This window comes from Pseudorasbora parva, chromosome 3 (assembly GCF_024679245.1).
Source record: "Pseudorasbora parva isolate DD20220531a chromosome 3, ASM2467924v1, whole genome shotgun sequence".
In the NCBI taxonomy this organism is placed as follows: Eukaryota; Metazoa; Chordata; class Actinopteri; order Cypriniformes; family Gobionidae; genus Pseudorasbora; species Pseudorasbora parva.
The window spans coordinates 50,523,640-50,595,728 of NC_090174.1; the positions used below are offsets into that span (position 1 = coordinate 50,523,640).

The following is a 72,089-nucleotide window of genomic DNA, read 5'->3' on the forward strand; positions in this document are numbered from 1 at the left end:
AAAGCACAATCATTTAAATATACTTCAGGGTTTATACTGATACAAAGCCATATGCTAACCGCTGAAGTAATCCTTTAAATACCCAAATTATTTTTGGAGTTATATTATTATATAATTATGGGAAATAATGGTTATTTTTACACTGAATAATAAGAATCTGCTTACCTCTATCAATTCTCGAATCCAAATTGCTATGTGTGATATTATACAGCTTTTAACCGAGCAGCAACAACAGGCCTCTTGATTGTATGGTCTCTAGTCGAAACACTCTTCAGCTGGAAAGGAAGAAAACAGAGTAGAGGAATTGTTATGGTTCCCTGAATGAAGCCGTGTACAGTGTGGATCAGTGAGCCAAATTCCCTCTTATACTTGGATGGAGTCCAGACTCTTTCCAAGACACATATTTCAAGAACTTGAGCTGTGAGCACAGAACAAATGTCACTGACTACCAGCACCACAATCATTTTTTTTTTAACATTCACATTTCCTTTTAAATAAAATTAGGGTGCGTAGATTCTGCAAAAAGAGCAAGTTGACTTATTAGACCAAGTAAGTTGCTGCCAATATGATCAGTTTATACTGCTTAAAGGTTCCCCTGTTAAAATACTTTCCCATAACCCAGTTTAATGTGCCATTAAACTATAAATAAGCCTTTAGCAGGTTGATTTGCTCAGAGCATGTAAAAATTGCACTGTGGAAGTGCAATATTAGCCTGTTAAAAGTCATCTGTGTAAATTGTTTTGCAAACCCTTTCGAAGCACATAGAGAAGCTACGGGGGCCGACACAGGACAAAAAATGTATTTGCCAGAGAGAGCAGAGAGTGACTCTGTAGACAAGTTTATCGGTTTAGAGCTACTGTAGAAACATGATTGTGCAAAATGGCGAGTTGCATTATCACATTACTTCCCCCAAGTAATTTACAACAAAATATCTGATTGACTATTTCAAATAAGTAAAGCAAGTTCATTTGTTTTCTCATTTATTGATTCAGAATTCCTCAAAATAAATAGAAAAAGTGAAATGCAAACTCAAAATATTACGCAAACCTGCAATAATTAAATAGGGTAAATTACACAAATATACTTTATGTATTTAATCTTACTTTATGAACCAATGTTTTTGCTTCTTAACTTCGATTATTCAATTCAATCATACCAACAAGCAAAAAAAATATTTTAGATAAACATTTTTGCTTATTTTTTTATTATTTTATTGTTGAAGTAGGCCTATGTGTTAAACTTTCTTCTCCTCCAATCTAAAAAAAATGGCAGAATAGTTTAAGGGTTTGCACATTCGTGTGAAACTGCTTTTTTCATTAGCCAATATTGACATCTTTTGTGTGTGCACTTATATTACATTGTGGGGACCAAATGCCCCCAGAACGATAGTAAAACCTGAGATCACCTACATTGTGGGGACCAGCCATGTTTATGGTTCCCTTGAGTATCAAGTACCCTAATCGCAAGTAAAAGCGTCCCAAGTATAAATATGCATGTAGGTGATTTTGAATTGATATTTCATGTCGATTTGCAATGATACACACTTAAAACTGATCGTAGTGTTTCTATTTTTGTAAGAGTGACCAATCTATAGAACAATGGCAAGAAACTTCCCTCGTGGTCGGGAGCATTTATATTGTTTTGTGGCAATTCCGTTGTGTTGTGGCGATTTTGTTGTGGTTGTGGCTTAATTTAGTACGGCTGCACTACTGGGCCATCTTAGTCTCCACTTTTTATAAATCATACAGGATGAGTTTTTTTTTTTTTTTTTTTTTTTTTTTGAGAAAGTAAAAATGCATAATGTTTCCTGTGATGGGTAGGTTTAAGGGCAGGGGCAGTGTAGAGGGATAGAATGTACAGTTTGTACGGTATAAAAAACATTACGTCTATGGAGAGTCTCCACAAAGAGAGTGAACCAGACGTGTGCGTGTGTTTTTTTTTAAAAAAAAAACAAAGAAGCAAGACCAGCCCGAGAAAAAGCAAAACAAAAGTAGGCTAATGCAAAGCATACTTTCTGCAAAAAGTAACAAAGTAGGCCTACTGCAATTAGCTACTTTTTTGTAGGTAGTATCACAATATTGTAACATCGTGTCCTAACTGACGTGATAAAAGGTATCTTTTCCATGTTAATTTGAATTTTTTCCCCCCAAACCTGCCGCCACATAGAAACACGATGATTCAAGAAACGGGTAGGCTACAACAAATACACAAAACATGGCAATGATAATCTCGGGTAGTGTTATGTGGTTATTTTAACGTTAAAAGCATGTATGACTTTGAATATCATTTAGCTGCTAGCTTTGTAACGTTATTGTAACGTAACATTAGGCCTACAGATAATTCACCTCAGATCTTGAAATTGAACAAATGGTAACAACGTTCAAACTGTGAACAAACAAATATATTCTAGGACAAAGATTGTGACTCAGAATGTATTTTTAGTAATGTTTAAATTTTGTAATATTTGTGAATTTGATTATGTACTTATCCATTTTCTGAGGAGAGCCGTCAGGATTAATCTCTGGTCAGGGTGAAGTGCACTGCACTTGCCGCGAGAGCCCGCCCAGCCAAACGCTGTTCTGATTGGCTGTGGTTTTTGATTGATTTGTCGCATCAAATCACCGGTGTGGAGTGTGGACATTGCGCTTGTACCTGGAATCTTATCTTGTCGCGTTTAGTTAGAACCCTTTCCACAACACAATTATGTTTTCCAAAAAAAATAAAAGTAGCCTTCAACAAGACACAAATTCTTCTATAATTTCTAAAACTAAAAGCGCTGTCTTGTATGATGCACATTAGTCTCCAGTCAGCCAACTAAAATGCCTGCTGCATCTTAATAGATTCCATGTTTGAGAAGAGTGGAAAGACTTTGGCTTGATATCCTTGCCAACGATAAGCAAACCTTGGATATTTTGGAGGGAATGTCAATGGTTTCTAAATTACATTTGGCAGTAGATTCTGATTAAAAAGAAACAGCTACCAACATTATCTGCACACAACATAAAACACTCATTTTAAGACAAAGCATTGTTAAAAGCTAGAAGAAATAGAAGAAAGGGTGAAGAAAAATGTTAACCACAAAACAGTTTAATTAGCCTATCTGATATTAATTAACTCCCATTTCGTTAGCATTCACACAACACAGCAACATTTTAGCTTCATATGATATTGATCTTATTGTGAAGTCTATATACAATGCATCAATTGTCAAACTTTCAAATTTGTTGTGATGTTTGGAAGACAGACATTTAAATGGACTGTGCCTACTCAATTGATGTTTGCCTCTTGTGAATTCTTTATGCTCATTGGTTATCTTAGTAACTGATTTTTATCCAGAATGACTTAAAAAAGAAAGTCCAACTCTATAACCTATTGTTGCTATAGGGGCACAACAAGCCTTGAGCCACATCTGGGGTTTAAACCTTTTTCAGATCATCATTCAAATAACTACGTTATTAATTACATTTTAATAAAATCAGATCGCCCTTAAAGCCTCAAACCCATAAAGCAACAAGTTGATATCAAATGAAGTGCCATTGCATCTGTTAAAAAATCTGACTTGTTGAAAATGTGTACATCTTCAAGACATTCAGTATTTCTATGTACATCAAAAAATTAAGTATGATAATATAAATAAGAAATGTTTCTTGAGCACTAAATCAGAATGATTTCTGAAGGATCATGCAGTTATTTTATATTGGAATATTATTTTACAATATTATGGTCTTTACTGTATTTTTATCAAATAAGTTGGTGAGCATAAAAGACTAAATAAAAAAAAAACTTAAAAACATAAGGTTGCATGTTATTTTAAGTTGACAGTTACATTGTAATGAGAAATATAGATTTATGGGCAGAGTTATGGTTTGGGTTAGTTACTTGTAATTATGCATTATTTACTGTTATTACACACACACACACACACACACACACACACACACACGTGTGTGTGTGTGTGTGTGTGTGTGTGTGTGTGTGTACTGACTAGTAATAACATATTTTAGTAATAGATTTTATTTATAATGCACTTTTCATTCCGAAGAATCTCAAAGTGCAACAAAGGGGAAAAAATAACAAAAAAATTAATGACAAGTAAAAATATACAATACTACAAACAATTAACCAAAACAGAAAACAGAACAGAAACAGAGCTGATGGTGAACAGAAAACAGAGCTGATGGTGAACAGAGTCGATGGTGAACAGAAACAGAGCTGATGGTGAAAGTCTCTGTTATCTCCGCAGCACACTGTGGTCCACTCCATGTTTTAAATTTCTCCTAGTGGCAGTGTCCTGATGACGTTGTCGAGGCAAGAAGACCAGATGAAGACCAGATGATGGGTCTTCATGACGATTTAGACGATGGGGATCGCCACAGCACCATGCAGGAGGCAGAACATTTTTCCGGGCACTTCTGTGGACACACCGGGGTCCGCGCAGAAGTCCAAGCCGCTCCACGGCCGCAATGCAAGACGGAACAGCGGTGCAGCCGAGAAGCGGAACATCCCAACATCATGCCGGACGCCGATGACGATGGCCCGGATGACGCTAGCCCGGTGCAAACTTCAGCCACCATGGAGCTCAAGCCCGAGGGAGACCACCAGTGAGCAGCCATGACGAGCAACATCAAATGTCCTTCAAACCAGAACCAACCGCAGCAATTCAAACATAAACATCAGAGAAGCGGTGGAAAACGGCGAAGCGACGAACAACGTCCTCTCAGTGGCTGCCAGCAATCAGCAATAGTCCCAATTGCAGCTCTGACTGTTAGACTAGTCACAAACATAATAAAATAAAATGAAATCTAAATCTAATAGTACAGTAACATGATTTGTGGGTGGAGAAGCGGCGAACAGACAACGCCAGCATCCTCTCCCCCATGTTCCATATATAAATTATATATATATATATATATATATATATATATTATTCTACTATAAACAGCCAATGCCATACTTATATCTATGCTTATAAGCAACTGACAATTGGAATTGTGGAAACCGTAAAGTGTTACCACACATTCTTACATTCTGAAGCCATTCAATATTTTAATGTGAAAACTTCACCCTGAAGGAAAGTCAGTGTCCTCTACAGTATGTCCTCTGTGTCTAAGTTACTGTATTTGGCATTGGTTTTAATTCGGTCTTACGTGACCATGTGCGTTGAGACAAGTGCTCCGTCCCTGAGGCGAGTCACAGCTGCTACTGTGGACAATATCGCTGCCAGTTACGGAGATGATGGCAGCGTCAGGCTGCCAGGGGCTTCGGGGGCCATCCTCCTGCAGAAAACAGCAATGACCTGGCTGATGAGGCGAAGATGAACTAGTCACAAAAAAGAGAGAGACCTAAATCAAGGCCAAACATTTTGACAAACAAAGAGATGAATTTGTTTGTGCACTTACCCACTTTCCTAAACCAATCCAATGTGTTGCTCTGTCTTGTATGTGACACCTGGACTGCTTTCAAAGCCTCCCGCAGACCCAGTGCTGTATGGTGGTCCTGTTGCTTCTGTTTTTCATTTGACAAAGAGTAACAGAGTGAAGAGAAACAGAAACAACAGGCCCAAGGCTGTGGGCGGCAGCATCACCCCACTTTAAAAGTTATGAAATAAATCAACCGTATGCAATCTGTTAAAATGCAAACACACACACAGCCTTTTCTGTTATTCACAGAAACAACTCTGTGTGCTGATAGCTGCAACTTTGTAAAGAACACATCTTTCAAATCCTGAGGACGAGGTTTGTGTGTGTAGCCATTGGCGTTATTCATTAGTTTGGCACAGGCTTGCTGCAAAAGAGTCAAACTGGTGGCATTACTCACAGGCTCGGTGTAGGGTCTCTCCACAAGAGTGGGATTTTATATGTGTGCTTTCAGGAAAGCCAACATATGGGATAGATTACACCAGCATCCACCTCTGCACTTCACTTTGAGTTGAGTTGAAATGAAAGTTTGAAGGGTTTTGGATAAGTGGACAGTATGTGCAACACAATAATTACTTTAATACATCATAATAAACAGAAAGAGGCTTTGTGTTAGTGGACACTGTGGCACACAATAATAATCACATTAATACATCATAATAAACAGAAAGAGGTTTTGTGTAAGTGGACAGTATGTTAAATGATAATTGCATTAATACATCATAGACTGAAGGAGACAAAAAATATTAAAATCAGATCTCTTTATAAATCAACTGCTACTCTTTGGATTAGTCTCATAAACTAATACTTTATTCAAATTAAATTGATCAAAAGTATACATTCATGTTACAAAAGATTTATATTATATATATATATATATATATATATATATATATATATATATATATATATATATATATATATATATATATATATATATATATATATATATATATATATATATATATATATATATATATATATATATGCTGTTTCTTTGAACCTTCTATTCATCAAGGAATCATGAAAAAAATATCACATGCAGTTTACACAAAAATATTAAGCAGCACAACTGTTTTCAACATTAACAATAATAAGACATTTTATATATTATAAAGATTTATGGAGGATCATGTGAAACCGAAGACTGGATTAATGGCTGATGGAAATTACATTTTGCCATCACAGGAATGCATTTTAAAAATATTTAAAAATAGAAAACAGTTATTTTAATAGTCTGATATTTCACAATATTACATGTTTTACCTTAGTTATTGATCAAATAAGCACAGGCTTGGTTAGAACCACTAGAGCACTTGCTAGATCTTTACTCTAAATCGTATGTCCCCAAACTCTACTCTAAATCTTATGTCCCCAAACTCTACTCTAAATCTTATGTCCCCAAACTCTACTCTAAATCTTATGTCCCTAGAGTGTGTATGTGATGTTTTAGCTCAAAATACCCCACTGATAATTTTTATAACATGTTAAAATTGTTACTTTTTGAAGGTGAGCAAAAACATGTAGTTTTTGTGTGTCCCTTTAAATGCAAATGAGCAGCCCTCTTTCAAAAAGTGGGCGGCACTTCAAGAGCTTGAGTTAGCAGCTCAAATTAGCCCACACAGACATGCACTGAAAATGTCAGAAAACGTTCAGTTTATGAGTTGGACAATGACGGCGAGATCCACTAAGAAGTGACAACACGTAGAATGCAACAGGACTTTTCTTAATGGTTAGTTGATGAATTTATGTAGCTGATGTGGAGTTAACTATCATTGATTAGCATTGTGGGAACTGTTGTAAGATGCCTACAGAGCCAGATAATATATGCTGCTGCATGAAGATATAACAGCTTGCTTTTGACATGCTATTGCATTTGTGTTATTATCTGTACTGCAATAAATGTGAAAAGACGGATGTGACAGCTTCAGCAGACTCCTAAATGTACTACAAATTTTCCTCTTCTCAACATGGTCTCACCTTGTTGTGTGATGTCACTCAAATATCTCCCTTTGCTTTGAACTTTGAGCATCGTAACTTTGCAGATGTTGTCCATATACTGACTGGCTTCATCACTCTATCTCCTCTCCACCAATCATCTGGTGTGTGGTGAGCGTTTTGGTGCAATATGGCTGCCGTCGCATCATCCAGACGGATTCTGCACATTGGTGGTGGTTGAGGATATTCCTCCCTTCTATATGTAAAGAGCTTTGAGTACCCAGATGAGCGATATATAAATGTAACAAACTGCTCACTAACTAAAGTTTAAAAAGTGGCATCATATTCAACCACGGCTTTAAGAGAAATATCAGAGATCAGGTTGAATTTTAAACTCTTTTAAGACTCCTGAGCTATAAAACGGTAACCTCTGAGCAATAAAATGTTCTTCCGGGCATGCATTCAATGTGAATAGACCACACGCTAACCATTTAGCCACATACAGTGGTTAAAATAGACCTGTATAATACCCATCTGAGTCGGATTGCTGTCCGCCCCAGACTGCATTAGTATGTACATATTTAGCCCACATACTCAAGTCATCGGGCAGCGTTCAAGATGAATAACAATCAAACGCAGAGGCAGCAGGCACAGCACAGCAGCAAACGTCCTGTGGTCTTGCGCGGTCCTTAATTAGTGTGTCCTTCATCCTGTCTTCCTCTGGGCCTCTGGTACCTCGAAGGCCCTCTGCAGATTAATTACAAAACACCAGGCAATCATATTGATTCCATTCAGCCCAAAGACAATGCTCATGACCTTAAACCTGGATGGGATGGTGACAATGTTTGGCAACCTTGCACGCTGACCCGAAACCAGTTTTGTGTTATTCATTATAAATCAAGTCGTCACCTTTATTTATATAGTGCTTTATACAATACAGATTGTTTCAAAGCAGCTTTACAGTAATACACAGGAAAATAAGACCTGCTGATAAAGCAGCACTTAGGACTCTTAGGACCTGTTTTTTTTTTATCTTAAAGTAACGGTAGCCATTGACTTGAATTATATAAATCACCAAGTACCATGGTTTCCGCAAAAAAAAATGCCTATACTGTTCTACAGAAGAAAAAAAGATACCTGCATCTTGGATGGCCTGAGGTTGAGTAAATTAGCAAATTTTCATTGGGTGAACTATTCCTTTAAGTGTCTTTTAAACAAGCCAAAGACGACAACGTGTTGTATTATTTAAGAGGGAACGTTAGATTAATATCAGATTTAGTGGGCAGGTTTGATTACAATTAATTGGTGCTCTATCTCAAATTGGCCTTTAAACCTTTTATGCTGCTTGCTGAATGTACATATTTATATAGGCAGCAAGCCAGGGGTCTGGATTTAGCATGCCCATAAGAGTCTTTTTTAAAGCATGTAGATGTGGATGAACTGTATGCTCTTCTAAATGAGTCAATCTAGTCTGATGCATTAGTACCATTGCAGTACTGGCACATTGGACAGGTGGGGCAATAAGTGGGCCAGTTAAATTTGAGACCAAGTCTGCCAAAACCAGCATGAAAACGGGGACAGCTGCTGTGATGACATCACTGGTCCCATTTGCTTGAAGTGTGCCAATAGTATATTCAATTAAATAAACTGCAAACATGACTTCAGCTTAAAATTCTTGACTCAAACTGTTTTTGAGCACTGTGAAATTTTGAAATTTACCAGTCTTTCCCTTATATTGCATGTCACTCCAAGCACAAGTTATGCTGAGAAAATGTGTCCTTTCTCTCATGTAGTACTGTAGAGACTCCCGTGCGGTTTAGTCTACTTTAGGGGGCTTCAAAGGGGGGTCCCCAAATATTCTATTTTCATGTAGAAAATGAAAATGTGTTTAAAATACAAAATAATTGAACCTAGTTTAAATCAAAGCTAAAGTTAAGAAGCTAAAGTTTACTTCCTACAACACTACTGATTTTAATAATAACAATAATTATATTTTGCTACATTTACAGTATATAGCGCTTTTTTCTGCACTCAATGTACTTTACATATGAAAGGAGGGAATCACTACCTCCTAGATGATGCAAGGATAACCATAGTGCACCAGAACGCCCACCACAAACCAGATTATTGGTGGAGAGGAGACAATGATGAAATAAATCAGTATATATGGTGATGAGGCCATGATGATGGACAGAGGCCAATGGGCAAATTTGTCCAGGATGCCATGGTTACACCCCTACACTTTTTCAAAGGACGTTCAGAGATTTTTTATGACCACAGTGAGTCAGGACCTTGGTTTATTTTCCCATACGGAGGATGGTGCTCCCCATCACTATACTGGGGTGTTAGGACCCACACAGACCACAGGGTGAGTGTAACTGTGGTAGGCCGGTAAGAGCTGTGTATGTAAACCTCACTGATCTCATGAGGAGCCCTAGCAACTGATGCTGAAAGCTTTGTTTTTTGCCTCCTTGTTAGATCACCTGTCTCCTATGCCAGAGAACACAGTTCGAGTCCTGCTCTGAGCAAGGTGAGAAGAACCAGTTACATTTGGTGCCATGACCTAGGTTTAGGGGGGTGAGTGTAACTGTCATAGACCGGTAAGAGCCGTGCATGTAAACCTCTCTCACCATATCTTAAGAGGTGCTCTAGTGACTGATGCTAGATGCTGCGGTCTTTAGCTTCCCTTGTTAGAGCGCCCGTCTCCCACGCCAGAGAACACGGTTTGACTCCTGCTTGTAGTGGGATGAGTATGACCAGTTACATTTGATGCCTTTACCTGAATGGATGGGAATGAGGTTTAGGGGGGTGAGTGTTACTCTCATAGGCTGGTAAGAGCTGTGCATGTAAACCTCACTTCCCTGATCTCAAGAGGTGCTCTAGTGACTGATGCTAGAGACTGTGTTCTTTAGCCTCCTTGTTAGAGTGCCTGTCTCCCATACCAGAGAACACAGTTTGAGTCCTGCTTAGAGCAGGATGAGTAGAACCAGTAACATTTGGTGCCTTGACCCAGATGGATGGAAATTATATTTAGGGGGTGAGTGTTACTCTCATAGGCCGGTATGTACATGTAGACCTCACTTGCCTGATCCGAAGAGGTGCTCTAGCAACTGATGCTAGAGGCTGCAGTCTTAAGCTTCCCTTGTTAGAGCTCCAGTCTCCCACACCGGAGACCTTTGTTTGAACCCCTCTTAGAGGGGGTTGAGTAGAACCGGTTACATGTGCACCCCTTGCTGGCCTCACTAACATCTCTTCAAGTATCAACTTCTGGAAGGTCTCCCATCCAGGTACTGACCAGGCTTTAAAACCTTATCTGATCAGGCCCTGCTTGGCTTCAGTGGTTTGTTGTATGAACATCTGAACAATATCAAAATTATTATTATTATTATTATTATTACAATTTATTCACGCTTCATGCACTTTTTTAATCAACACTTGAATGTTGGTAAGTTTCAGAAACTTTTTGTGAAATCATTTTGAGAAAATCCTGATTTTGTCACTACATCCAGATCAAATACAGAACGATGGTCAAAACATAGATGGGGCAGATGAAGTCCATCAACACCCCAAAGCTTTCTCAGTACTACCTCGTCCTGGATCAACATTTCAATCATTAAAAAAGGCACTTTTGGTTTATATGCTGTTTAATGTTGGTGATTGCATTATTTTACTTATGCATATGATTACATATGATATTGCTTGTTTCTGTGTCTTCTTCACATGTGTTTTGATCAGGAGATTCAGTAGGCCTACTCTTTTAGAAGATGTGTCATAACATCTCCCTACCTTATAAAGCACAGAAAAGCAAGAACATTCTGTCAATGGGCAAAGAGTTAAACACCCTGCAAATACACAACAAGAATAGTTCTCTAATAGTGTGTTAATAATGAAGCGGAAATGGTTGTACTGGAATTAAACCAAACACAATACCAAATAAGCAATCATAAATCTTATGTATAGTTTTTACAAATATTATACTATAAGAAAATAAAACAAGCTGTGTGGTAATCCAAACCGAATAGCCAATCTAGAGTCAAGCCACAATGATATTCAAGAACAGATGATATCCAAGAAAAAAAAAAAAGTCTGCTACTAGTGAAGTATTTCTTGTTGAAACAGTAAGTTTCGCCTGTAAATATTTTTCTTTCTTTCTTTCTTTCTTTCTTTCTTTCTTTCTTTCTTTCTTTCTTTCTTTCTTTCTTTCTTTCTTTCTTTCTTTCTTTCTTTCTTTCTTTCTTTCTTTCTTTCTTTTTCTTCATGCCACAGCTTTAAAGAATGATAATCTGTGTAGTGCACAATAAGTAATTAATATTTTGGTACATTTTTCTTGAAAAAATGTATATTTCAAATCTATATTTCTGCTAAAACTGAATTTAGGTGTGCACTAGCAAAACACATGGATAAAGTGCCAGAAAAATCTCATGTTTATCTCCTGGGGTCTTTAAACCTCAGAATATGATAAGAAATGATGTGAACTTTGAAAGTTCCCAACCAATACAGTGCAGCACAGACCAATAAATCTTGTACTATCGCAGTGACCTGGTTAAGAGGGCGGAAGTGTGAGTTACAATAAGGATGTTTGTGCTCTGCGTTCAGATATACTTCTGAATCTTTCTCAGTTTTACACGGTATCAATAATCAGACCCGCTGCAATAACAGAGCTGATGCAGTCTGCTGTCCTGAAAGCTTAATGTGAGGGCAATGAGTCACAGAAAACCCCCCAGACACGACAATATAGAGAAGTTTGCTTGTAAATCAGAAAATGTCCCCAGGGAAAAAGCATTTGATTTGTGTACGAGAGGAGAAAGGAAAGCGAGAGAGGTAGAGAGAGAGGGAGAGAGGACAAAAGATAAATTATTCAGAGGACATTAACATGAAAGGGTTGGGGACAGGGTGAAGCTGAACGCTCTCTGATAAAGTACCGGTGTGGATCACACAAGAAGAGGGTCATTGCGGGCCTTAAAGTACAAAGACTTCTAGAGGCCTTGAGAGATCTGTCTTTGGTCAAGGTGAAATAAATCCTGCTCCACCTGTAAGGTGAATTATTGACATTGTTACATGTCTTACTTAAGATACTTAAGCCTTCACCACCCTTCTCTTTATTGTGAGGCAAAAAAGTCACTGTAATCAGCGTCCGAATTACGCAATGGCCTTCAGGGGTGTCCGAGAGTATGTGGACATATATATATGCTTGAATATATTTACACACAGTGTTGGGGGTGATGCAATAGAAGTAACTTGAGTTACATTATCAGATTACTTTTGTCAAGTAACACATTGTTTTGCCACTTATTGACTGACAGCTCTCTTGTCCCCATATTGAGAGAAAACATGAGTAAGTGCAGCGGCATAGTGTATAAACATGATTGTTGTTGTAGTTCTACTGAATGCGAGCAGGCATTAATCTAACTTGAACAAAAAGATTCAGTATACCTCAAAATGAATAAAATAAGTAAAATGCAAAATCATAATACAGAAAATTACAATAATTAAATGCTAAATAAAACAAACATTTATCTCAATTTATTTACCAATGTATTTTTTCTGCCAACCTGTGATGATTCAGTTAAATCATAGGCAAAAATAACTTTAGATTTATTTGTTTTTATTGGTGAAGTAAAGTCAGTGTTAAACTTTCTTCTACTTCAATCCAGAATGGCAGCACAGCTGAAAGCTTTGTTTACGATCCACCATCTACTGTACATGTATGATATTGCATGTCCTACAGTCTTACTGTAGTCTTTTTTTTTTCTTTTTTCTTTTTTGGTGTGAAAGGGCCTTTACATTTTGCCAAAAATATAACATATATATATATATATATATATATATATATATATATATATATATATATATATATATATATATATATATATATATATATATATATATATATATATATATATATATATATATATATATATATATATATATATATATATATATATATATATATATATATATAAATTTAAGAGAATAATGCAATATTGTCATTTATAAAGTAACTTTCCCCAACATTGTGCACAATTGAAGGACAGATAAACTGCATGCTCCTATTTCAGTGTTGTTAAGTTCTGGATATTTTTTGCAAATAGTTTGCTTTATACATTCAGTTCGACAGCATTTAAGAGGGCAAATGTCATCCACTGAACTGTGTATATGGATTTTAAACACATTATATTTTCCGTCCATGCAATTAATGCATGTCCCTGAAATGAGTGTGGTTTTAATTTAATTCAACAGGTAAAGTTAATGGTATAACCCATTTCAGTGGTGAAAATAATCTTCATATTAATAATAATAATATGATATTAAAAATAATTTAAACTGTTCAGCAAAGATAAGGTTATATTTTTGTTTCTATTCACTTATACAATAACTTCAAAAACCGCCTGCAGTTTGAGTGAAAATCACTCTGCACTGACTAATTCATTTTTATAAACCTTTTTTTTTTTTTTAATGTGGGAAGAAATGTAAATGAAATATATTTTCACCTTTGCACTGACGCATTCTGAACAAAAGCAATCATTTTACAAAAAGATGAACTCTGCGACAGTGATTTGCACAACATCTCTATTTCCTAAAAAAATCCTCCAATGCTGTTTTTAATAAACCATTCAAAGTGATCACTTGGGGAGTTTCAGTGCTGCTAGCCCCAACATCACTGAACATCTCATTTTAGCACCAGCTGATGAAGATGTGATCAGATGTGATCGCCAGGGACCAATTATGTATATTGTTTCATCTTTAATGCTCTTTTATTTGGGCTCTGCAGGCATATTCATGTGAAATCCATCAATATCATTTGACATAATATAACCTACAAGCTTGTTTGTGTATCATTAGCAGTGCTTTTCTCCTCTAAAGGCCACATTAACTGAACGGCCCGTGTGCAATGCAAGCCAAGTAGGAAATCAATAATGAGGCACCACTTGAATATCAAAATATCCTCCACTGCAGACACCATATAAAGGTCCCAATAATGAATTCATGCGTGTATTACACAACAATACGCACTAAAAGCGGTAAAACTACAAAGAACTTTGGATCAAAGACAACCCTAATGACTGTGGAGCTTACCGCAAAGTGGAACCATTTATTTAGACGCTTGTAAGGGAAAAGAGCCGTAGCAATATGCATTAAGCCTGCGTTTTACTGACTAACTAAATGTATTCGTTATAATCATTCAGGCTTGTTCATTTGTCTTAGAACATTTTAGCTCCAGTTAGATTCAAGCCAGATCGCAAGACTTAGAGTTAAACACACGGCCTATAAATATAATCTAATTTGTGATAAAACATGGTTTTTGCCACAAAAAGAGTTCCTCCAAAAGGAACATTAGCATAGCGTTCTATATGTTATTTACTCTTGATTGAGTTGCGTTATCCACAGAGAATCCAACCACGCAGCATTTCATTAGTGGGATGGTTGTACTGGAATTTAAACCAACCATAATGCCAAATAAGCAATCATAAATCTCATGTATGGTTTTTAAAGCAAATAATACATATGTGCATGTGTATGTGTATATGTAAATACAAATGTGTGGTAATCCAAACCGAATCTTGAGTCAAGCCACAGTAATGTTCAAAAACTGATGGTATCCAAAATAAAAATGCATGCCCTGCAAAAAATAAAAAAAGAAAAGAAAAAAGTGGGAAATAAAAACACATTTATGGTGATTGCCCATGCAATAAATGACAGTTTGGCTTTGTTCACAACCCATTGTTTTATCCCACCTTCTTTCAAGAAATGGAGTAAGCTCCTAGAAAGTGGAAATTACTTTCTTTTTTACCTCATACGCCCTGGTAATGAAAAGGAAATGACAATTCATACCTCCTCCATCAACCTGTCCGTATCCGTCACCATCTGTATTCGTACATCGCAAAACATCAACGTTCCACACTTACCCACCACACCGAGCCGGAGGGAATGGTTTGTTTGCCAGAGAATGCTCCCTAAAAACCCACTCGTCCTGTCGCCATGACGACGACAAAAAAACTGCCAAAAATGGAACCGAAATTGACAAAAAAAGTCTCTAATGGCTAACAGACCGTATCTCCTCTCTTAGCTGGAGGATCAGAGAGAGCTGACAGGAATTTGGACAATAAATGCTGTCTTCATTTCCTATAAGGCCAGAGGGAAACAAGTCTGAGCCACTGAACTTTAGCCGAAGGAGAATTTACCATGCTCATCCTATATTATCTGGTAAAGACTCACTTCTTCAGCAGCTCTTTCATGTTTAGATGCTTTTTGAAGAGCTTCGATGACAAAAAGCCTTTATTTGAGAGCATAATCACCAATCGAAACCACTCAATGCGCATAACTGTTGGTAGGGTCAAAAACATTTGCCCTTCAGCTTTGGCCTCAAATATCCATGAACAAAAGTCCTGGTACAAGAGAAGTGAATGATGTCTAAATCTGTTTTTCCATGGTCTGAACAAGAGTTCACCTTTAGTCCAGGTCCTTGACGGCCTTACCGCAACTGAGAGAATACGTGACAGAAAATCAATACTAATCAATTCCTCAGTCTGTTAGATAATAACAAGCTAAGGAGGCACTCTGAGAAATATGGCTTTCAGACCTCTTTAATTTGTCATAATACAAGAGAGGAAAAAGCAAACAAGATTATCCATTCCTGAGTTCCTAATTCTGGTCGTCTAGCTGACCCCAGAGACAGGATGGCTGGGTAATTTAAAGGGGCAGCAGTCCTATATATGGAGTCTCTGAATCCAATTTGGAAATTGCACTGCATGTAATTGGATCCCAAACTTGTCCAGCTCAGGTGTATTTGTGCATTTAATCTAGCACGAGTTATCTTATCAGATGTCCAGAGCGGAAGGTCTTAAACTTCACTCCGGTTTGAGAAAAAAACACATTTGGATTCTAATCTCTACTTGCATTTCTCAGCGTTTGCAAAAGAATAATGTTCAAACTTTGCTTTGAGATTCCAGCATGGTAGAGTAACTCAGGAAAGTTGTTCTAAATTTAAAGACGTAGTTCAGAGAGAAATTAAAATTCTGTCATCACTTACTCACCCTAATGTTTCATTCTTCTGTGGAACACAAAAGATATATTTGAAGTGTGAAATGTCTCAGATGAATGTCCCATCTACAGATAACTTATTTCATCATCAACAGATTAGAATCAAGGCCTTAACCCAAATGCAGATATAAAAGGCTATAAAAGTATACATAGTAGGGAAATACAGAGAGAGAGAGAGAGAGAGAGAGAGAGAGAGAGAGAGAGAGAGAGAGAGAGAGAGAGAGAGAGAGAGAGAGAGAGAGAGAGAGAGAAACCATTGATTTCAAACCAAGTTTTTTATACTTTCTTTAATCAATGAAGTTGACTTGCAGTTTTTACATGGTTTGTCTTAAAGCATATTAAAAACATAAACAACTTAATAAATGTGATTTTCACCACAGGGGGTCTTTAAGGGTCCAAAATTTGCATGAGGCATAAACACACTATTAATTAATGATTAACTTGTCCACATGTATGCATGTAAGCACGAACACACATACATAAGGGCATATCATCCATTGAAGGATCCACATTCATGTCATAAATAAGCACAATTAAGCTAGTAATTAATGATTAACTGAATGTACAATAAACATTTGAACATGTACAATAAACCATTATTTACAACTTAGCAAACCATATATTATTTTTTATGTAGTAATGTATGTTATATTGGTATATTTCAGTGATTTGCCATCTATTAAAGTTAAGAAGCTAGTAATTTTGACTAATTAAGTCTGGTTTTACAGTTATAAATTGCCAAAAATAGTGTAATAAAGACAATTTGACCCCCTGTTCTAAAGTGAAAGTAATATTAGTTATTGCACTTATCGAGTGATCTCATTATGTATTAATATAACTTTTACAAAGGCAATACTTTTATTCATTCAGATTGATGTTTAAACCTGCAATATTGATTATTTATTGCATGAATGTGGATCCTTCAAATGTTTAATAAATTGTAAATAATGGCTAATATGCCATTGCTATATATTAAGTTAATTATTAATTAATAGTGTGTTTATGCTTATCTAATGCATAATTGTGGATCCTTAAAATAAACTGTTACCTAAAACAATGTAGTGCGCAAATATAATGATGATTTCGATTTTGCCTTATTGCGCCTATAAATGAAACAGAAATAATGACTCTAAAATGCAGGTATTAGGGCAGTCAAAATATGAAATACATAAAACATAGTAAAAATGACCTATAAAAACCTATAATCATTGATCACGAATATGAAAATTGACGAAATCGAGATGAACACAGAAGCTAACACCTAAAATAAAATCCAACTGACACACTGTCAGAAAAAAAGGTACATTGCTGTCATTGGGGCGGTACCCTAAGGTATAAAACTGAAAAGGTACTACTATGTACCTTTAAGGTACTACTATGTTAGCCTGGATGCCAGCTGAACTTAGCCCCGCCCACAAATTTTTTAGGTCGGGCAGTTCAGTCTGGCCTTGCTCCATAGAGGAGTAAAATGTGTGTTATTTTGGCAAGGTTGCCTGCTAAAATTCACACTCATGGGTCTATATATCACATAATAGTCGCTTCAACCCTTGGACATAGAAAACAACCCACGGGGGAAAAAACCCGGACTTGGCAACACAGTGCAGTTAAGCTCTGTTGACGTCGCTTCGTTGCTCTGATTGGTTGTAGGTCTATCCAATTGATGTCTTTCCTGGTTTGGTTGAAACACGCCTCATAATCACAGCCCAATGGAGCAGTTTCAGACTCCTATTCTGACTAGAATTGAGTATGACCACGTCAGGCTACTACTATGTACCTTTAAGGTACTAATTCACACTTACACGTACTGATATGTACCTTTTAAGGTACTAATATGTACCATTTAGAGGTGAGTAAGGTACAAAGATGTACCTTTTCACTTTTGTATCTTAGGGGTACTGCCCCAGTGACAGCACTGTACCTTTTTTTCTGAGAGTGCAGTGTTAACAGAAGCAAATGTGAGTGTGTGTAATTATGAGAAAGTATCCAAAACAATGGTGCTGTTACAGGATGTGGAAGTTCCTATACAGAAAGAAGAAAAAGTTCTAAAACACTACATTCGAACAAACCCCTAAGCAGAATATCAGTATGGGCTGCCTTTGTGAGCTCCGTAAATATTTCGTGTTATCAGGGTCAGATCAACAGGATTATCCAGGAATGAGGAATATTCCTCAGAGGACTTAAAATCAGACACAGCTGTTAATCAGATGTTTAAAGCCTTTATTCCCCCCCACAAATCCTCTTACACACTAGGCCAACTCATTGTGCCTTTAACAGATGTCCTACACACCTCTTTTAATCATTTGTTGTATCTGCGAAAAAGCACTTAGCGCTTCATGATAAAGAGGAGATAAAAAGTGGTTATTGTTAGCGTGCTCCTTTCCAGTGAGTTTCTAGCCTAACCATTCTAACATGACTGCATTAGATGAATATCAGGTCCCTCAGTATGAAGCAGAGCCGACGGGAAAGGGCCCGTCACATCCCTGCTTTGCGGTCGAGGAGTTTTAACCACCAATGAAGTGGGGCAGCACGGGCGCATTAATCAAAGCGAAAGGTCAGCAGAACAAGCCAATTTGCAGACAGCTCAACTAGACCTCTCTAGAGAAACGGATAGCCTACATCCCTCTTCTCTGAAACACACAGAGCTGAACGAATAGACTGAGACTGACTTTGGCCTATGGGTGAAACTGGTTCAGTGAGTATCATGCGAGTGTCTTAGCGGTGTTGTTCCAGGGGTATTTCACAAAAAGCTGCTTTGCATCATTAGGTTAAGTGCTCTACCTTCTGATGTAGAACAATTTCATTGAGAGACCAGAATTTGGAATAAATTGAAAACAACAGATTAGATGTCGTGATAAAAAATAAAAAAAAATTCCTGCTGGCTGACAAAGGCTGGTATTAATGTCACTGATTATTTTCCAAAGAATTATTTCCAAATGATTAAAAATACCATCTACTTTTTCCTTTGATTCTATTCCTACCTTTCTTTTTAAAAGTATCTTTGATTTTATATCTATTGATATCCTTGACATAGTTAATCACTCCCTACAGCTTGGCATTTTCCCTTGTGACCTTAAATCTGCCCTAGTAAAACCTGTGTAAAAAAAGGGAGTACAGATATTTTAATTCCTAGTAATTATAGACCCATCTCAAACCTTACATTTTTTAAGTAAAATATTTGAGAAAAATAGTTTTTAATCAGTTGAGTACATTCTTAAAGGTGCACTATGTAGTATTTTTGCAGTAAAATATCCAAAAACCACTAGGCCAGTGTTATATATTTTGTTCAGTTGAGTACTTACAATATCCCAAATGTTTCCAACTATTTGTAAATTTGAGAAAATTGCTATTTTAACTAAGGACCGGGACGTTTCAGCATAGAATGAGGGAGTCGCCTGTCAACCGCGTCATATCTGCGTTACCCTCGGTTTTATTCTGCAGAAACGCTTTTCTCTAGCAGTGTGAACATGTCACAGCAGCGCCGAGCAAACGCACAGATTAACGTCATAACATAATTTTAAACACACTTAAATGTATCTGATATGATAAACAGAGCTGCTTTACCTTATAACCATAACCGGAAAAAGTGGAAGTGTGGGCGCCCGGCGACTGTGTCCCGTCCCGTCATAATAGAAGTCCCGGTACTCGCGAGCCGTGTGTTTGTATAACAATCACTCCAGCGGCCGTGCTCAGCTCCACAACACTCGGTCCTGCTCTGCTTTACACTACAGTAACGTTAATAACCGCATCCATGAACATGATTTCTGCCCGAGTCCTATTTTCCACCGGCTGTGAGGTGAAAACCACATGTCCCAAGGTACTGCGCTCAAACTTGGCGTCATCAAACTACACCTTTGTTTAGAATAGGCGCCCTCCAGTGGACGGAAAGTTGCATAATGCACCTTTAAATGCCAATTCGAAACTAGAGATGTTTCAGTCTCGTTTTAGAAAATATCATAGTACAGAGACCCCTCTTTATTAAAGTAATAATTTATATAAACATAAACCTTGATAAAAATTGTCCTTGTTTGTTGACTTGAGTGCTGCATTTGATACAATAGACCACCAGATTCTTTTAAATAGATTAAGTGACTATGTTTGTCTATTTGGAACAGTTTTAAATAGTTTTTTTTAAATCATATCTTAGTGAGAGAAAATTTGAAGTATCCATTAATAATACCTTGTCTGAATCTTATAAAGTACCATGTGGGGTTCCTCAGGGATTAGTTTTAGGACCCCTACTCTTTAATCTATACATGTTACCTCTCGGTCTCTTCATCAGGAGGCATGACATCTCTTTTCACAGTTATGCAGATGACACTCAGGTGTATGTAGCTGTGTCTCCTGATAATCTGGTGCAAATTGATTCATTAGCAAATTGCATTAAAGACATAGATGGCTGGATGTCCCAAAACTTCTTACAACTCAACCAAGATAAAACTGAAGTTATGATTATTGGATCCAAAGTGCAAAGAGAGAGAATTTTTTCCCCTAAATACTTGGATTAAATCCAAGCCAAGTGGCAAAAAACTTAGGAGTTGTTTCTGATTCTGATTTTAATTCTAAAGCACATGTACGTAATATTACCAAAACAGCATTTTATCATCTCATGAACATTGCTAAAGTAAGATAATTTCTCTCTCTGAGCAACACAGAAAAAAAATATGCATGCATTTAGAACTAGCAGACTTGACTACTGTACCCTTCTTACTGGTCTCCCAAAGAACACAATTTACCAATTACAAATAATCCAAAACACTGCTGCTCGAATTTTGACAACAGCCAAAAAGAGAGGTCATATTACACAGTCAGTGCACTGGTTACCTGTTAGTTTTCGTGTAGATTTTAAAAATCTTTTAGTTTATGAGGCATTGCATGGACTTTCTCCAGACTATCTTTCAAATATGATTACAGTATATGAACCAATAAGGACTCTTAGATCTTTTGCTTCTTTTCTTCTAAATGTACCTCATAGTAGAACTAAAACATTTGGTGATGCTGCCTTTAGCTGCTCTGCACCCCTGGAACAACTTTCCAGAGAACATAAGATGTGCTGAAAACATTAATAGTTTTAAATCTAAACTGAAAACGTATCTTTTTTTGTCCTTCATGTAAAATCTTATATACATTTTTAATTTTTATTTACTAAATTAAATGTGTATTAATTGCCAATTTATTGGCTCTTTGTCAAGCACTTTGAATTACATTAAATTGTTTAGAAAGGTGCGATATAAATAACATTTGCTTGGTTGCTAACTTTGTTTCCTGTTGTTGTTGTTTTTTAAGTCAAACATGTCAACTAAAACTGTTTTCCGTGACAATCTACACAAGCCATAATTTAAAGTAATAGTTCCCTCAAAAATGAACATTCATAATTTACCCACCTTCATGTCATTCTAAAATATTAAGAATATTAACGCTGATCGTAAAACAACAACATAAAATAAAAATAAAATAAAAACATTAAATATAGGGACCTAGAAAAAAGAATAGTCCAAACAGTAGGAACTTATTCAATCTTCTGCATAATTCAAAATTAACTAAGACACACAACAAGCTTGAATATGAATATGAAAATTTGGGGTTGGTAAGTACAAAATTTTAATGTAAAAATCAAAAAGTTAAAATAATAATATTGAATTTGTGAATGTGAAATGGTACAATTCAAAATGACGGTTTTCTGTTTTAATACTCCAGTCTTCAGTGTCACTTGATCTTCAGAGATCACTCTAATATGCTGAAGAAACATTTATTATTATTATCAATGTTAAAGCAGTCGCTTAATGGTTTTGAGGAAACCATGATAAAGTACATTTTTGAGTATTATTTGATGAATAGAAGGTTCAAAATTTACTTGAAATCGATTGTTGGTAACAATACATCTTTACTGTCACATCTGATCAAGCATCATTTAAATAACACAAATATTACTGACCCCAAACTTCTGAATGGTAGTGTACATTTCTGAATGCTGTTTGAGAGCTTTGGTGGAGTATTTTTCTTTTTGCATGAATCACCTACCAATAGCAGTTCTTGGTTTCCTTACCAAACTACATTAGTTTAAAAAGCTGATGAAACGGGATCCTTACAGAATCTTCTAAATACACCACATTCAAAGTATAAACATGCATCATGTATTTATTTATTTCTCATACTCTATATGACAAAAGTTGTAAGAAGTGATTTATAACAAGAGAACACAAAACAGCTGGGGAAGCGACAGCAACCAGATTGTGTATTTTACATCTTTATTGCTAACTAAAACAGGGCAGCACGTTCTGTAGATAAAGTCTCTCATGCTTAAAATGCAGTGCAGGTTTTATAATTCAAACACAGTGCCTTTCTTCAGATATCTTCATTTAAAGCATGCCCATGGTTTACCTCACCTTTATAAACAGACCACTGACAGTTACCTGGGATGGACCCAGTTTAATTGTGTATCACGCCGATCCTCTGTTTCTTTTTCCTCCACTGAGCTGGCATAATCACACATTACATTTGTTGTTTAAATATGCGTTAATTGCATTAGCAGGTGATCTAAAACACAATAAAAGAGCTTTGGCTAGAAGCTTAATTACAAAAGCCTGTAAGAAAGAGGCCTCCACATGATGCAAAGGTGTCAGGATGGTGAAAAATACAGTGTTATATATAGCGCACTCCACAACCCAGAGAAAAAAAAATGAAATTCCCAATGAACTGTCACAACCTCTTTTCTCTGGGTTTCAGAATAGGCCAATTTACACAGCCTTGGGTGGCAGGCCTGATGAGTGAAAGGTAGAAAAGCTCTTACTTCATCTTACTTCAAGCTATGATTCAAATGCCACTTATCCGAGCTCTTGTTTTCCAGTGAAATCAGCTCTAAAGTGAGAGACATGGACAGGCCTCTGCATATGACTGATGACATTTATTTTAGATTTCAATATTAGCTCTAAAAAAAACCTCTAACTCCCATTAGAAGAGATTACGAGAGGAAAAGTGCTTGTTTTTATGCAGGAAATCTCTGTCTCTTTGTTGTGTGGTTTTGTGAGGCTCTTCACACACCAGCCAGCTGGCAGCACTGTTACAGTATCACTGCCAGAATACAAAGATTACTTGACATTCACATCCAATCTAACCTCTGCTAACCTCTAACCGCTTATATTTCTACAATGATTTATTGCTGTTTTTGAAAAGAAAAAAAATGTAAAAGGGGGAACTGAAAAATACATTTTCCTTCAGCTTTTGCCATATAAGATTTCATCATACATACAAGACATCCTTTACATTTCCGAGCTGAAAACGTCCTTGTTAGTCCAAAAAACAGCTTTTATTGTAACCAAGCCCTGAGAATGACTCATTGTGGAACGTGTCCATGACAGATAGGTAAAAGAATGCCTCTGCAAAAGAAAATCAACACCTACTTCCTCATTTTTCAACTTTTGCACCGCCCACTAGCGTGTTAGTGAGATGACAAGGAGAGAAAAGCAATACAGGATCACTGGACTAAAAATAACATTACCTTCCAAAGGATCCTAATGCTAGCAATGGTTATTTATTTTCAACAACGTGAAAGTCTGTTTATTATTATATTTCACTGTGGATTATTTGGTAAATCAGTTAGCAATTTCAGAGCAGGATTTTGTAAACATATTACAATATGGACTCATCAGTATTACCACAACAACATATTATAACTGTGTTCATTCTAATGCCTGATCAGTGACCATTGATTTCTGATATGTAATGGTTCATGTACAGTCAGATATTCCAACGCTATCTGATGACCAATTCGTATAGCCTCACTCGTATGAATTATGATTGGTCTAAACCACAGTGATGGGTAGGTTTAGGGGTGGGGTTTGAGGTTAGGTAATTCATACAAAATCATACAAATTGGGCAACTCCTGAAATACGTACGATGTAGCAAAAATCGTATACGTTCGTACGAGTGAGTTTGTACAAATTCCTACGAATTAGCCACCTCGTAAAATATGTACGAATTGCCGTGAGATCAGGTTGGATGTTCTTTCTATGTCTGTGTCGGTAAATCAAATCAGTAACTAAACGATCAACTTCATATTGTTTCTCTTAGTAGGATGAAAATAATCTACTATTTAAACTGTGATTAAATTATATATAGAAAGCAATCAAAGAATGCTCCTTTTACAATTGCTCGAGCTGTCAATCAAACAGCGCAAGTTCTGGACTCTGCAAAAACTCCCATTATAAATCAACAAATCTCTTATTTACATTGTGTTTCCACTGCTAGTTATGATGAAAGCATTCATGAGAGGGCAGAAATTGACTTGCAATGACGAGATCACTGCATTCATGTGCTCGACATGTCAGTGATCGGCTACAATGCTCGTCACTACAACCTTTCATGCCACGATCTAAATATAATGCTAGAATTCAGTGGTTTTCAAACCTGTCCTGGAGGAAGCCCAGCCTTGCAGATTTTGTGTCTCCCTCATTTATCACAACTGATTCAACTCATCAGCTTGTTAGTAGAGATTGCAAGAACTAAATTGGGTGTGTCTGATAAGGGAGACACAAAATGTGCAGGACAGGGGTGCCTCCAGGACAGGTTTGAAAACTACTGCTATAATTAACACTTTTGACAATTAGTTAACCTTGAGAGCTGTAATAGTAAAAACGTGCTAAAACATTTTGAGAGAGTTCCAAATGTCATACTTAGCCATTTCATATGCAAAGATGTTAGCCAGTCGCAGCAGTGGGCTTTTACACTGACGTCTCACAGCAAAAAAAAAAATGTTTTTTTCCTATTTGTAGTGGAGATGAGTGGTACCCGGTGGGGTCTTCTGCTGTTGTAGCCCATCCGCCTCAAGGTTGTGCGTGTTGTGGCTTCACATATTTTTTGCTGCATACCTCGGTTGTAACGAGTGGTTATTTCAGTCAAAGTTGCTCTTCTATCAGCTTGAATCAGTCAGCCCATTCTCCTCTGACCTCTAGCATCAACAAGGCATTTTCGCCCACAGGACTGCCTCATACTGGAAGTTTTTCCCTTTTCACAGCATTCTTTCTAAACCCTAGAAATGGTTGTGTGTGCGAAAATCCCAGTAACTGAGCAGATTGTGAAATACTCCATGGCACCAAAAACCATGTTACGCCCAAAATTGCTTAAATCACCTTTCTTTCCCATTCTGACATTCAGTTTGGAGTTCAGGAGATTGTCTTGACCAGGATCACACCCCTAAATGCTTTGAAGCAACTACCATGTGATTGGTTGATTAGATAAATGCATTAATGAGAAATTGAACAGGTGTTCCTAATAATCCTTTAGGTGAGTGTATAATGATACAGTTTACAGTGGCTTCATAGATTAATTAAAAACGTAAAAGATTAAAACTCACCTTAGGCAAATTCTTTGTTTACTTTCTTTAAGCAGAGTTAACGAACCTTGCTGTATTTTCAGGAAATTCATTAAAAGAAGGTACATCACCAATCTTGCTTCGACCAAAGAGACTTGAACGCACATGATGTCGTAAACATGACTTCTCACCTCGTAAATCCAAAAATCCCATGAGGACTTGAACGCACCAACAACCTTAAAAGGTTCTATCGGCGCTACGTAGTACCCTAAAAGGTTCACTGCAAAAAATGCTTTTCTTACTTAGTATTTTTGTCTTGTTTCTAGTCCAAACATCTAAACATTCTTAAAACAAGAAGTATTTACTAGACAAGCAAAAGTAATTGTCTTATTTTGGGGAAAAATATAATTTTTGCTAAGATAAGAAATGCATTTTTTTCTTTGATAAGAAATGCTTTTTTTTGCAGTGTTCTATAACCCTTTTTAAGTACCAAAAGGATTCTTTCTTGTCATTATAGAACCCTTTTAGCATAAAAGCGTCTTTGGAGTATACTCAACTATACTTCTATGTATAACCTTTTTAGGGTTCCAAATACGTAGCGCTGCCACCGATAGAACCTTTTCTTCTAAGAGTGACAATAAAAGCCCAGCACTCTCACTCAGTCTTGAGCAGTTTCTCAATATGTGTTCTTGTCTGTACTTGTGTTTTTGTGGAGATGTAAAATGTCATCATTTGCTTCCCAAGTAGGCTACTGTTCCAATTCAAATAGTCACATCTAGCCGAGTTCAAATCCCTAGATGTGTTTTTGCTCTGCACCTTTTAATCGAAGATGCATCAGGAGGAGACTTGAGTGAACTTGAGACAGCCAAGTATCCCAGAATGCATCTGGCACCAACTAGTACGCATCAATAGTGGAGGAGAAAACCCATGTAATAAAAATAAAATAAAAATACTGTTATTGTGTCCCAAAATGTAGTTTTAAGAGTTTTTCAGGTAAGCGATTTAAAATTTTGCTCCAACAGTTTCACCGGGTGCTTAGCGTTGGAGAACAGACTTATCTGTCCTTCTGACATTTGCTGCTGAGTCTAATGTATCTAGTTGTTGGGATCATGGGATATAATTCATATCTAACAGGCAATCTTTGGTCTCATGTATCTATTTTTTACCCCCGGGCATATTATTATTATACTGTCAGACACAGATGAGGACACAGATGGATAAGTGATAGTGCAAAGTTTATTAACAGAGGTATGGACACAGGTGATACTTAGAAGGGTGCTTGACACTCAGACGATGGACAAAGGTGGTGCAGACGAGTATGAAGATGACGATGATGACGAGGATGAAGAGGAAGACGAGGAAGGATGATGATGAGGGCATCGGATAAGGACAGGTAGTCGTGGGTAGATCGGTGCGAGACCAGACGGTGAATGGGAAGGTGAGGAGTGTCTTTATAGTGTTGCTGGTGATGGTGCCCAGGTGAACAGAATTCAGGTGATGGTGAACGAGTGGGGTGGCTGTGTCCGAAGGGGGTTGTGAGGGCGTGACACATACATTTTTTATATTTGTTTAAATTTACTAGAGCATTGTAGCCTCACGTGGTCATACTCAATTCTAGTCAGAATATGAGTCTGAAACTGCTCCATTGCTCCAACTGCACTGTGTTGTCCCTCCAACTGCACTGTGTTGTCCCTCCAACTGCACTGTGTTTCCCCTCCAACTGCACTGTGTTGTCCCTCCAACTGCACTGTGTTTCCCCTCCAACTGCACTGTGTTGTCCCTCCAACTGCACTGTGTTGTCCCTCCAACTGCACTGTGTTTCCCCTCCAACTGCACTGTGTTTCCCCTCCAACTGCACTGTGTTGTCCCTCCAACTGCACTGTGTTGTCCCTCCAACTGCACTGTGTTTCCCCTCCAACTGCACTGTGTTGTCCCTCCAACTGCACTGTGTTGTCCCTCCAACTGCACTGTGTTTCCCCTCCAACTGCACTGTGTTGTCCCTCCAACTGCACTGTGTTGTCCCTCCAACTGCACTGTGTTGCCCCCCTCCCCAAGCTCTCCGTTTAGTATCCGAACGAATATAATCCAAGTCCCCTTTGATAACGTGCATGATTCCGTTACTGTTTATCATCTGTCCGTCATCGTCTAAAGCCCGCCCTGATGATTTCATTGGTCCGAACAGTTTCTGTTCCGGGATAATTACTCCTCTATGGATTGAGGCCAGACTGAACTGCCTGACCTAAACATTATGTGGGCGGGGCTAAGTTCAGTCTAAGAGCATTGTACTAGAGCACTGACTTTGTATTTCTGCTTATATATATATATATATATATATATATATATATATATATATATATATATATATATATATATATATATATATATATATATATATATATATATATACATACATACATACATACATACATACATACAAATCCAGTCTTGACCTGTACCTTGTTTATGTCTTACGCAAGTGAACTGGAACCGGCATGTTTATTGCTCGGTAGTGCGATCCATTTAGCTCCACAAGTCAGTGCACGGGTGGGCTTGAGGCGGTGTATCACCACGCGATGACGTCAAGGCGAGGCACATTCTGTGATCTCTCATTTGCTGGGCCTGGTGTCAATAAAAGCTTTTCTTTTTCTAACAAGGAAGTTTTCGTCACCAAAACTTACAGGATAATCTTATATCTTATATATTAACTTTTATATACCAGTAGCTCAAGGGAAAGTTGATTTATCAATTCATCATATTTTCATATTTTTTTAAAAATAATTTTGTATTGTGTTTTTGTCATTTTATTAGTTAAAAAATATTAGTTATTAAAATGTATTATTTCAGTTTTACTTTTGAAACTAGTTTATTTATTTCCAGTTCATAATTTTTATTTTAGTACTTCAACTTCAATTTCAGATTACTGCCAAGGCAAGCATTTCTAATTACAAACAGAATAGCCTCATGAACTACAGTCTTTCTGAGAAACATTTGCTTTTGAATCAGCTACAATGCTCATAATTATTTTGTCTGCTTATCTACAATCCAGAAATGCACTCGAGGTAATTTTTATGAAGATAGAATGGATGCAGCTCTTCACAAATTCTGCCAGTCCCACATCAGCCTTTTTAGCCATCTGAGGTGCAACACCTGAATGTAGTCCATTTCTATTCTTGATTTTCTGTTTTTGTTAGAAATGGCATGGTCAAACAATGCAGTCTGTTTGGGGGAGAATCCTACCATAAATCACAATTTCTTAGTAGGAGAATTCATGAATTTAGATGGAAATTCAGTGAAGGCAGAAGAAAATGGGGTGAGGTAAGGGTCTAACCCTTTTTTCTAGTAAGCACCTTATGACAGTGGCGTTCACAGACCTCCACGGAGGCAGGGGTAAGTCAGGAGGGTGTGGGATGAGTGGAGGAGGGGTTATTCCCCCTCATTCGAAATTGTGTTTGTTTTGCGAGACACTGAAAAAGGCACTGTCACGATTAAAGTGGCAGGGTCTCAGTAAGTGATTCTGATTCTTTTTACTAAATGCATATATATCACTGTCAAGTCTTTAACTCAGATTTGCATTATTCCTTTTTATTTTTTAATTAACATGCGTCACAAGTCACGGCTGAAGGGTGTTGTTAGGCACAACTCGAAGCGGAGTAAAAGTAATACCTTATTGCTTTTATAAGCAGTTATCAACGGCAAAAAAATGTATCAATGCAACTTTCATGAAAAAAAAAAATCACTAAAAGCTTTTCTTCCGCTCTACGTCTTTATGAGCGAGTCCGTCAGTAGCGAAGACTTTTATATTAAAAGGACTGAAACTTCTTGTGAACACGGAACAAATGACAAATGATTTGAATAGCACTGCCAGTGACCTGACGGGAAATGCTAAATCTGAATGTAGGAAATAAATTCATTCACCTGATCTCACACACACACCATTATCTTTTACATAATATGTTTACATCGCTAAGAGTGGTTGCTAAGGGTGTTGTGCAGTGACACACAGAACCATTGGGCGAAGTGGTAAAAGCCGTGTTTTACCGTGAATAAAACACTGATGACCAATCAGAATAAAGAACTGGAACTAAGTACCTTATAAAAATGGTAATAGAATACTCAGTACTACAGCAAGTACTCATGAAATCCCAAGCAGTGTCAAAGTTATTACATGTTAAAGAAAATATACAGTTAACTAGACAAATACAAATAACTAGAACAAATAATCAATAATTTCAACAATTACCAATATTCAACAACTATACTTACTAATGTCTTCCATCTCTTCTGGGGTCTGATTCCATGTGTATCCCATCTGCTTGCGGTCAACCTCAAAAATATAAACTGAATAATTATAATACATGCAGTTTTCCTGAGATATTTGTACTTTTAAAAAAACTTATTTGCACTGTGGGGCCAAGTAGTGAAAGCAAAAAGGAAATCAAAATATAAGCAAAAGTTTAGTGAACAAAAAAACAGATACAAAATGTTTTATTACACATGGACAACTATATGTAAGTATCAGGCCTAATTTAAATTTCATAGTGCAACATTTCTACAGTTATATCCCCCATCCATTTCCAATCCTTAAGAGCACTGAAGACCTTCGGTTTCATTGTCAGCTCTACAGCTGATGAGATTTGAATTGGATTTTACTTGCAATTTAAATTAGAATTGACCTCGGCCCTGGTGTGTGATCTGCAGTATTTCTCACATGGATGTATGTTCTCAAGCTTAACAGAGATTTAAATAATTCACTCACACTTGCTGCCAAAACTGGGTAATCAGCCTGTGGGCCTGAGAGGAGGACATGAGGAAAAGAAAGGATTAGACAGAGGTGAGGAGGAGGAGGAGAAGAGGAAGAGGAAGTGGAGGAAGGGAATCTTAACAGAGTGAATCCACATGCATAATTAAGACTGTGACAGGGATATATATAAAGAGAATACTCTTTAATGACTACAGATGATTACAGATTATAGCCTTGAATGAGATGAGCAATAACATCTCAATAAAGGTCAGTGTTTATGTGCATCTGGATGTTGGCTATTTTTTTTTTTTTACTTACAAATAGGTCACTTCTTTTTTTCTTTTCTTTTAATAATTTGCTGATGATCTAAAAGGAAACCATCATATCTGACCGCATCTCCAAGCTTGCATCCTGTAGACGACATAATGTTTTTTAATGGTTAATAAATCAATCCATTTAGCAATGCAGTACAACTTTCAGAAAAGTGAAGTGCACATGCAAACTCTCTATGGGAAAATTCACTTGAAATGTTCACAGCACAAAATCCTTATTCATTAAATATCATTGTGTCTTATTCAATAACCTTCGGCAATCTTTATGCACTCAAGTAGCATTGCACGGTGAATATTTAAATGAAGTCACTGACATTTTGTTTATCTCAAATACGCCCCCTTTCTATGCAAATTAACTCTAATTCATTGTGCCTCTTTCACAAAATATTTTGCTATTGCTTGCTGCAATTAATGTTAAACTGTTACTGCCCACAGAAAGCAGATGTTAAACACAATCGCCTTTAAAAGAGATGTTCGTTTAAGTCAAATTAGGCAGATTATTGAAGAGAAGTGTACTATGACTTTTATAAGCAAGTAGGCGTACAGTGTTCGCCTGGAATTGGTGAAAAGTCCCATAGACCTAAAGTGCCTCCATTGTGCTATTTAAAAGCTCCTAATTTTGTTTTGGAGTGCTCCTAAAACAGATTTACATGCATCAAAGGTCAAAAAAGATTTTAATTTTCATATAATATACATTGCACATCACTAGCCTTGAAATTTAGAAACACCCTAGCGGCAGCAAATCTAATCTGCCTGCGAGTGTCGTCTGGTAACTCTAAATACACTTCTGAGCTGTAAACGCCAAACTCTGGTCGGGCCAATCACATCGTATCTAGAGTCAGCGGGTGGGGCTTAACATAATGACGACGGCCGAGTTGCGTTTGCGTGCTTCTAGTAAACACAGAAACTGGAGAACAGCAGTCTTTCGAATCAGCTTTGACCACGACTCTGGAAGACTTGGAGTTAATCTTTTCTCTGAGAAAAGAACAAAGAACGGCACTGAAGTCATTCTTAAAAAGGGAAGAGGTGTTCGTAGTTTTGCCGACCGGATACGGCGAAAGTTTAATCTTTCAACTAGCTCCACTTCACCTTCTTTGCTCTGGTTTGTGGTAGCGCTATCCTAACGCGTGCAGAGGGAGTTTGAAAGACAACCGTTTATCTCGCCCCTCAGATTGAGCCCTGTCAATGGGGAGTTTCCAGACCAAACATCTTGATGTGGGTCTGGCTTGTCAGGCTAGCACATCACCACATTTTTCAAGGATTCTCAAACGTCGTTGGATGAATCAGCCTTTCTAAAGCCCTCCTTTCTGCGAGCCTGCTCTGCTCTGATTGGCCCAGTTTGTTGTGATTGGCCTACCTGTTGTGTTTTTGGAAGTGAAACACCCATTACCATAACTGAACCCAGCTCAGTGAATGTACACATTGTAAAGACAGAAATGATGATGTCGATTTTACAATATCAATCAAGTCCGATGATGAAACATTGGAAGAACTAGTTATTCAACCCGAACCCCCATTGCAAGGACGGCTTGAGCAGGACGTTTTTTAGTGATACCCTATTCATTTCGAGGCACATAATGAGATGTTGAAACTGTAATTCTTCACCAAGAGTATGACCATCAACAAACCCAGGTGTATATTTCAAAAAAATGTTTTGCATATGTGGGAATTGTATGAATATCAGCACATACGTTATCCCAGCACTAACATAAATGACTGATGTAACAAACGTTTGTAAAACAAATCTTGCTCCTATATCTTTACTCAAAGTAGTAAGAACGACAGACAACCTGCATTAAAAGACAAAGGTTTAGGTAATAATGGCCCACAGCTGCTTAGCAGAAGTATTTCAGTAAGACAGTAATAATGTGAGTTTGCCTGAAACTTACACAATATAAAACACAAAACTATGCATTTTGAACACCTATTATATACATCAATAATAATTCATACTTACAGGTTGTAATTCTGAGAAACAAGCTGGTCCCAATAAACTGGGTATTGACCAGTTTTTCAAGAGCAAGCGTTTGGCGAATCCTGTTCACAAGCAGACAATGTAGCATTATGCAAATATCTTTTCTAGTGATGTAGAACTGTCAACCAGTGTGATTCAAAATATAAATGACTCGTATAGGCAGTTTAGAGTCGATTTTTTCTTTTGGGAGAAACAAACTTTTTCATGCACTTTCGACTTTACAACTTTACAACTTCACTTTCGACGCTAATTCACAAACAGCTAAATTGCACACTGCATGAAAGGAAATATTTGAAAACCAATGCAAAAATGTTTTTATTCCCTTTCTGGACATGGACAGTAAAGTGTGCATTGACTGATTATGCTCTGGGACTAAAATATAAAATATCTTAAACTGTGTTCTGAAGATGAACGGAGGTCTTACGGGTGAGGAACGACATTAGGGTGAGTCATTAATGACATCAATTTCATTTTTGGGTGAACTAACCCTTTTAACAGAACCAACTGCAAAAGTACTGATCATTTTTGGACTAAACCAGCTGCCATAGTCAGCTGTGCTGACATTATGTGCATGACATTACTTGATAGATCATTGGCAATATTTTCGGAAGATGAGCATGTCAGAGTTTTTGAAGTGACGAGCGATGCATGCTCGCCGTTTGCAGTGCATTAGAACGTTGTTTTCAAGTCGCATCCACGCTTCATAATAGAAATGTATTGTTTGCATACTGTGGTAAATACACACAATGCAGTAGATTAAGGTCAGGGACAAAACCAACCTGTGCAGTCGTCTCTCCATAGTTGTGTAGTTTGCTGGATTTTCCACTCGTAAATTCTGACCAATCGAAAAGCAGTTTAGGAAATACGCCATGGCCAATGAGTGATGTGAATGTTGCCATGTGACTGCATTTAGGTTCGTTTCAACTGGTTTGGACCAAAGCAATCAGTGTGGTGTGAAAAAGAAACAAAAAAGCTGAAAAATGCAACAATGTATAATTGTTTGCTATTGGTTCGGACCAAATGAACTGAACTAGAGATGTGAAAGCAACCTATATCACCATAGTAACTAGCCACCCAGACAACCATTTAGACCTGTGTAGAAACATAAACAAGCCATCTCAGCACTAGAACACCGCACAGATTTAGGAGTTCTACTTGCAATCACACAAAAGATTGCTAGTTCTAACTGCCTAGTGAAGTTTTGCAACGGCAAGCACTGCTCACATTTTCTCCATAAAATGTAAATGTCCACATATCTATATCTCTATAGATATTTTATTAACATTTTAAATTAGATTATTTTCAGTTTTCATTTTATTTTAAGGTGTCTTTTTTTCTCACGTGATTTTGTCATTTTTATTAGTTTAGTGATTAGTTCTTATTCCTATTAGTTTCTAGATTAAATGTATCTTTTATTTCAGTTTTAGCTTTAGTAAATTTAGTGCTTCAACTTAAGTTGAAAAATAGATTGCCTAATTTTACAACCATTAGAGTAACATCGGAGCTACACTTAACAGCTATTATTAAGTCAAAGAGCCCTAATCTGATGCTATAGTTTGCACTTGAATAATATGCTCAGCTGATTCATAAAGATGATAATGTTCCAGCAGTTTAAACATTTGTCATGTGTTTCCTACGGAGATACATCCAGAGACTGTTAACTTTGGCTATTGCCATCAGGCTGGTCATAATTAGATCAGAAAACGACACATGCAAGTGCTATGAATAGTAATGAGGGTTAGGCCATCTGCATTGGCAACTACGCAGTGTTTAAAACTGTTGTAGCGAATTTTGTTCTCATTAAAAGGCCCCAGATGACAAGCTTTGATTTTCCCACAACAATGCCTATGATGGTATTAATGCACAAACCAATTCACAGGCCGTCGCTTGCACTGGATCCATGGAGAAAAAAAGCCTGGAAAATATGCAGTGTTATTCCACACAGAGGTATCATTCACAGGAAATGTTCTGTTTTTCATTTTAGGGAAAACATTGGCCCTTGATTGCAGAATTGATTTTTTTTGTGTGTTGCTGTTGTCATGCCAGCAGTATGCAAATTAACTGTTTTGTGTACTGTATGGCCGTCAAAAGGCTCAAGCCAGATTGTTCACAATCTGCTGTCCATTTCACCAACTGTCCATCTCATGCTGAAAACCAAACCAGAACACCCTGTAACCATCCACCAGGACGGATCCAACCTCTTCACAACATATTGCAGTGAGAGTTGAATAAATAGACCCTGGGACGGCTTGCCTGAAACACTAGACACACACACACACACACACGCACACACACGCACGCACGCACGCACGCACGCACGCACGCACGCGCACACACACACACACACACACACACACACACACACACACACACACACACACACACACACACACACAAAATAACACCTGCAGCTCACATTTAGACCCAAAAGGCATCTTTTCGTTTTGGTCAAGGTGGTACAATGACAGCAGTTTACCAAATCCTTCAAGGCTAGAATCACAGTTGATGGATAAGTGACTGAACATGCCATGACACACTTAATGTCAGTCCACTCGTGGAACTGGAGCCAAGGATTTAAAGAGCTCAGACCGTCTGTCGGCTACCCTGCATACGTGGAAGCTTATTCACTTATCTGATTCACGACTGAAACAGTCCCCCAGTTCTCTCCATATCTTATTCATAAAACCCATATGCCACATGCAGCTGGGTCCCACACAGCCTATTCCCACTACACTTGCTGTGGCTTATGGAATAGAGATCATATTAATATAGATCATTTAAAGCACTTATCCTGATCATTCCTTAAAGTTGTGCCTTTGCAGTGTTTGACAGTTCAATGGGCTTTTTATACATGTGCTTGCATGTATGCAAAACCACCAGATAACACCAGGGGGTGTGTCCAGATGGATGGGGCTATCCACCTCAGATACCGATAACATTACATTTACAGTTCTGCATATGGCAGATGCTTTTAATTAGAAGTTCATTTTAGTGAATTGAAGCTATAGCCTTTTTTGATCCCGATCTCACGAAAATGCGTATAAATAGGACGAGTGTGGAATCTCGTGGAATGTATACGCCAGAATGAGTTTTGCCGTGCATATGGTACGCGTTTTTTTGCGTGCATATGATACACACTTTATAGCGTATTATACGTACAACCCCCCCACCCCACCCCACTACCCTAATCCTACCCAAGAGCGTGTCATATGCACGCCATAAAGTGTGTAAAGCATATGCACATGGAAAACTGCGTAGCATTTGCACGGCAAAACTCATTTTGGCTTATCCATTCCACGAGATTTCACACTCATGCTATTGATATGCATTACCATGAGATCGTGTTGTCTTTTTTCAGAAAGTAATGACCTTGGCTAAACTCTGACTGCCCATCTTTAATAAAGCTCAATAGGGGAGAATAAGGGTTTCAATTTCAGGAAAGTCAATTCATGAATAAACACATGCACTCTAAACAAAAATGATGCTACCATATGCACAGTTTTGCACACAAGCTCTCTCAATCGCACGCGGATGATCTGAAAATTTCAATAAACAAGCAGAGAATCAATCAATCATGAATCAATCCGCTGATTCATTACCGTTTGAATCTTTATTTGAGGTTTGAAAACAAAAGCGGAAGAGAAGACCATGCTGAATAAAGTTGTAGTTTTTATTTTTGGACCAAAATGTTTTTTTGATGCTTCAAGAGATTCTAATTAACTAACTGATGTCACATATGGACTACTTTGAGGATGTTTTTATTCCCTTTCTGGACATGGACAGTATATTGTGTTATCGAAGATGAACGGAGGTCTTACGGGCGTGGAACAACATTAGGGTGAGTCATTAATGACATCAATTTCATTTTTGGGTGAACTAACCATTTAAGCCTTGTCTTATGCCACTGTGGCTTTACCATTTTCCCCTGTTCACTTAACAGCTATACCAAAACATATCATCATATTAGATTTACTTGTTTATTTTTTAAACCACCAGATAACACCAGGGGGTGTGTCCAGATGGATGGATCCCTTATTTAAGGGATACATTTTCTTTAAAAAGAGAATATAATAATTTTAAGGTTTTGAAGGTGTTTGAAATCATACTAGAGCAAACACAGAGGAACACTGCAAACTATTGATCATAACAGCCACCCATATTTGCAGTACACAATGCTAGGTGCCAAGAAGATTAGGTAGATTAGTACACAAGCTAGAGCAGATGTGCAATGAAGAAGAGAGGGAGAACAATATTTTCTATTTTAATTAGTTATGTTAGATTATTTTTGGAAATGAACAATAACTAACATCGATGCCTCTGCTATTTTGAAGAGTAACAGTTTTCAAGAAAACATTAGTAAATAAAATTATATATTGTTAATCATATTATCCAAAAAGGCAGTTCATGTCTCATGCCTACGACGTGGGTCATTCGAGTAAATAAAGAAAAAAAGAGGGAACGCTACAGGAGAAAGTGATCCATGTTGAAATGATGCAAGCCTACAGCTCTACACTGTGAATCCATGCATGATTGTTCACATCCCAGCGAGAGAATGTGAGCATATGTGGGGGTGTGTTTTTAAACTAAGGGAAACCATATGAGGTCAGAGAGTGTATGCCACAGTCCTCAGCTCCTTACTAACCTCTCTGTAATGGTCTGTCTTTAATGCTAAGTCAACACTGGCAGAAATGCTCGCTGCCTGAGTAAAATACCTCTCCTGTCTGAGCCCTAAGTCCCACTCTGTCCCTAAAATACACTTTCCTTCAGCCGTCATTGTGCACAGTTCAAAATAAGGAACTGTGTTTATGCTAGACTTTACAGAAAAACACTCTTTTAGGCTCCCTGAGGTCTCTGGCTAACATGAGTCTCTTATTAAAGCTCTTTGCTGTACTAATACGGCCCCCGCGAGGCCCGGCCCGGCCCGGCTTCGCGCAGGCAGTAGCTAGCAATCCAGCATCCATTCAGATACCCGACTCAAAAATGTTATCGACTCCACCCGGCCAAATCCCCTCATCTTTCCACCCTCCACATGCCAGAGAAATGCGGTCATGCAGACACCCCTACTGCAGGTTTGGGTGATTGTAAATGCACATGTTAAGAGTCAACAGAGAGAGAGAGAGAGAGAGAGAGAGAGAGAGAGAGAGAGAGAGAGAGAGAGAGAGAGAGAGAGAGAGAGAGAGAGAGAGAGGAGAGAGAGAGAGAGAGAGAGAGAGAGAGAGAGAGAGAGAGAGAGAGAGAGAGAGAGAGAACCTGGGTGAAGGAGTAGAGATGGCTACTCTAATTGAGCACAAAGATTTGTGGCTGGCTTGCACAATCTGTGCTCACTGAATCCCTCAGCCATGATGTGGGCACTTGAGTTGAAGTCTTTTTGGGAACTGTCTGTTTTTGAGATCCTACATTTCCTGAGGGGATTCTCTGGTTTCTCAGCCTAACATCACTGACGTGCACATTTAAAAAGAGGACAGATCTTATTTTACACACATAATGGAATCATTTGCCATCAGTGAATGGCTGTCATTGTAAAAGGGAGAATCAATGGCAAATACAATAGGAAATTGATAGTTTTAAAGGTGTCATGAACTGTTTATTTTTTATACTGTTGTTTGAGGTCAATTAATGATATTGGTGTGGATTTTACATTCAAAAACATCATAACTAATAAGTAATAGGCTATTTTCTACACTGGTTTTGAGGCTCTCTCCTGAACGCTGGTTTTGATTGGCGTGCCGCAATGGAGACTTGGAAGTAAACGCCCACGGCTAGGATTGGATAATATTTGCATATTTAATGAGCTTAAGCTCACCTGTCAGTTCAGTTCACATGAGGGAGGGATTGTTTTGAAAGCGGCAACCGGAATAAACGTCTTTATCAAACAAACAAAATTATTTATTTCTCATCCACCCGCGATTGTTTGGACTATTATTTTTGTATTATATTGCCCACACGATCGGTCGATATAAGCAAAAACCCTTAATGTCAAGCTGAGAGAGAGAGAACACCGCAGAACAAGAACATAAATATTATGAGATTCATCGGCTGGCCGACGGGCTTCCGTTTTGGTTGCCCGTCTGGAAAACACACAGCTTTAAAAAACAAACATTGGGCTTTGCGTGCCCTGGCCCATATGTCTGAGTCCAGCGTGCTAAAGGTATGTTTCTGTTAGACACGTACAGATAAGCAAAACCATCTATAACAATGCAATACTATTACATATAAAAAACACGTTTTACTCACATAAGTGTGTTGCTAGCCTAGAAATCGGCAGCAAATTTAATCTGCCCGCAAGTGTCGTCTAGGAACTCTCAATACCCTTCTGAGCTGTATTCCCCTAACTCTTGCCGGACCAACTCTAACTCTTCCCCTAACTCTTGCCGGATCGTGTATAGAGTCGATGGGCGGGGCCATAATGACGACGGCCGAGTTGCGTTTGCGTGCTTCTAGTAAACACAGAAACTGGCGAACGGCGGTCTTTCGAATCAGCTTTGACCGCAACTCTGGAAGACTTGGAGTTAATCTTTTCTCTGAGAAAAGAACAAAGAGCGGCACTGAAGTCATTCTTAAAAAGGGAAGAGGTGTTCAGAGTTTAGCCGACCGGATACGGCAAATGTTTAATCTATCAACAAGCTCCGTTTCACCTTCGTTGCTCTGATTGGTTGTAGCGCTATCCTATCGCGTGCAGAGGGAGTTTCAAAGACAACCGTTTATCCCGCCCCTCGGATTGAGCCCTGTCTATGGTGAGTTTCCAGACCAAACATCTTGATGTGGGTCTGGCTTGTCAGGCTAGTGTGTTGCACCATTCCTATTGGATCCAATACAGAAGAAACAGCATTGTGTTTTAATCTCAAATGTCTACAAATCCAGCATCGACCTGTGATTTGTTTACAAACTGTTCCACAGTGAAATTAAGCAAACACAAGTATGTCTTTCCACACTTGAGCTGGAACGTCGTGCAATGACGTAAAGATGCGCACACGATCGTTTTTTGGGCCTGGTGCCTAAAAAAGCTTTTCTTTGACTAACAAGGATGTTTTCAGCTCTGAAACTTACAGGATAATCTTACATTACCATGACCTTTTATGTATCAAAAGCTCAAGGGAAAGTTGATTTCTTCATTCATCACCCCTTTAAAGCACTGCTCTATTATTATTTAAAAAAAGAAATCAATACTTTAAATCAGTAACTCAGTTAAAATCAATGTAATGATCAAAAGTAACAATAAAGACATTTATAATGTTACAAAAGATTTCCATTTCAAATAAATGCTTTTTTAAATTTATTTTTTTACTTTCTAATCAAAGAATAATGATGTGGACCACAATGTTACTTAGCACCTAATCAGCATATTAGAATGATTTCTGAAGAATCATGTGACACAGAAGACTAGAGTAATGATGCTGTAAGTTCATGTTCATGACTTTACCATAACTGTAAATCTTTCGGGTAAATACTCTCATGGTAGAGTAACAATTTAAAGATATGATAATCTTTCTGAGACAGAAAAATCAATATAGACATAGTTCTGTCAAACGAAACAATTATTATGTCATCATTTACTCACCCTCATGTGGTTCCAAACCCGTATGACTTCCTGAAGATATATTGAATCATTTTTCAGTTCATAGTTTTCAAGTGACATCACAGGAACGCCCACCTGGAGGTCAAAACAAGGCTTTCCTCCACTGGCCGCCAGTCATTGTGTAGTAATGCAGTGAGACAGTGATAGTAAAAGACCAAATTCAATATACACCTTATTGATGAATAGATGAATACAGAATATAAATGCAACACACGGTTTCTCATTAAGTGTTTTTTCCATTGAAAACCATTATAAAGAAAATGCTTTGCGTTCATTTTATATTATGCATCATCAAAAAGGTGTAAACTAAATTTAATCTTTTGATATCACTGATTTAATTCAATAAGTCACTTTGAGGGTGTACTGTAAACCCAAATGTTGTCATTAATAAAGACATAAAGTTATAATAAATTGACAGTACTTAAAATACCAATATTATTGTATCTGAACGACATAAATTTTTTTTGATAAATCATGAAAATAGCACAATTTGGCATTTTTCACTGCGTCATCACAAATAAAACACACAATTACCCAATATGCTTACAAAATCTTTAAATAATATTTCAATAAAGGTGGTCGATTCTTAAAAAAATTCATTGTATTAACTCAAATTTTTAATTTCAATGAACTCAAAATTTTAAGGCAACCAGGTAACTTATTTTTTAAATATTTTTTTTACAGTGTAAGTGTTTTGCACGTTAAGCAGTTTAGAACATTCTACTGTTTTTTAGTGATTGAAATACTGCAACAAGTGCTGTAAATGGATAATGTGTGCACCAAAACTTACATCTTGTGCATACTTTTGTTTTTGAGATAGTTTGTGCTGCAGTTCTTTGTCTGTTTTGCCCTCAAGGGCTCTGCGACGGTCATGTGACTGAAAACTATAATTGTTTACAATGAAAGTCAAAGTGGTTGAAAACAATATTGACAAAAATACATGATGGAACGACATGAGGGTAAATAAAAGACAAAATTTGTACTTATAAAAGGATCTTGTCAACGAAATATCCATGCTGATTGCATACCTGCTATCTGGCCTAACAACACAAAACAACTTCAACAATGAGATCTACTCTAATAAAGTTAATAAAGTCTAATAAAGTTCCCGCTGCTGGTTTTATTTCAAAGACAAGAATGTGGCCAGCAGCCTAGAAGTCACAAAAAAATAATGCTTCTCCGATTATGAAAAAAATGCACTGGACATATTGCGGCCTAGACAGCACTTCTACTCGTCGAAACAGCAATAGGCATTCTAATACATGAGATGTCTATCCTTTTCTGTGTTTTGTTCTAGCTGTCCCTGATTGGAAACAACACACACAAAATATTGCTAACAGCAAGTTTGCATTTGCTTAGAGCCTGCAATCCACAAAACCTGCAGAGTAAGTGCAGCCCACGCCATTTACAAAGCTATCAATTATCAAATAAAGAGATCTGTAAAGACACATGGTGAACAAAGGATTATTCTATTAGTTCTGGAGTGAAGTAGACCACTCATGGAGAATTAGTGTGAGCTCAAATGGTAGAAACTTTCCAAAAGCTTAATTAGTTTGGATTAAGACAGAGGAAATGGGACAAGCATTATTAAATCTAACCCACGGCTATTGTCTGGCCTTGTTATAAACCCAGAGGGATGTTTGGAACAAAACCATTATCTTCCTCGTTTCATATTCCGCTGCTGTGTTGGAAATGTTCCTCAATGGAATTTTAATGCCTATATATCAAAGCTATTTTAAATTTCGCTTCAGTCCATTAAATACATTCTTCCATGTTTACAAATGAGGCTAAACAAACAAATTAAAGTGAATGGTTAGTGATGTAAGGGAGGCCAATAGAGGATACATTTTAAAAGGGATAATGCACACAAAAATTAACTTTGTTATTACTTACTCACAACCTGTTCAGTACTTCTTCACTAAAAAGCTTAAAGGTGCTGTATGTAAGTTTTTCACTTTACTAAAGCATAAAAATATCATCTTATGTTTGCAGATATTTAGGAAACATGCTAAATTTGTTTTTCAGAAAGCCAATGCTACAGACAGTTATTCCACTTTAAAATGTGCGTTCTGTGTCAGAATGTCTATTTTTGTTTTGGTATGTGTAAAACCGTACATTGCCAGTTTTTCCCCAATAGTGTTTTGACAGTATAGGTTGCCATTAGCCAGCAAACAAACTCGGTCAGAGATCGCAGACTCTATCCAACCTAAAAAAACTCGACATGCATCTAAAAATCTCTATAAACAAGAGAATATTAAAACGCGGATAAAGTTACGTTTACAACAAACTTTCGCTCACTAGCTGTCAATCTTACACGCCGCACCTTTACGTTTTATTTGTGCTTTTATTCCATTCATAACGTCAAAATGTAATTAAAGTAGCAAATCTTTTCTTTCTTATTGTGACGTCCATTCCGAGTGAAACAGATTCGAAAAGAATAAAATGTAGGTTTACTTGGTTCAACCCATCAGTTTTGACTGGATGGAGGCAGAACTGAATCCTTGCTTTCAATCGATTGTAAGAAAGAGGCGGGGTTTATGAGGACAAAATGTTTGGAGAAATCCAAAATTTCATCAAAAAATCAATACAGACTTTGATTAAAAATGAATGCTGACATAAAAAAAAATCATGAATGGGTGCATAGGTGAATCGTGCACAATAAGAGCAATAATTAAGAAAGTAGATGGAGAAAATGTCCATTTCATGTGTACTTTAAATGCAATCAAATGCATTGCATCACGACATTGGGGATGTCGTTGACGTCAAACCTGCCACAATGAGCCTTGAGACCCCTCTTTTGCATTCCAGAGTTATGGCAAAGGGCATAAAATGACTTAAATTTCTGTCTGTTCATCACACAAAGCTATAGTGCATGGCTTTAGAGGACTTGGAAATTATCACATGAGTCATATGGACCAACAATTCATCCTCCTACAGATATTCAGTAGAGCCCAGCCAGAGGTATATGGAAGAGAGGCACGTATGAAAGAGAGAGAGGAGGGCGAGTGAGATCTATCTGTGAAGAATAAGCACATCAGCTGTACTGGCAGCTTGATGAATGTGGGGGAGAGGGAGGTGCGGCCTGCTGAGATGCCTGGATGAAAGGGAACCAAATTACCTCAGCAAATCACTGACGCCATGTCTGTCAGGAATTATTTACTGACGTACGTAACGGGTGGAAACAGGACACGTCTGAGGCGCTGTTTAACGACGCGCAGGTGGCTGATGTTACAACAGCAGCAGGTAGGGAGGGTGGGCTGTTTATCCTGCTCTGATCAGTCACCTTCCTCTGGCAGATTGTCTGTGGAGACAGTTACAGTATCAGAGTGTAGAATGAGTTTATATCTCTGTTATTATCTCTGAATAAAACAAACACAAAATAAACATGACTGACATTACATGAAGCATGACCTAAACTTGAACAAATATAAACTCACCAACAATGAGTTACATGAACAAAGCTAGACAAGGAACAACGGTAACATGAGTGCTATTTATACACAAAGCAATAAGAAACACCCATGAACAATAATGAAACAATGAACCAATAAGAAAACAGAACACAAGACTAGAGCAACCTATTGCTGCATCCGAATTCACATAGTATGGCTGTATGGATAGCTTGACAAGCCAAACCCACATCAAGATGTTTGGTCTGGAAACTCACCATTGACAGGGCTCAATCTGAGGGGCGGGATAAACGGTTGTCTTTCAAACTCCCTCTGCACGCGATAGGATAGCGCTACAACCAACCAGAGCAACGAAGGTGAAGCGGAGCTAGTTGGCAGATTAAACTTTCACCGTATCCGGTTGGCAAAACTCCGAACACATCTTCCCTTCTTAAGAATGACTTCAGTGCCGTTCTTTGTTCTTTTTTTAGAGAAAAGCTTAACTCCAAGTCTTCCAGAGTCACGGTCAAAGCTGATTCGAAAGACCGCCGTTCACCAGTTTCTATGTTTACTCTGCCGTCATTATGTTAAGCCCCGCCCACCGACTCTATAAACGATGTGATTGGCCTGACCAGAGTTTGGCGTTTACAGCTCAGAAGTGTATTGAGAGTTGCTAGATGACATTCGTGGCAGATTAGATTTGCTGCCGCTAGGGCGCGTCTAGATTTCTAGGCTACAGTATGGACACTTTACTATCCCATGAGGCCACAGGAGAGGATTTGTGAATGGAGGTGAAATGGAGACTGGTGATGATAGGTCACATGACAATGACAACATATGTCCAAATTACATTCACTACACACATTCATACTATATACAAAAAATTACTTGTTCAAAGTACTTAGCAATTTCAGTATATAACAAAATTATATAACAAAATTATATACATGAAACAAAAAACATTTTTTTAAATTGTGTATTTAAAAAAAAAAAAAAAAAAAAAAAAAAAAAAAAAAAATATATATATATATATATATATATATATATATATATATATATATATATATATATATATATATATATATATATATCTTCATTTTTTTATTCACTTATTCTATTTTTTATTATCCGTCTTGTCCTTATCATTCTGTCTGTACTGTGATGCTTCTTTCACCAAGGGACATACTTGGCAATAAAGCTCTTTCTGATTCTAATTCTGATTTGATTTATTTTTTAATCTTGTAATTGTTATTTAAAATGTCACCACTTAAAGGTGCACTATGCAACTTTCCATCCACTAGAGGTCACCTATTTAAAAAAAAGGCACCATGATGACACCAAGTTTGAGCGCAGCATCTTGGGACATGTGGTCTTCACCTCACAGCCGGTGGAAAAGAATCAGGATAGGACTTGGGCGGAAATCATGTTGATGGATGCGATTCCGTGATACCCTGAAATTTTGAATATTCCGATCTAAAATGATTTCTGACCTGAAAGGTTGACAGAATAATAATCATACACCGTGTGTTAATAGGCCAGAGGAGAACTGGCACCCCGACTGAGTCTGGTTTCTCCCAAGGTTTATTTCTCTCCATCACGCCCTGATGGAGTTTTGGTTCCTTGCCACTGTCGCCTTTGGCTTGGCTTGCTCAGTTGGGGACACTAAAATTATGATCAAAATTATTCATCTAATTATACAAATACAATTTATGAATTAGGTTTTAATTAATTCTATATAAACTATAATACAGATCTGCCAACATTGTCGCTATATGATTAAATTAAAATAAGCTGATAGCATCACTGTTTTCTCCAGTACGACTGTACAGCCAAATCTAATTTTGTTGCAATATTATCCTGTTTAACACTGTGAAGCTGCTTTGACACAATCGTGATTGTAAAAGCGCTATACAAATAAAGTTGATTGATTGATTGATTGATATGAACAGGTGATGAAATGGGTGCTATATGTCTGTTTAAAGTGCTATATAAATGCAGTCCATTTACCAATTTTATTCCACTTAAACTCCGCCTCTTTATTAAAATCGAGTCGACTATAAGCTGACATACAAATCTGCTTTCATCCAGCCAAAAAAAAAAAAAAAATGGAGAGAGCCAAATGCCTTCTCTGCATAGTTTTAGTTTTAAGTTAGATGTGCAGTACTTTACAATATTGAAGAAAAAATCTGTCACTACTGTTACACTGTGACTTTAAAAAACACTGAACAGCATTAATACTAGCAAAAACATCAAAAGCAAAACACTAAAATGATTGCAATAAATAATGCAGAACAGGAAGACTGACAATTCTGTAAACACAGAAGTGATATAAAAAAATTGTTCACAGAAATAATCCGATATATTACCAGCATGGGTGTAGAACATGCAGCTGCAACACTTGACTGTAAAACTCCCACATAAAATAAGTATTCCACTGAAACACATCCTCAGGCTATGTTCTTGCTTCCCTGAAGAGAGAGAATGTTTCATATTAAGAGTCAAAAGAATACAGTGACACACGTGACAATATTTTGAGAGCTGATTAAAACTGTGAATATTTACAGACGCCCTTAGCAAGTGATTGAACACAACGGTTTTGATCCAATCCCAAGGACTGATTTCACATGTATTAAGATCTCCACTAAGTGTGCTGAAATGCAACATCGCTTCCCTCTCATTCTCCCTATCTCCCTTTGAGGTCCCAGAGAACCTGCTAGAGTGGAATGGAAGATCAAAAAGCAGGTAAAAATCCCTTTTATCTTGGGATGACACTCTAAAGGTGGGCAATTAAAAGAACACTGTGTGAAGACACCGACGCTGATGGAGACATTAAAAGGGCAGTCTCACAAAAAGAAAATCCTTGGATCATATTTTAATGCTAAATAAAAAGGAAATTAGGCTTATTTTTGAACTATTTGAAATTTTTTTTTTTGCATTATTGTAATGACACACACAAACACACATTGCATTACTGCAATGCGAAACAAGGTTATTATAGTTGACTAAAACTATTAAAATCATGTCTGTTAATTGGAACCAAATATAAATATTAATTGAAAACTAAACTAAACGAAAATGTAAAATGTTGCCTTGGCAATAAACTGAAGTTAAAGCAAGAAAAATGTTTAACGGTAAACATAATAAAAATAGGTAAAACTGAAATAAATTCAACCTGAATCTCAATATTTAAAAAATAACAACATAATAAAATGTTAAATTATTAATTTAATTATTATTATTTAAACAAAAAAATCTTTAAAAAAATAAAACAGCATAAATTCATTGCAAAATAAACATTGAAATGATGTATAATTAGACTTTGGGTAACACTTTATTTTGATGATTGCCTTTAGAGATTCTGTTGACTATAAATAACGTTGCAACTACATGTTCTCTCATTAATATAAGTAGACTGTCTGATTAATATCTTCTGACACTTAATTTTAATGCTCCCCTAACAGATATTCTACTGACTATAAGTAACTTTGGAAGTATTTGAACTTAATGAATTACCCGAACCCTTACACATGAGGTCCATCATTACTTACAGTCAACAGAATGTCAACAGGGGACATTCAAAATGAAGTGAAACACAAATTTCTAATAATATGCACCATTTTACAGAAGTTGTCATTTTAATAAGATTAGGCTTTTAAATGGCTTTAATGCAGATATCTGCTATCTGAGCATGTCTGAGTTCTAGCCCTTACTAATGAGCTCAACTTAAGCTGTTTTAACTTGTTAACCTTTGCCGGGTAGCAATGGTAGATTCAGACCATGGCATCAACACATGCTCCTGCATGCTTGCACAACACACTTCTCAGGCTTTGATAAACATATAATGTCTCCTTCATAATTTAATATAGAATTCCTGTAAGTGATTTACCCCCCCCCCCCCCCCCCCAAGATAAACAGAGAACTGTTAAATAAACAAGTGCACTGGAGTGAATACCTTCTCTATTTATTCATGTCTCTTTAAAGCCCTTGGGCTCATTATTACTGTAAACATAATGTAAAAGATATAAACAGCCTGACACATTTTACAAAGATGTACAGTATATTGTCATTACAAAAGAATGGCCTGCAGGGTTACGACAAAGTGCATTTCAGTTCTTGCTTATTGCTCCCCGCAATGTTTAACATTAAACCCTTATACAACTCAAAACACCTTTGAATTTTTTGACTTGCAACAACTACAGCCATAATGAAAACCCCAAAGTGTATAGCAACTAAGATATAAATGGTTAGGGACAGTGGTTTGATCCCCACATTAAGGCTTTTTAACCCATTGAAGGCGAATCAGGAAAAAGGGTTGATTTGAGGAAGGTGGGGTCCTAACAGTGCATTCTTTTACACATAAGTACATATGTTGCAACATCGTTATCAAAATATGATTCAGTAACCACAATCGTTAGACAAGTGTGTCTAAATGCCACTAAATAGATGCTTGCAAACAGAAATGTCTGTCTGAGGAGGTAACCATAGCAACAGTATGCTGCTCAAGCACTTTTTGGTAGCATCAGTGCAGTGGACAAAACATTGGCCAAACATGACTATACACACACACACACACACACACACACACACACACACACACACACACACACACACACACACACACACACACACACACACACACATAGATACATATATAGATTCATTATGTTCAACTGTGTTGTCATCATCACCTCGTTTGTCTTTCTCGTGTGCTGTATATATATATATATAAATATATATATGCAGTCGGGAGATGGGAGAAAGTTGTAGAAAGTCAACCATCACTGCAGCCCTCCACCAGTCGGGGCTTTATGGCAGAGTGGCCAGACGGAAGCCTCTCCTCAGTGCAAGACAAATGAAAGCCTGCATGTAGTTTGCTAAAAAACAACCGAAGGAATCCAAGATGGTGATAAATAAGATTATCTGGCCTTAATTCTAAGCAGTATGTTTGGAGAAAACCAGGTATTGCTCATCACCTGTCCAATACAGTCCCAACAGTGAAGCATGGTGGTGGCAGCATCATGCTGTGGGGGTGTTTCTCAGCTGCAGGGACAGGACGGCTGGTTGCAATCGAGGGAAAGATGAATAAGGCCAAGTAAAGGGATATCCTGGACAAAAACCTTCTCCAGAGTGCTCAAGACCTCAAACTGGGCCGAAGGTTCACCTTCCAACAAGACAATGACCCTAAGCACACAGCTAGGAGTAGCTTCACAACAACTCTGTAATTGTTCTTGCATGGCCCAGCCAGAGCCCTGACTTAAACCCAATTGAGCATCTCTGGAGAGACCTGAAGATGGCTGTCCACCACACTGAAAAAAGTATAACTTTAGTGTTGTTCGTTTAATGTGTATTTTCTCATTGAAATAGCTTAATTTTTTTAATTTTTTCATGTCAAGTAAACATTTTAGCTTAGATTTATGGTTCAATCCATTTTTTTACATTGATAGAATCTAAATGGGCAGCGGGACATTAAACTGAATTTATTAATTTGATCAGAGCATTTTTTTTAGATTAAGCAGGATTTGCACATGCGCATTGTTGACTTGCAGATCCCGCTCTCTGTGGTTCAAAAAAAAAAAAAAAAAAAAAGTCTGAGAACTGTCTGAGAAGAACACAGCACGAACTTGAGCAGTGGCCGTGACGATAACGTTACATTTCAACGGACGTCAGACCCATCCAGCCAGGCTCCGAGACAGAACTACGAGGAACATTGATAAGGTAAGAGAAACTTTGTCTACCGTTAACGTTTTTACCTCAAGTATATCTGACGGGACTTGAGTCTGGCCGTAATTTCAGCGCTAACGCTTGATAGCGTGTAAATTAACTTTTAAGATAGCACTCGAAATGTTCGTAATCTTCATTCAAACTATAACGTTCGGTTATTTTAGCCCCTCATTGGGCGGGTGAGTAATAACCTAAATGCATGCAAACTATCTAAATTCATTTTGTGGGGGCATTGACCGTGTCAAGGGAAAGAGTTAACAATAACATTTCTCGAAACAAGTGCAGTTATAGCCTATATAAGCTACAATATTTTCTGCTTAACTTTCATTAGACTCCAGTTCAAAAGAAAAGTGTGTTTTTTCGCTGAGCACATTCTCTGCAGTCCGAGCGCGCTGAAGCGCTTGCTCATATATCTGAGGTAAATCATTAACACCATCACTGCTTACAGTATTGAACTAAATACATTACAATCGGCTAAAACGAATAAGCAGGTTACTTTTCTGAAAAAGAGTGCTCCCGAGTCTGTGTTTCTCACAGTTTGCGTGAATCGCGGCACAGTTCCACACACACACAAAATACCGGCAGTTCAATAGTGAAACTCGCAGCTCTTAAAGGGGCCACACTCTATTCCAGCTCTTAAAGGGTTAGTTCACCCAAAAATGAAATTAAAGGGGGGGTGAAATGCTGTTTCATGCATACTGATCTTTTTACACTGTTAAAGACATGGAATCCCATACTAAACATGGACAAAGTTTCAAAAGTTAAGGTGGACGTTTGATGGGAGTATTTCTTTGTCAAAAATACTACTTCCGGTTAGTCATAAGTTTCGGCAAGTTTTTTGCGATCATGCGTCCCCATTGACGTTAGTGGGGGCGGAATTTCCTTGTATGGGCCTTACGGACAATTCTACCGGAAGCGTGTGAGAGAGAGAGAGGGAGAGAGCGAAAGCAACAGGCTATGCCCATCAAAGCGCTCGTAGGCTGCGCTGCACAGGTAATGTGCACATTTAACAATGACATCAAAAAGTGCGTTTTTGGTTGCCAGACCAAGACAGTCCTGCACAGATTCCCCCAAAACCCCGCGGTAAGGCAACAGTGGATGTAATTTGCTTTTCCGGATCAGCAACTGAGTTGCGCGAATGTTTATATCTGTTCGCTGCATTTCGGTGCCGACTGTTTCATAAACATGGCCCAGCATGACGCCGGATTTTCCAATAGCCTAATGCTGAAGGATGGAGCAGTCCCAACGTTAGAACCGCGGGCGGTGAGTTAGACTGCTTCAAATGTCTGTGTCTATGCTCATCAAGTAGCCCAAACATGATCACGTATAGTTACTATATATATTACTATATATAGAAATTGATCAATGGAGCATGCGATGTGTAGTGCGTGTACATTTGTTTAGCTGGCCACTATATGTGTAACTTTATGTTTGTGTATTGTAAAAGCACTCAACAATACACAAAGAGGGGGGAAATATGTTGAACTAAATAAGCACGCTTCTTCATTCAAATGCGCTACTATTCCGTGTCTATCTATGTAAACACTAACTTAACCTGTCTACACAAACCACGCGTAAACACACAAACACACGTGCACAACTGCACTTCCCACATGTACACCTTCAAAGACAAAAATACGACGATATAATTCAAGTATAAATATGTAAATAACACAAGCCGCTAAGCATATTATATAGTTAGTGTATATCGTACCACATAGAGACGTCCTGCTCTAGTCGTTTTTGCTGCTGCTCCTGTTCAACTGCAGCCTCTGGGTCTGATTCCGGATCATAGATGTATGGCTGTATCTGATTAAAAGCCATATTTTTATTTTGAATAAAGTTTTTTCCCCGCTGTTAGGGATGACAGCTTTACGACGCACTCGACGCACTCTACACAATAGCAGCAGCTAGCACACGTCATTATTTAGCTCCGCTCACACGACACGCCCCCACCCGCTCGGCTTTTTTCGGAAAGACTCGGAACAGCGCATCTTTCTTATATAATTATAAAAAAATAAAGACTTTTCGGAGATATGCAGGATGCAATGCTACTCTATAGGTACTCAAGATTGACATGACACTGACTGAAACTGAGTGTTTCACCCCCCCTTTAATGTCATTAACTCCTCACCCTAATGTCGTTCCTTACTTTTAAGACCTCCATCTTCACACACAGTTTAAGATATTTTATATTTTAGTCCCAGAGCATATGCAGTCAATGCCCACTTTACTGTCCATTTCCAGAAAGCTAATAAAAACATAATCAAAGTAGTCCATATGTGACATCAGTTGGTTGATTAGATTCTCTTGAAGCATCGAAAATACATTTTGGTCCAAAAATATCAAAAAGACTTTATTCAGCATTGTCTTCTCTTTCGTGTTCCTAAAAAAAGATTAAAACGGTTCGTGAATCAGTGAATTGATCGATGATTCGGATCGCCAATGTCACGTGATTTCAGCAGTTTGGGAGTTCGACACGCGATCCGAACTGCTGAAATCACGTGACATTGGCGATCCGAATCATTGATTAATTCACTGATTCATGAACCATTTTAATCTTTTTTTGAGGAACACATCGTAGATTGAAAGTCATAGTTTTTGTGATACTTGGACCAAAATGTATTTTCGATGCTTCGAGATTCGAATTAACTAACTGATGTCACATATGGACTGCTTTGATGATGATTTTATGAAAGTGAATGTTTTAGGTCGGCATATAGCAGAGAATAGATTGGGCACACGACTACTCGTTTACGTATGGCATTTGCCATACCCTGGCATTCCACATTTTTAGACCTAACTGTTGATTCACTAATGAGTTGTTGTTGTTGTAATTTAGTACGGTTGTGCTGGGGATTCTGTTTTGTGTTCACCATCTTCTAAACTTATTTCTGTATGCTCTACTTTTAAGATCAATTTAAGTTCATGCGAATTACAACAGTTCCTTTGGTGACAAGTTGGATTACAAGTTCTTGGTGCAGTTGGACAAGCACTCCACCAAACTGTTGGAGGTCATCAGGAGCAAGGGAGGAGTCCACCAGGACATTGCAGGTTTTAGATGAGGTATCTATGAATTTGATAATCAGTGGGATCCATGGCTGAATAGTGTTTTTTTTTGTTTTTGTTTTTTTTGTAATTGTTTAATTTTAATTCATAGTTATTGTTCTTACTCAGACTGCAGACATCACCATCAGAAGAGAATGCATCCTCAAATCTCTGATCTACCTCGGCGAACCTTTTGCGCACCTTTTCAAAGAATACCAGGTAAGGGCATCTCTCTCACTTGCTCACACAAATAACACCTACAGACTAACATGGTCATAGTCTAGGTTTTCCTAGCCACTTTTAATAAATAGGGGTGTGATGAGAAACTCAGCTCACAAGATGAGATTTTAACACTATTTATGAGAAATCTTTGATGCTGAATTTTGAGCTGTGAACACTTAGACCATGTCCAGACGTACCAAAACAATCTTTTTTTTCCTTGTCTTCCCTGGAACACTGTCAAAATAAGTGTGTCCAAAGGAATCCATTTGCAAATGACTTAACACCTATATGCAATGTAAAATCCATGCCTGGTCCTCTCTCTTCCTTCACTGTCGTCGCTCCTCCTTTTATTCTCCCTTCACTCCTCTGTGAAAGCTCTGAGACCAGTGTGACGTGCAGTTGGCACTGATCATCCAATTACTTACCGGCCTCGCTTTGCTCTCACTCGTCACGCGCCTATTCAAGTTCAGTTTAGAGTGTGTAAGAGCTGAAAATGGGAGAGTTCTGAAACTATAATGTACTTATTTTCTCTTTCTTTTTTATGCAGGAAAATGAGGTTGAAGAACTGGAGCAAACAACCATGGCGATCTTTATCACTGGGAAAGAGGATCCTCTTCATCCACCAAAAGACATTAAAATTGTCATTGAAGGATCAGAGGTCCGGAACCTGCTTGCTATATTGCATACAAATAGGTTATATTTAAAGGTTTAGTTCGCCCAAAAACGAATATTCTGTCATTAAAGGTCCCGTTCTTCGCAATTCTATCTTTCAAACTTTAGTTAGTGTGAAATGTTGCTGTTAGAGCATAAATAATACCTGTAAAATTATAAAGCTCAAAGTTCAATGCCAAGCGAGATATTTTATTTAACAGAAGTTCCCTTTCAAAGCCTACAGCGAACGGCCGGTTTGGACTACACCGCTGCACTTCCTGCTGTGATGACGTCACTAGAACCGTTTGTTGACTAACCCTCCGCCCACAAGAACACACAAAATAGGGGGCGTGGTCTCGTTGCTCTCCTACGTGGAGAAGAGCGCGCATTCAGCGCTTGCATCGCCCCGTTATGGTAAGAGGCGGGACCTTTCCGGGCAAAGTGCGCTAAGCTGCTGTCCAATCACATCACGGGAAGCGCTGGCCCAATCAGAACTCTTTATGGGTCTTAAGAGAGAGAAATGACATTGGTGTCATTAAAGGCCTGTCTGAGCCATCGGATTTCAACTAAAATATCTTCAATTGTGTTCCGAAGATGAACAGAGGTCTCACGAGTGTCGAACAACATGAGGATAAGTGATTAATGACAGAATTTTTATTTTTGGGTAAACTAACCCTTTAAATGTAGAGCTTACAGCTCTGTATCAGAAACTGATGCAGTGTTCACTGTTCACTGTCTGAGGAGCAGTTCCAGGATTTGTCTCTGGTGTTCAGCTGAAAGAGACTGTTCATCATCATATACATTTATGGACATGAAATACATTTGTATCTTAATATTTTAATTGTATTTTAGGATGTTTTATGGTGAACTGTCTTGTCAGGACAAACATTCCTAATTTAATATTACTACTAATGTGATGTCATCAAGTGGTGATTTGATTATTTGTAACAAATTTGTATTTTTGTGTGGAGCAGACTGTTCTTCATACATGTGAACATGTTCATTGAACAATAAATATAAATGTGTTCTAAAGGAAAGTGTTATGATAGTCATTGATCAAAATGTTTTAAAAGCTTTTTTTTTTTTTGATTATACATTTTAAATAATGACATCTTAATTTGAGACAACCTAAAATAATTAATTTACTTTGGCCTATAAATATTACTTTGTTTTAATTTAAATAATTAGTTTATCCCAACACAAAGTAATGATTTGTTAGTTTGATCCAATTTAAAATAATTAGTTTGTTCCAATCTAAAATAATTAGTTTGATCAACCTTTAAAAAGTGGTTGCATGGATTTAAACTTTTCAAATTAAACTAAATTAAATTATTTACTTGAGTCAATGTAAAATATTTCGTGTGATCGATTACTTCAATTTTTTTAAGTTGATCCAAGGGTTTTATTTTTTCAGTGCAACGTTTACCATCCAATCTGACAAAACTGTAGAGGATCTGCAAGGAGGAATGGGAGAGGATCCCCAAATTGAGGTGTGAAAAACTTGTTGCATCTTTCCCAAAAGACTCATGGCTGTATTAGATCAAAAAGGTGCTTCTACACTGTAAAAAAACTAAAAAACTTACTTTTAACTTAAAAAAGTAAGTAACCTGGTTGCCTTAAAATTGTGAGTTTATTGAAATTAAAACTTTGAGTTGATACAATGAAGGAAATTAGTTTAATAAATAGAAACTCAAAATATTATTGTATCTGAACCACATACATTTTTTAAATAAATGAAAATAGCACTATTTGGCATGTTTCACTGCATCATCAGAAATAAAACACTCACAATTACCCAATATGCTTACAAAATCTTTTAATAATATTTTAATAAAGGTTGTCGAATCTCAAAAAATGTTCATTGTATTAACTCAAAATTTTAATTTCAATGAACTCAAAATTTTAAGGCAACCAGGTAACTTTTTTTCTAAATATTTTTTTACAGTGTACTAAATACTGAGCAAATGGTCTGAATACTTAGGACCATGTGATATTTCAGTGTTTTTTATTTTTATTTTTTATAAATCTGCAAAATGTCAACAATTCTGTGTTTTTCTGTCAATATGGGGTGCTGTGTGTACATTAATGAGAAAAAAATGAACTTGCATGATTTATCAAATGGCTGCAATATATCAAAGAGAGAAACATTTAAAGGGGGTTTGCATATATATAGTGGGTACGGAAAGTATGCAAACCCCCTTTAAATGTTTCTCTCTTTGTATATATATATATACACACACACACATCTGGCATAATATGACCACTTACAGGTGAAGTAAATAACACTGATTATCTCTTCATCACAGCACCTGTTAGTGGGTTGGATATAATAGGCAACAAGTGAACATTTTATCCTCAAAGTTAATGTGTTAGAAGCAGGAAAAATGGCAATTGTAAGGATTTGAGTGATTTTGACCAGGGCAAAATTGTGATGCTTAGACAACGTGGTCAGACCATCTCCAAAACTGCAACTCCTGTGGGGTATTCCCGGTCTGCAGTGGTCAGTATCTATCAAGAAGTGGTCCAAGGAAGGAACAGTGTCGAACTGGCCGTCAGGGTTATGGGTGGCTAAGGCTCATTGATGCACGTGGGGAGCGAAGGCTTTTGTTCAAGAAGTTAATGCTGATTAAAAGGTGTCAGAATATATATATATATATATATATATATATATATATATATATATATATATATATATATATATATATATATATATATATATATATATATATATATATATATATATATATATATATAAGAAGAGTACTGAACAGAAACGTTTTAAAAGGTATTTTGGTTGGTAACAGTGCTTAAGATTTCAACAGATAGAACCCTACAGAAATCCATGTCAAAAGCATGTCAATGCCTCTGAAAGCCATTATATAATTTGCACACTGCCAGATACAGATTTGGTGTGGAATGAGAGGGCCATCTCATCACATGCCACTAAAAGTAGTCCTGCCATTTCCTAAATTAAAAGCAACATGTCTAAATCAAAATCCAACTGTTAAGTCCATCTAGACGAGAGTAGCTGGGATGGCCTTTTGCAGATTTTCTCTTTTTGTCCTCTGACACAGCTTGCTCTTAAGAGCAGTGGTCATATTACATCCCCCTTCACCATATTCCTGTACATGCTTTTGTCATCTGCTAGTGAAAAGGTTGCTCTTATAGAAACCCTATTCCTCTAAACACATTCAAGCAGCAGAAACAAGATATAATGTTTGAGAAATGACTTTTACTGCTCAATGGGCAGACTCATATTTATAAAGCATTGGAAGGCCCAAAGAAAAGAAATACCAAAAATGAGATCTATTTAATATTTCAATTGCTTCTCTTTGACAGTAATAAGATTAAGTTTTCTACTTGTCAGTTGATTTTCTCCATAAAAAGAATTTCAAGAGATGTCTAAAACTGTGCTTAGATTTGCCAAAAGACAAATATCTTATATTTTGATATGACTTCCAGCATTTCTCATTAAATTCTTCCTAGACCAAATTATTTGAGCTATGCTCTAATTCATTTTACAGATCTTTTATCTCTGCAAAGGAACTTCAGGAAAAACATGTCAAAAATCATATTCAAATTAAACATATTTAAGATCTCCATGACATCTCCTGAGCTATAAAGAAAAAAGTTATATTATAGGAATAGCACTGTAAAATGTAATTAGGTGTGTTATTCCATGTCATGGAGTTACATGGATAGAAGCCAAAAAGTTACTAACTCTAGACTTCTACTGCCACCTGGTGGCTTACTTGTTTGCCATTGACTATTGCATAACACTACTGCATGATGTATGATTTCTCTAGTATGTCTGTTATAATCATGAATGTCATGTTTAATGACATGTTGAGGGAATAGTTAACAGTCTACTAGATACAATGCACAATTTGTCTGAGGTTAAGTAGTATTCAAGACTCCTCCTTTGAATAGCAGTTAGACTATGCACATGCAAAATGTTGGTAAATAGCATGATAATGTTGTCTCATGAGAGTATATCCTAAGCAAAGGAATCAGCCTGTAATTTAATTCATTTTCTGACACTGTGAGTGTCAACTCTGAAGGTTACACTCCACATTCTCATTAATGAAGGATTAGTGCTCTTTTGAAGTCTATGATTCATATCCACGTGGGGGCAACAAGTCCCGCAAAAACAAATCTGTTGCCTATATTTCCATAAAATCTGTGTTTGTGTTAATTGGAGTGTCTCGGGAGAAGCTCTCAAATATTCAAAGCTAATGGTGGAGCGGTGGTAAAATATATTTCAGGAACCCAAGAGGCACTTATCAGAGAGTGGACTGCAATTTATAAACATGTGCTAGCCTGTCTGTAGTCTCTGCATTTATAATCTACGTACAGCAGCATTGCATTGTTTAAATCCTCCATGAAGGCCTTCTATGCTAATGTACTCCTGAAATTATTTTTCTCTTCTCACTATTGGCTGTTTATTAGTACTTATATAGCACATATTAATGCCTTATTCTGCATGACCATACATTCCTTAAATAGTTAAACTTAATAACTACCTAATAACTATTAATAAGTATTAAGCCTAATCTAAAGTTTGACCGGTCCATCTTTGCTATAGTGTGTGAAACTATAAAAACTATAGTTAAAGGCAGCAGATTTGTATATATTTATTTATTTACTTTATTAAGCAGAAAAAAATACATTCTCCAAACCATTCATTACGTCTTGCCCCATCAGGTCAAAAAAAGAAAAGAAAAGAAAAGAAAAAACTAAATAACAGACAACATTTTTTTAAAACTAAAGTATCTTTTTATAGCCTATAGTAGATCATGGACACCCTATCTTTTGTGCATGCTATAGAGCATAATGTGAAAGAAAGATGCATGCATTAAGTTTGGAACTATATTCCAGTAAAAACAACAAACTTCTCTCTGGTGACATACAGTATGGAGTATACTCCTCCAATGGACACTTTATCAACATCACAAATCTAAATATTTCTGAAGAAAATCTAAAGAAAATTAATTTGATTAATAATAAATATGTAAACTGCTATACTTTGTGTTATATTACCTAGTCCTAGGCAATAAATTACAAAAAAATAATTAGGTGACAGCAAAATGTGACATCATTCTCTCTTCTGATTGCTGTAATCCTCTTTTGGAAGGTCATGAAAATGCCGTCATTTCATCATTTTTATTTTTTTTATTTTTTTATTTTTTGCTATTGGAGCAAAAGGAAGTATACAAATTATCTTTACTGTCATCACATGTTCACCTCTTTAGAAGTTTACCCAACTATGACAATGTCCACTTCTGAGAATCCTGGAAATGTGAATAGGGACCATTATTTAGCCCTCTTAAACTCCACCCATTCAAGCCTGCCTTCACTTACCTCCATTGCTCAGTGCAATACCCACATCTCAAAATCCAAGCCAAGTTTCATTGCAAAACTATAGCCATTACATGTCCTGATTTTTGGCTGTGTCTCATAATGTGTCCTTGTCCGATATATTAATGCACCTTGTACTTGCTCACTGACTTACTCATATCTCTGCTTGGCTTCCTTCCTGTGCACCTCTTACAAGAATGTAGCATAACTAATTCATTTCCTCAAATAGCACTTTAATCATTCAAATCAAGCTGTTCAGGGTGCAGACCACAGTTTCCACCCCCCTCCCCCCATAAAAAAATCATCTGGCAACAATATTTTACCACAGCTTGTGATTTCACAATTACCTCGCAAAGAGAGTTTATGATCTCATTTGAGTTGCTAATGTACTTCCCCGTCTCCTTCCCACCTCTTTTTGTTATCTCAGGGGAAAAAAGATTTTGTACACAGGCCAGTTATGATTCCATATTTACAACATTTAATTTGAATGCCAAGTGAAATGTGGCGAGTCGAACCATATGTAGATTTAATTACACTTCTATCTCGGTAGCTGAGTCCCATTCTGCCTTTGCACAGGATTACTAATAAATAATAAACTGCTGATATTCACTTTTGCACATAACAAAGGCCAAATAACGTGTTCTATGACACGTTGATGTATGATGGAAAATGCAATGGAATTGAGGTTTAATAAATGAAGGAGACTTTGGTTATTACGCTTCAAATTTCACTTCAATAGTGTTTAAATCAAGGGCTCTTTTACAATTGGCCACAGTATAAATATTTATCTTTGTGCTACACTGTAAAAAGTGAACCTGGGTGAAAGTTGGATTACTACAACTATTTGAGTCTATTTACTTGGTATTTCTGCTTTCCTAATTGTAATGGATTATTGTACACTTTTTCAACTTAAACACATAGAAATTCAGATAGATTCAAAATCTCACTTTCACTCAAAGTATAATTTTACACTCTTTCAACTTGAACGCATAGAAATTCAGATAGATTCAAAATGTCACTTTCACCCAAAGCATGATTTCCCTTTAAGGACACCCGCGTCAGACGTTTTTTTCTGACGTCATGACGCACGAGCCTGTCTGAAAATTGGAAAATGTCCTGTTCGGCCGCCATTTTTCTCTCTCTCGGGACTCGGATGAAAATGGTAGGTTGGAAGTTTGTTTTAATTACTATACTCGAAAATGTACCTTGTGGACGTGTGTTTTAGTTGTTTATGAGTTAATGGATGTTGTCTGTTAACATAAATTCTAATGAAATCTAAATTAACCGAACTTTTGAACGTACGTTTGCGATATAGCGTTTCTGAGTATGTTCTATGTAACAATATGTTGTAAGTTAACTTAAGTTACTCGTTTGTCTTATATAAATGTGTTCAGTTTGGATCTTGGGAGTATGTGTATGAAATATCTATTTTTTAATTGATGCCTCCTTAACCGTCTGTGCCGCGCGAGATAAACTTAACGTTAGTGGAAATGCTGTGGGCAGGAAGTGCTCACAGAGCTGGACAAAATGCCCGAATTTGAATTCCTGCAGTATAATATTGAGTTTGCTTTTAAAGTAATGTTTGTCTGTTCTTTTATCTGTCTTTAAAACGTCACTTTTTCGGGCAAAATTATGATGTGAAGTCGGACATCCGTTTGTGAAACCGGCTGTAACTTACAGTCGTTATTGCGATGCAATGTGGAATTAAATGAGTGCACTCAGTCAGTAACGTCCACTATGGTTTCGGACACCACTACAAAGGACTGTCATTTCAAATAATGCCCTATTTGAGGGTATAGGAGGCGATTTCTGATTCAGCCTGTGATGAATGTCATTGTGCCTAACACTAGCTCCGTTCATTTGCCTACCTCATGGTGTTACACCCAGACACATTTTCAGGGTTTTTTAGTAGAAATATTAGTATTTCCACATCTAATTAATTAACTTCCTTGACCTGTAGCAAACCATTTTTCACTTACAATTACTTACAAACTACAATTGTTGACAATTACTTTTTCTCCTCTTAGGACCGAAAGGAGAGGGAGTAAAATCTTTGCGTGGCAGGGGGAGCTGCCACAAAAACCTGCCAGGACTAAAGGCAGCTGCCACAGAACCCGTCACTGCTGGAGGCAGCTCCTCTAAAACCTGCCACTGCTGGAGGCAGCTGCCCGGCCGATAGATGCGTGTGATCGAAAGGACAACGCTGTTCTTTCTTCACAATTTGCATTTCTAGCGTTTTTACACAAACTACAGTACGCGAGAGCCTCTACGGTATGCACAATAGGTCAATATTCACCACGAACCAAACGCATTTCGCCTAGCTGCCTCAAGATTTTTCACGGTTCAACAGCTGTGTTTGATGTAGGCTACGAAAGCAACATACAGTAGTGCTATCGTCCTTGTTTTACTTATTTGCGACCTGACCATGTATTATAATCCACTTAATTGTCTGCAATGGAGCGTGCATCCCATAGCTGTCGCGCCTGCCTCGCGATCTCTCACAGTTTTACAGCTGTAGACACAGAAGAGCAACAGTGCAGTCATGGTCTTATTTACCATGTTAACTTATATTTTACAGCACTATTTTTGTTTGTAGTGAGAGCGCGCGTCGCGTCATAGCCTGCCTCGAGATCTCTCACTGTTTTACAGCTCCAGAACGATGCTATGGAGATCAACACACGATGCGATCATGGACTTATTTACCACTTATATATTTTATTGTGCTATTTTTGTTTGTAATAAGAGCTCACATGATTGCAGTGTGTTGCTCTCCTGCATCTGGAGCTCTAAAACAGTGAGAGATCTTGAGGCAGGCGCAACGCAAAGTTGTGGCAGGCGCAACGCGAAGCGAGCTCTTAGGCCTAGGCTACAAACAAAAATAGCACAATAAAATATATAAGTGGTAAATAAGTCCATGATCGCAGTGTGTTCTCTTTCATTGTTCGGGGTAGGCTAAGCTCCAGTGAGAGATCTCGAGGCAGGTAGCCTACAACGCGAAGTTGTGGCAGGCGCAACGCGTATGGTGCGAATCGAGCTCTTATTACAAACAAAAATAGCGGAATAAAATATAAAGTGGTAAAAAAAAGTCATGATTGCACTGTTAGTTGCTCTCCTGTATCAATCTGGGTCTAAGCAGCTTAAAACAGTGGTTTTCAAACTTTTTTTTAAAGCAACCCTCTTTTTTATTTTCGCGACCCATATATAGGCCTACAACCATTTACATTCAAATAAGTCAAGCCAAGCATAAAAATACTTGTATACAATGGGCCATTTGACTGTATTCTCCATTAAACCAGATGGCACAAATATTCAGCTCAGCACTTTTCCACACAAGTGCTTTTGATCCTTGCGTTCGCAACGGAAAGTTGATTCTGCACTAATTTGATAGCTAGGCATATCTATGGGACGCTAATTTACTGGTTAACTGTTAATCAACAAGACTTTTAAAAAGAGAGATAAAAACAGGTAAGTCACGTATAAGTCGCATTTGATTGCATTCATAATACCAGTAGGCTAAATAAAGCAAAATATTAAAACAGGTTATTTTAATTCCCCTCACTCCACAACAAATCCTTCAAATTTAACGGTATTCAGAACAGAAGGCTATAACTATATAAAGTCAAACCGAAATAATTTAATGAGAAACTAAAAGTAACCAGCGTTAGACTCACGCAGCCTATAACTCCCTCATTCGAGTCCAAATGTTTCCATATTGGTGATAAATTTAGATGCTAAACCATTATTTATTATAGGCTTTGGCTGCTTAACTCGTCTCAATATTGATGGGGAAAAAATCATCCTCTTCAGTCTTCACATGCGCAAAAATGTGCTTGAGAAGTGCACTAGTCCCGCGGGACTCGCGGAACCCAACGCATATAGAGTGCGGCGCGGGACTCGCGGAACCCAACGCATATAGAGTGCGGCGCGGGACTCGCGGAACCCAACGCATATAGAGTGCGGCGCGGGACTCGCGGAACCCAACGCATATAGAGTGCGGCGCGGGACTCGCGGAACCCAACGCATATAGAGTGCGGCGCGGGACTCGCGGAACACAACGCATATAGAGTGCGGCGCGGGACTCGCGGAACCCAACGCATATAGAGTGCGGCGCGGGACTAGATTTGATGGCTGAGTGCGGGCGGTAGATTTCGGGAGAATAAAACTATTTGCATGACTACAGCAAAATAACTAAATCTAAAAAGAAAACATATAGAAACAAATAAAATGTTATTAAATAAAATAAAAACAAATTACTGGTGGAGGCAGAGTAGCTATGACACGTTTTTGCCACGTTGTGCAATGTAACCAATGGATTCGTTAAACAAAGCCGATACAACAAATGTTTATTTCTAGAACGCAATGGCCAAACAGATTCATTTAAGAGAAGAATCCCTTCACCGCTCAAAACAGTTTTTGTGCAGTGCTGAATTCTGTATGCTGACAAATCCTCTGATTATAACAAAGAAAGTTTAGACATTCTAAAAAAAAGATTCATTGTGCAGTCATTTTTATTGATAACAGAGCTTTGTGAGATCGCGTTGAACTGAGATGATAGCTTTTTTGGAATTACGAGCGCACTTTGCCAAACCACGCAGAAAAAAAACCAACTATTGACAGGAGCTGTCAAAACATGCATGCGAGCGGGTGTCTACTTGGAAACACCTCAGGAGCAGTGCTCATGCTGAATGGCACGAAGTGTTGGCTACTACTGGCTATTTAAACTTAGCTGTGTAACTTTTTATATATTAGGTTGGCTATTTTATTTTGATAATGAACTGGCTGCGATGTCAAGTTTGCAATGCCTTCACAGTTTGCATGTTGTGTGCGCGTGATCGAGGCGCCAGTGCAAAAGAGCAGAGGGAACAAATAACATCTGTAATAGTCATACACAAGAGAAGGACATTATTTAAAATAGCAAAAGTGTTTACTTACACTGTGCTATAAAATAGCCTAAAGAAAACACGATTTGCTTTCTGTCTTCTGGGTTTCCGTTCCGTGAACTTGTTTGGAGGAGCATCGCGCCTCACGATAATGAACCAGTCAGCAGCAACTGTCACACATTTCTTTTCTTTTCCTTTGTTTTGTTTGTTAATCTGTTAATTATTTAAGTCAATATATATTTCGTGTATTTATTACTTTTATTTAGGCCTATAGAATGATTTTATGAAAAAATATATATTTTTAATTTAAGCTAACTCTTATGAATGAAAGTCTCTCTCATTTTTCTTAATTGTCCTGGCGACTCATTTTTTAAGTCGCGACCCACCCAAGGGTCGGGACCCAGGGTTTGAAAACCACCGGCATAAAACACAGAGATCTCGAGGCAGGCGACGCTGAGTTGTGGCTGGCGCGACGCTCTGACGCGCGCTCCATTACAAACACAAATAGCTGAATAAAATATAAATTAAGGTGGTAAAAAAAAGTCACGATTGCACTGTTAGTTGCTCTCCTGTATCAATCTGGGTCTAAGCTGCTTAAAACACTGAGAGATCTCGAGGCAGGCGTGACGCTGAGTTGTGGCTGGCGCGACGCTCTGACGCGCGCTCCATTACAAACACAAATAGCTGAATTAAATATAAATTAAGGTGGTAAAAAAAAGTCCTGAGTACACTGTTAGTTGCTCTCCTGTATCAATCTGGGTCTAAGCAGCTTAAAACACTGAGAGATCTCGAGGCAGGCGACGCTGAGTTGTGGCTGGCGCGACGCTCTGACGCGCGCTCCATTACAAACACAAATAGCTGAATAAAATATAAATTAAGGTGGTAAAAAAAAGTCACGATTGCACTGTTAGTTGCTCTCCTGTATCAATCTGGGTCTAAGCTGCTTAAAACACTGAGAGATCTCGAGGCAGGCGTGACGCTGAGTTGTGGCTGGCGCGACGCTCTGACGCGCGCTCCATTACAAACACAAATAGCTGAATAAAATATAAATTATATAAGGTGGTAAAAAAAAAAAGTCACGATTGCACTGTTAGCTGCTCTCCTGTATCAATCTGGGTCTAAGCTGCTTAAAACACTGAGAGATCTCGAGGCAGGCGCGACGCTGAGTTGTGGCTGGCGCGACGCTCTGACGCGCGCTCCATTACAAACACAAATAGCTGAATTAAATATAAATTAAGGTGGTAAAAAAAAGTCCTGAGTACACTGTTAGTTGCTCTCCTGTATCAATCTGGGTCTAAGCAGCTTAAAACACTGAGAGATCTCGAGGCAGGCGACGCTGAGTTGTGGCTGGCGCAACGCTCTGACGCGCGCTCCATTACAAACACAAATAGCTGAATAAAATATAAATTAAGGTGTTAAAAAAAGTCATGATTGCACTGTTAGTTGCTCTCCTGTATCAATCTGGGTCTAAGCAGCTTAAAACACTGAGAGATCTCGAGGCAGGCGCGACGCTGAGTTGTGGCTGGCGCGACCCTTAAGGTGACGGACGCGCTCCATTACAAACACAAATAGCTGAATATAATATAAATTAAGGTGGTAAAAAAAGTCATGAGTACACTGTTAGTTGCTCTCCTGTATCAATCTGGGTCTAAGCTGCTTAAAACACTGAGAGATCTCGAGGCAGGCGACGCTGAGTTGTGGCTGGCGCGACGCTCTGACGCGCGCTCCATTACAAACACAAATAGCTGAATTAAATATAAATTATATAAGGTGGTAAAAAAAAGTCACGATTGCACTGTTAGTTGCTCTCCTGTATCAATCTGGGTCTAAGCAGCTTAAAACACTGAGAGATCTCGAGGCAGGCGCGACGCTGAGTTGTGGCTGGCGCGACGCTCTGACGCGCGCTCCATTACAAACACAAATAGCTGAATTAAATATAAATTATATAAGGTGGTAAAAAAAAGTCACGATTGCTCTGTTAGTTGCTCTCCTGTATCAATCTGGGTCTAAGCAGCTTAAAACACTGAGAGATCTCGAGGCAGGCGCGACGCTGAGTTGTGGCTGGCGCGACGCTCTGACGCGCGCTCCATTACAAACACAAATAGCTGAATTAAATATAAATTATATAAGGTGGTAAAAAAAAAGTCACGATTGCTCTGTTAGTTGCTCTCCTGTATCAATCTGGGTCTAAGCTGCTTAAAACACTGAGAGATCTCGAGGCAGGCGACGCTGAGTTGTGGCTGGCGCAACGCTTAAAGGTGACGGACGCGCGCTCCATTACAAACACAAATAGCGAAATAAAATATAAATTAAGGTGGTAAAAAAAGTCACGATTGCACTGTTAGTTGCTCTCCTGTATCAATCTGGGTCTAAGCAGCTTAAAACACTGAGAGATCTCGAGGCAGGCGCGACGCTGAGTTGTGGCTGGCGCAACGCTCTGACGCGCGCTCCATTACAAACACAAATAGCTGAATTAAATATAAATTATATAAGGTGGTAAAAAAAAAAAGTCACGATTGCTCTGTTAGTTGCTCTCCTGTATCAATCTGGGTCTAAGCTGCTTAAAACACTGAGAGATCTCGAGGCAGGCGCGACGCTGAGTTGTGGCTTCCGCAACGCTTAAAGGTGACGGACGCGCGCTCCATTACAAACACAAATAGCTGAATAAAATATAAATTAAGGTGGTAAAAAAAAAGTCATGAGTACACTGTTACTTGCTCTCCTGTATCAATCTGGGTCTAAGCTGCTTAAAACACTCAGAGATCTCGAGGCAGGCGTGACGCTGAGTTGTGGCTGGCGCGACCCTTAAGGTGACGGACGCGCTCCATTACAAACAAATAAGTGGATTAAAATACATGGGAAGGTCGTAAAAAAGTAAAATAATGCCATTATTTTACAGTCTATTGTTTTCGTGCTTCAGTCTGTGCCTCATTTAGCTGTACAAAACAGAGATCTTGAGGCAGGCGTTTCTGGTTAGTGAATCGATTGACCTAATGTGCGTACCGTAGTGGCTCTTGCGTTCTGTAGTTTGTGTAAAAACGGCAGAATTACATAGTGAAAGTCATTCACAGACATCTACCGGACGGGCAGCTGCCTCCAGCAGTGGCAGGTTTTAGAGGAGATGCCTCCAGCAGTGACGGGTTCTGTGACAGCTGCCTTTAGTCCTGGCAGGTTTTTGTGGCAGCTCCCCCTGCCACGCAAAGATTTTACTCCTACTGACCGAAAGTCTTAATGTTTGACAACTGATGACACTTTGCTATAATATTACATGGTAAGTAATTTATCATTTCTTATATAGTTGATGATATGAATTACTAATGTTGGATATGTATGAGTAAATTCCATCTTGTGTTATCTAACATTATTGACTGTTGACAGGTGTGTGTAGAGGTGTCTGTTAACTTGCTGAAAGCTTAAGCAGCCACAGACTTGAACTTTTAACAGAGGCTGAAAAAAAGGAAAAATTAAAAGGTTGTCAAGAACAAAATGTCTCTTTCGTTTGCTTACAGATAGCAGGAGGTAGTGATGCAGGAGGCCAGTGTCAGGGATTTCAAGGCGAGGTGGCCTGTGCTTTTCAGACATTACAAGGTATTGAAAAAATAATTTAAAGTTCTGGTTTTACTGGCTAAATACCTTTTATGAATTGATATAATCAGTTTGACTGTTGTTGACTGTTTTTTTTCTTTCTTTCTGATTTTAGATCAATTCAGAGTTCTATAGGCTTATGGCTGTTCCACTGGAAGACCCGTTCCTGGCCCGGTTGGACGTGTACATGAATCAACTAATCAGAGTAATCCATTTAAAAGGAGGAGCAACCCGTGAGAAGACTGCTGCAATTTTTAAAATCTTGTATCAGGTACGTCTGTGTGTTACATTAATATCAACTGCACAATCTTATTTTAGTCTCAGTAACATTTAATTGCTAAATACTTGTTTATAGCATAGAAATTTGAAATGTCATCGCCACACAAACAAAATGGACAATTTAAAAGGCATAGTTCAGTCATAAAATAAAAAATGCTGTTAATTTACTCAGCCTATCCAAAATATGTAGGTGACTTCTTTCTTTCAGTAGAACAGTAAATATGTTGTTGTTTTTTAGCTGAAACTGTGGTCCATGTTGATATAATGCAAGTCAAAAACAATAAAAAAAAAAATGCATACAGGCAAACCAAAAATAATACCTGTGGGTCCTGGCGATTCTTTGAGGTTTTATAAAGCAATATGATCGGCCTATGCAGGAAACTGAATCTATTATTACCTGTAATCAACAGCCTCAGCAAACAGTCCTAAGTACGTTCATGGCAATGTTGCATGTTAATAATGCTCAGTTTCTTGCATAGACTGATCGTTTCACTTTATAAGACTCGATGTGATGTCAGTAGCCCCGGGTATTTTTTTTTTTGTCTGCATGTTTTGTTTTTTTTTGTCCACGTTTTTTTATTTTGTTTTTACTCTCAAAGTGACGGTAGCCATTTACTTGCATTTATATGAATCACAGAGGAATGCGGTTTCAGCTAAAAAAATCTTTACTGATATACTGAAGAAAAAAAGTCACCTTTTATGTATCTTGGATGGCCTGTAAATTTAACAAAACTATCCCTTTAATCAAGAATGATTAAATGTATTAGGGTATAAAGCTAATAAATGATTTGTTGACGCATGTTTTATTATCGGACTAAATTATAAATGCCAGCAATGACTGATTCAGATGCATTTTTAAAGAGTACACTTTAGAATTAATTTCTTGATAATTTACTCACCCCCATGTCATCCAAGATCTTTATGTCTTTGTATCTTCAGCCGAAAGGAAATTAAGTTTTTTTTTTTAAAAGCATGCCAAATTTTTCTCCATATAGTGGACTTCACTGGGATCAACAGGTTGACGATCCAAACTGCAGTGTCAGTGCAGCTTCAAATGGCTCCCAGACAAGGAATAAGGGTCTTATCTAATGAAACAATCTGTCTTTTAAAAAAATTTGCGATGTTTTACCCTCTTTTTACCAAAAAAAAAAAAAGACATGAACATCTTGGGGTGACTAAATTATCAGGAAATTGAATTCTGAAGTGAACTAAATATTTTTTTTAATATTTTATTTATTTTAATAAAATAATGACTTTATTCAACAGTTTCTTTTCTTTTTTGCAGTCTCCTATGCTGTTCATGTAGTAAACTCAGCACAGAGCTTCCGGATTCCATGTCAGAACGCCGGCTCATCCCTTTCCTGGGGGGAAATCAAGACCTTATAAAGGAATACCTTGTGAGTTGAAAGGCCACATTCTATTTTGATTTATTTTTCAGAAAATTTTACATTTGTGGTAGCAAAATGTTTTTTTTTTTTTTTTAATGTTTTTTTAATTTATTTTTATGTGCACTACTTTAGGATAACCTACGAGATGATTGCGAGGGTGAGCTGGGTGAGCTTATATTCACGGCATTCCAGAAAGTGCTAACAGCTTCATTAGCACAAGATATCAAGTAGTCTTTTCAGTAGACTACAGTGAACTTGAAGTAATGTTTGAATGTGCTTAAGTCTAGTCTGTGTTTGAAAGAATTTCTCTAGTTTAGTTTAATTTGTTTTCTTATGTTTGTAAGATTATCCATTTGTTTCATATGTTTGTCTAGTATCTAGTTGTATGTTTGAATCTGTAGTTGATTGGTGAAAGGGTAATCACCCATTGCTGTTAAACATTTTCCATGATCTGTTTATTTTTTAATTAGATTTTTTAACATGGTTTAGAGCATTGCCTGTAAGCTATTCTAAAGCACTTATCACAATACACTCGGTAGAAATGGTTCCATAGAATATATTAAAGGGATATAGTTCATCCAAAAATGGTTCATGTTGTTCCAAACATGTATGAGTTTCTTTCTTCTGCTGAACACAAAAGATGTGTTTAAGAATGTTGGTAACCAGACAGTTGACGGTACCCATTGACTTCCAGAGTATTTGTTTTTTCCTGCTATGGAGGTCAATGGGTACCGTCAACTGTCTGGTTACCAACATTCTTCAACACATCATCCTATGTGTTCAGCAGAAGGAAGAAACAAATACAGGTTTGGAACAACTTGAACCATTTTTTTTGGTGAACTATCCCTTTTGTGAAGTATCCCTTTTTATTTATGTGGCTAATTTATTTGCATAACCACTGTTTATATATTTTTTTTAGATAGATTAGTGGCTCAGTTTTTAGCATAATCCTGAAAGGCAATGACAACTTTTCAAAAAGACTGTTAATGAAATGGATGTTAAGTGTGTCAGGAAGTTTGTAATGATTTCTCAAAGTTTGTTAAAAGGGAAATTAAATTTAATAAAAGGAATTGTTAATAAATATTTCTAAAGCTATTTGAGTCTTGTGTGATTGAAATTAAGTTGATAGAATGTAGTTATTTAAGTTGAGAAAACTTACTTTTTTTTAAGGGTTACCAATTGAAGTATTTTTTTTAAGTTGATCCAACTGTAGGAAAAACTAAAACATTTAAGTTGAAATGGAATTAAATTAAGTTAGACTAATGTAAATAATAGGGTTGAATGAACTCAATTAATATAAGTGTGATTGATAAAATGTAATAATTTAAGTTGAGAGAACTTAACGTGTTTAGGTGTTACCAATTGGAGTAATTTTATAAAGTTTATCCAACTGTAGGAAAAACTAAAACATTTAAGTTGGAATGGAATGAAATTAAGTTAGACTAATGTAAATGATAGGGTTGAATGAACTCAATTAATATAAGTGTGATTGATAAAATGGGATAATTTAAGTTGAGAGAACTTAACATGTTTAGGTGTTACCAATTGAAGTAATTTTTTAAAGTTTATCCAACTGTAGGAAAAACTAAAACATTTAAGTTGGAATGGAATGAAATTCAGTTAGACTAATGTAAATGATAGGGTTGAATGAACTCAATTAATATAAGTGTGATTGATAAAATGTGATAATTTAAGTTGAGAGAACTTAACATGTTTAGGTGTTACCACTTGAAGTATTTTTTTTAAGTTGATCCAACTGTAGGAAAAACTAAAACATTTAAGTTGGAATGGAATGAAATTAAGTTAGACTAATGTAAATGATAGGGTTGAATGAACTCAATTAATTTAAGTGTGATTGATAAAATGGGATAATTTAAGTTGAGAGAACTTAACATGTTTAGGTGTTACCAATTGAAGTAATTTTTTTTAATTTATCCAACTGTAGGAACAACTAAAACATTTAAGTTGGAATGGAATGAAATTCATTTAGACTAATGTAAATAATAGGGTTGAATTAATTCAATTAATATAAGTGTGATTGATAAAATGTAATAATTTAAGTTGAGAGAACTTAACATGTTTAGGTGTTACAAATTGAAGTAATTTTTTAAAGTTTATCCAACTGTAGGAAAAACTAAAACATTTAATTTGTAATGGAATGAAATTCAGTTAGACTAATGTAAATGATAGGGTTGAATGAACTCAATATAAGTGTGATTGATAAAATGGGATAATTTAAGTTGAGAGAACTTAACGTGTTTAGGTGTTACCAATTGAAGTAATTTTTTTAAGTTGATCCAACTGTGGGAAAAACTAATACATTTAAGTAGGAATGAAATAAAATTAAGTTGAATGAACTCAATTTTCTCAATTAACTCAATGAACTCAATTAATATAAGTGTGATTGACCCATTGAAAGTAAGTTGACAAAACGTAATTATTTAAGTTGAGAGAACTTAACATGTTTAGGTGTTACCAATTGAAATAATTTTTTTAAGTTGATCCAACTGTTCACTTTTTACAGTGTAGTGTTGTTCATAGTGTTTTTCATTGTCCTGGTATCAGTCCAAACCTCGATAACAAGATAAAGGTATGTTTTCTTTAATTGGCTTCCCATATAAATATTTTATGTGAACTGAGGGAAACTGCATAAAAAATGAAGAAACACTAATTTCTAAAATACACATGAAAAATGTATATGCTCGCTTGCGGTCATGTCCATATGGAAACACGTTTACAGCATAAATTACTAAATGTGCATAAAGAAGTCATGTGACTGAATTATTTTCCTCCCTAAACATGGCCAAAAATGTCAAAAAATTATTTGGACGTATGTATTTGACACAGTATTTCTGTGCCAAATACACTCCTTTAATATTCAAACTAATTTCGGAACGTTTTTTTTCCGAGCATTGCCCTTCATCACATCATAAAGGAATTGCCTGTATGGCCATTTAAAGACAGTGAAGGATGAGAGACAAATCTAGGCCTGCTCCTCTCTTGTCCTTCACTGTCATCGCTCCTCCTTCCCTTACGCAACAAAAATATATTTCTCAATATACTAGTTGACAATATATTTCTCAATATATTAGTTGACAATATATTTCATGTGTCTCCATATATTGTGAAATTTACATGGTAATATATCATATGATATATGATATAATAATATATTATATATGCAAGTTATATATTGCAATATATGGGACAATACTGCAATTATTGCCGTTTTCATATAT

The 72,089-nt window shown here is 37.3% G+C and overlaps 2 long non-coding RNA genes across 3 annotated transcripts; both read left to right on the plus strand.

Annotated features, from left to right (window-relative positions):
* Positions 1-49,315: 49,315 nt before the first annotated feature.
* On the plus strand, positions 49,316-54,456 carry LOC137072032 (uncharacterized). Of its 2 annotated transcripts, XR_010904591.1 has the most exons (4): positions 49,316-49,433; positions 52,354-52,505; positions 52,617-52,706; positions 53,257-54,456. It is a non-coding gene; the product is annotated as an uncharacterized lncRNA (long non-coding RNA). The 2 variants fall into 2 exon arrangements; XR_010904590.1 differs by lacking the exon at positions 53,257-54,456 and having other exon boundaries at positions 52,617-53,227.
* Positions 54,457-66,815: 12,359 nt separating this feature from the next.
* On the plus strand, positions 66,816-67,341 carry LOC137072033 (uncharacterized). Its single transcript, XR_010904592.1, has 3 exons — positions 66,816-66,869; positions 67,108-67,186; positions 67,299-67,341. It is a non-coding gene; the product is annotated as an uncharacterized lncRNA (long non-coding RNA).
* The last annotated feature ends 4,748 nt before the right edge of the window (positions 67,342-72,089 follow it).